Source organism: Colossoma macropomum, unplaced genomic scaffold, assembly GCF_904425465.1.
Source record: "Colossoma macropomum unplaced genomic scaffold, Colossoma_macropomum, whole genome shotgun sequence".
NCBI lineage: Eukaryota > Metazoa > Chordata > Actinopteri > Characiformes > Serrasalmidae > Colossoma > Colossoma macropomum.
Window position 1 is genome coordinate 31,864,082 of NW_023494790.1, and position 72,089 is coordinate 31,936,170.

Genomic DNA, 72,089 nt, shown 5'->3' on the forward strand with positions numbered 1-72,089 from the left:
CACTATTGCAGAGGCGTGTCAGCCATGACAGCCCCACAATATCCAGAGCCTTAAGCATCTCCGGATGAATCTCATCCACCCCCGGTGCCTTGCCACTGAAGAGCTTGCCAACTACCTCAGTGACCTCCACCAGGGAAATGGAGCTTGACACGCCAGAGGCCTCTGGCCCTGACTCCCATGAGGGAGGCATGTCACCCGGATTAAGGAGTTCCTCAAAGTGCTCTTTCCACCGACCGTCAATATCCTCATTTGAAGTCAGAGTTTCTCCACCCCTGCTGAATACAGCCTGGGCACAGCCACCCCGACCACTCCTGAGTCGCCGGACAGTTGTCCAGAACCTCCTCGAGGCCGACCGAAAGTCTTTTTCCATGGCCTCACCAAACTCCTCCCACGCCCTGGATTTTGCTTCTGCCACCGTTGCAGCTGCCACCTTTTTTGCATGTTGGTACCTATCTGTTGAATCGGGAGTCCTTCGGGCCATCCAGTCCCTAAAGGCCTCTTTCTTCAGCTTGACGGCCTCCCTCACCACCGGTGTCCACCAGGGGGTTCTTGGGTTACCGCCCTGACAGGCACCCACAAGCTTTTGGCCACAGCCATGCCTGGCAGCTTCCACAATGGAGGTTTTGAACAGGGTCCATTCAGACTCCATGTCTCCTACCTCCTGCCGGGACATGAGAAAAGCTCTCCCGGAGGTGGGAGTTAAAATCATTCCGAACAGGGGCCTCCGACTGTCGTTCCCAGCACACCCTCACTATTCGCTTGGGCCTACCGGGTCTAACCCTCAGTCTTCCCTGCCATCTGATCCAACTCACCACCAGATGGTGATCAGTCGACAGCTCAGCACCCCTCTTCACCCGAGTGTCCAGAACATACGGTCCCGAGTAGATGAAACGACAACAAAGTCGATCATTGACCTTTCAGCCAAGGAGCTCTGGTACCATGTACACTTATGAACATCCTTGTGTTCGAACTTGGTGTTCGTTATGGACAATCCATGCCTGGCACAGAAGTCCAATAACAATTCACCATTCGGGTTTAGATCGGGCAGGCCGTTCTTCCCAATCACGCCTCTCCAGGTCTCCCAGTCATTGCCAACATGAGCATTGAAGTCTCCCAGTAAGACTATGGAGTCTGTAGTCGGGACCCTTTCCAGAACCCCGCCCACTTGCTCCAAGAAGGCCGAATACTCCGACCTGTTGTTTGGTGCATAAGCACACACAACAGTCAGAGTTTTCCTCTTTGCGATTTTAATACGCATTGAGGCGACCCTCTCGTCCACCGGGACAAACTCCAACTGTACTGCCACCAGCCGGGGACTCGTGAGTATCCCCACACCCGCCCGGCGCCTCTCACCTTGTGCAACCCCGGAGTAGGAGAGGGACCAACCCCTATCCAGGAGTTTGGTTCCAGAGCCGATACTGTGGGTGGAGGTGAGCCCAACTATATCTAGTTGGTACCTCTCAACCTCCCGCACAAGCTCCGGCTCCTTCCCCCCTAGTGAGGTTACATTCCACGTACCAAGAGCCAGTTTCTGCCGCAGGGGCCTAGGCCACCAAGGGCCCCCCTGCAATCTCCCACTGCCTGTATGGCACTGCACCACTCCCCCATGCTGGACCTTGCGGGTGGTGGGCCCACATGGTCCCCCCACGTTGCCTCTTCGGGCTGAGCCCAGCCGGGTTACGTGGGCTGCCCGGCCACCAGGCGCTCGCCGAGGGACGCTACCCCCAGGCCTGGCTCCAGGGGTAGGTCCCGGTGACCCTCTCCCGGGCAGGGTACACGATGTTCTGTGTCCGTTTTCATGGAGGATTTTGGATCGAGTTAGTCTGGGTCTTCACTCCAGACCTGTTCGCCCTGGGAGACCCTACCAGGAGCATGTTGCTCCCGATGACTTAGCTCTGAAGATCCCTAGACCACACAAGCCCTTCCGCCACGACAAGGCCCCGATCCAGGAAGGGCTAATCTAGCTTTTAATTTTTAATTTGATTTTTTTAACTGTCCTAATTTCATTTCCTATTTGATTTTTAATTTAATGATTTTCTCTTTTAAATCTATTGTTTTAACCATACTTTAATCATGTTTTTAATTTCTATTCTCCTTTACATTACTTTTTTAAACAACTGTTTATTTTCTCATTTGTAAGCCACTTTGAATGACAGCAATGTATGAAAGATGCTATATAAATAAACTTGCCTTGCCTATTTACACATCACAATCTGAGACTTACCTGCCTGCTATTCAAAATAGCATGTTAACTTTGTAAGGATGACCAAACTTTTAAAATAGAATTTTACTATTAAATTTGAATTATATCAAAATGAAGGTTTAGTGTTTAAAACGTAAAGTGAAATAACATGAATTTTTTTTTAACCCTTAGGCCAACAACCCATCCGTGCCCATGTACATAAACCCTCCACAGCCTACTTTGGCCAGCAGAGGTCCTAGCTACATTGTTTATGTGTAAGCAGTTTTATTGTTATTTAAAAACACAGTAAACAGATGGTCACCATTCACATAGTCAATATAAGAAGAGTACAGGGGAGAAAGCACCATATAGCAAATGTAAAATCCAGCTGACATACATGCAAGAAAGGGTTCAAATGGGATTTTGGTGGTAGTGGAGCCCTGTTTTTTTCATGGGTGCATACACATGCAGAAGGAAGGACTTTGCCCCTTTTGCCCCCTGATTTCTGTAGTGCCTTTTTATTTTTCATTTTGAAATTGTATTTATTTATTTTAATTTTTTGCTATGGCTCAAGGTCCCTATCAAGAGAAGATTAAACATCTAATAATTTAACACAAGAAATGCAATAAAAGTGTGTACATAAAAAGTTTAATAACTGTTACTATTCACCATTGCTTCAAGTTTTCAGGCCTAGCCAGCATGATTGTGTTTTTCCATGGATATATTCTGAGTAGAAAACTCCAGATATGGTGATGTGTCTAGTGGGCAAATGTTGGACATTAAGATTTACTATAATCTTACTTTGACCAAATAAAGCTAATGCTATAGAGTGACATAAGAAACAATGATAATCATAAAATCACTAACCTCTGCTGATTTTGAAAAAAAAAAACTCATTTAGGAGTCAAATTCAGCTGCCTTTTATCGGATGGCTAGGCCAGTTGATAGGACTCTCTGAAAATGGCCACCACTATGGTGTAAACCTTCTTGATACGCATAGAAGAAAACAGTGTGTTGATAATTGCTTGACTTTGCCTTTTTCTCTCAGGAGTCCTAATTATCTGTGACAGTAAGGAATGCCTCAGTCATTACTCATATTCATTGACACTGTTCTAGAGCTGTTTAGATTTGATAAGAGAGTCAGTGTAGGCTATCCAGTCTAAACTGTTGAGGCACTCAATGGCTACACTGCATTCCTCTATAATCTGAACCTTTAGTAGTGAATTTCATGGTGAGCATAGCAGAAAAAAGAACAAAGAAAATTTATACCTGTCAATGTAACAACACTGACCCATGTATATGAAAAAGTCTAAAGTCTAAGACTGATAAACTCAATGTGATGATCAGTTATTAATCTCAGTGTTACTGAGCTCTGCTAAAGCCTGAGTAGACTGATAAATCAATGTGATGATCAGTTATTAATCTCAGTGTTATTGAAGCTCTTTTGAGGGATGATCAAACTAATAACCTCCTTAGTAGTCGATATCTTTGAGAGTGATAAGTTTAGCATCAGTGTTGTACTGAATCCCCCACTTGAGGGATTGTGTGAACAGCAGTGGACTGAAACGGCAGTGAGAGAGAAAAAAAAGTTTTTGGAACTTCATTTAAATAATATTTAAGTATTTCATGAAATGTTTTAACAGAACAATTACATGAACAAAATTCCCAACCAGTAACATTGATGAACAGTGAGAATAGAGTAAAAAAAGACTTTCCCATTTGCCTTAATACAATGTACTGTAAATATATTTAAAAGCATTCTGAACACGTATGAAAAATATTCATACTTCTTCAAAGTGTTTTGCCCAACCCTGTTTATGCACATAGTCACGCTCATGTTCAGAAAATCAGTGAACAAATGTACTTGACACTGACTTCATCCACTTTCACATTCAAACACTTTGACATGCCAATGGTCTAATCTGTGGTATAATCTAGTCTTGTCAATCACATTGCTTTTTGGTACTTGCTGGTAGCATGAGGGCCTTTTAGAGTTCAACTTCACCTTGTTATCGTCAGCTAGAGAGGCAGGACAGTTTTACCAGATGTGGCCTGTGAATCAACGCAGCTTGCAGTGTTCTCATATTAAATATAGGAGAGTGAATTGCCCCCACTTATTGGTTTGAATATCCACTGTTGCTGTCATTGTCACTGGTTCAAACTCAGTAATGAAAACTGGAGAGTGTGTTCACTCTACGGAAATCATATGATTTTTATCTGCATTCAATAATGTTTTTGAGTTATTGAAAGTAATAAATACATTCTGATGAAGCGTTTTGTCCACTTATACAGCTATACCAAAGTGCACTGCTTTTTAAATGAAAAAAGTTTCGATTAACCCGTTTTACAGTTTTTGTGCCAAAGAATATGAATATTACAAGGAAAGAATTCATGTTGAACCCAAGTTTATTCTTTAAATTTGCGGAAATCATTGACATTCAAACTTGTAACAGTTTGAACCAACTGGATGATGGACTTTCAGAAATCAACATAACAACACTTCCTCCCGGGTTCACGGGAACGCATCTTTCACACGGTGAAAATAATAGTATTGAATTACTGAAAGTGATAAAACAGAAAGAAGGTATATTCTTCTCCACTTAGTTCATAAATCTTAGGGTCCTGGTGAAGGGAACAGCCAAATATAACCAAAAAATACAGCCAAATATTGAACTGTCTCATAATTTTCATCCAGAATTCTGGATTTCAGTGCTTCAGAAAAAAACTCCAACAGAGCTGTACTGAAATCCAGATTTGAGTAGCTGAAAAAAAATGATGTTTAACTGCCAAATCCACATTTTCACCCAGATTAAGGCTAAGCCTAAAAAGAATTTTCAACTGTGATTTGTCAGTGACTGGGTCTGTATGTTTCGAGGTGAAGACTGGAGTATGTTTCTTAGTTTGAGTGTGGTTTTTGTCCATTTAAAGAAAACAAAAGTAAAGACAAGGAAGAGACTTATTTATGGAAAAAACCTGCCTTGAAACCTGGACAGATCAGATAGGGCCTGTATCAACAATTACAAGGAAGAAGTGGAGTCACAGTGCACATACCATGACATACATTCAGGGCTGGCAAAATCTTTTTACCAAGCTTCCTGAAGAAATGCTCAGACCACACCTAACCTCACTAGGTGTGCACAGGCACGCATTCAGAACTTTCACACTATGCTGAAGCTTTGTGAAACTTAAATCAGCAAGGCCAAGTTCTGTCATCACCTCTGCCCACACCGGCAATGGTGACACACTGTACTCCTCCACAGCTCTGACTGCAGGACTGCTCGCTAAATGCTGTTCATAGAGGCCACCATCATTATTTACATTTCCTTGAAAATGCTACATCATCAAAATTGCTGTTATTCATTTTATTTAATGGTATAAGGAGGAGCCCAGGCGCTCATAATGATCAGAAAGCTTGTACATGGATGTAGAAAGTCAAATCAATAAAAAAAAGAAAGATAACTTGGATAATACTGGCACTCATCAAAATGATCACAATATTATATATCAATTATTGTCCCAAGGCTAACTCGCACCTATAAACCGAAAGAGCCGGCTCTTATTTGTGAGCTGAGCCAATTGATCACTGAAAAGAGCTGGTATTACCATCATTATCAGAACATACAAACACCTGGCAGCTTTGCCTGGCACAGCGACCTCAGCTGGCAAACATCTGAAATGGGTGGCAACTTTACGCACCTCCCCCAAATTTTACTCATGCCACAACCAGAACAACAATAATGCACATTCAAGAAACAAGATACAAGCAATGCAGCTTCTATTGCAGCACAGAAAACTAAATCACTGCTACCTCCAAAGATGCACAGCACTGCTGCAGTTTAGTTCAGTGCAGCTGTAGAAATGCAGTGCAGTATTTCTTACTCTAAAATCAGTAAAACTGAGCATGGCTGTAAGTAGCTATGAGGACACAGAGGTCCGGACCTCAGCAGTTTCAGAAGGGTGTTTCACTTTCCCTCATTCATGAGATTAAATGTAGAAACAGCACAATTATGATAACACAGTCTACTCAGGGCCGCAGCCACAGTACCACAGGCCACCCAGTCAAATGGGAAGAGAATATTAATTTAAGCAAAAGAACACAAGAGGGAGTGTGTTATCGCGAAATAACATCATAGCTGTGATAAACTTGGCGTTTAATATGTTTTAATGTTCACAGTTCCTCCAAATTATAGTTCCTTAACAAGCAGCTTGTTGCTACGTCAGAGTAACGAGCTCCGCCCACTCGCTGCACAGCCGGCAGTTCGTTCTCCAGCTCCACACAGACCGACTGACAGTTTGGGAATTTAGTGTAGTCTCATCTTCAGAGTCTGACCAAATCGGCTGTCGGTCAAATGTGATCTTAAAAGTGTCCATTTTCTGTTTGTGGCAAAGTAAGAAGTAAAAACGTTCAAATGGCTTGAGCGTCTCCTACAGCTGTCAAAGTCGTTGCTTAGCAAACTCTGTGTTATTTTCTAAACCCTCCAATCACAGCTTAGTAATTGATGCTGTCCACAATTACCTCAGTACGTTAGCAGCGCCGTGACCAGCGTTAGGACGCCGAGGTGCTCAGAAGTTTCTGAAGGGTTTTATGAGATTCAGTGTGGAAAAAGCGATGAAACCACACAGTGAACAGTGAGAGGTTCTCAACTGACCTCAGAACAGCTGTGGTTCTGCCCTAGACTGAACTGCCCGCTCTGTTTATCTCTGTATGAGACGCTACGCTGCCCTGAGTTTGGGAGGCAAATCCAGCCAAAAAGAAATTCAAATTAAAACAATAAAATGAAAAGGCAAACCTTTTTGCCATTTCTTTTTCCAAACATCTGCGGAAGTATCCTGCCAAAATTGAAGATGAAATGAAATACCTACATTTGCAATTTCATTTTCCACATGAGCACGAGCCATTTGTTACAAGAATAAAAATAAATGTAAAACAGCTATTAGTCCTTTCATTTTAGTCGTTATTCTGGTTTTTCATGGCCAAATCTAAAATGAAACAGCTAATAGAGAAAAGAAAATCTTGGCTGACCAACATGCAAATATATGTTAATTAGCACTGGGCGGCGTACATTTTAGGACATCCTCAGATCTGGTGAAACTGAACTGCAGACCAAACGGCTTCAGAAAAAACTGTGAAAATGTTATACTGGCATTTATATCGAGATACATACCGGGCTTGCGTTTGGTCTGATACCATTTCTCTGAGGCCGTTTGGTCTGATGTTCAGTTTCACCAGATCTGAGTCATGACGGTGGTTTTTCTTGAGACTTGAGGTCGTTTACCTTTAGCAATGATGCCGTTCTGACTCTGAGGTCTGAGAATGTCCTAAAATGTACCCCGTAGCCCCGCCCTGTGCAAATTAACATATATTTGCATGTTGGTCAGTTTGAAAACGAAAAAGAAAAGTCGGAAATATAAAGTAAATCTCCAGCAGGTGGCGCTGATGTTCGTTTGCATTTGCCTTTTCATTCTGACACTTAAAGCGCCCACACCGAAAACTGAATCACAAACTGTCATTTTGCTGTTGATTTTTCCGTTTTGCATTTTCATTTTCATTTTGTCAGCTATGCAGCCGATTTCTATGAAAAAGAAATAAAAACGTAAACACAGTATTTTGATCTTAGTTTTGACTCGTATTCTGTATTTCATGAAGGAAAGCCAAAGCCAAAGTGAAGCCAAGATTTTCTTTTCTCTATTAGCTTATCCATTTTAGATTTGACCATGAAAAACCAGAATAACGACTAAAATGAAATGACTAATAGCTGTTTTACATTTATTTTTATTCTTGTCACAAATGGCTCGCGCTCATGTGGAAAATGAAATTGCAAATGTAGGCATTTCATTTAATTTTCAGTTTTGGCAGGATATTTGCGCAGATGTTTGGAAAAATAAATGGCAAAAAGAGGTTTGCATTATATTTTATTGTTTTCATTTTAATTTCTTTTTTGGCTGGATTTGCCTCCCATACCCTGAGTACCAGAGTAACTTTGACTTGAGATGTTCAGGTGTGCAGCACACATGCTAAAGGCTAACTTATAACATTGGTGTGGTAAAAATGTAAAAGTTTATGAGTGAAATGTACTTATTATGCTTGTAAAATGCAAAAAACATTGAATATTTTTTATTTGGAGCGCTAACAACGTCGCTAGCTAAATTAGCATGCTGTAGTCCAGTTACAGCAAATGAAATCAATTTGAAACTATCACTTGATTTACTGTATGTGGTCTCAGTATGTATTATCAGCTGGAAATAAACATACAAATAAATAGTTAAATGATTCATTAAATTTAAACCAGATAACTGGAGTCAAATATGTATGTATATATATATATATATATATATATATATATATATATATATATATATATATTTGAATGGAGGGATGGTGAAGGAAGAAATGAAAGGAAAATGTGCATAACAGATATGGATGGTTAAAAAGGAGCAGTGATTTGGTTAAAAAAAAACTCTGACAGTCACATTTCCGCAAAATGGACCTCACTAAAATTCTGATCTTAGTTCCGGCGCTGAAACTGGGCGATTATTGCGCTATTAGAACTGTTTCTACTGCGTCTTGTATTCCTGTTGGTGATTGGCTCGTTAGGACTCGGTAGCTGCTATGTGATTGGCTCGATTGCCAAGTGATTGACAGCCCCCCCCCCGCCCATTTGTCCCGCCCACCCACCGCTGAAGTCTGAGAAGTGAAACTGATACAGAGCCGTGTTCCTCTCAGATGTGAAGATGAGCTTAATTATTTGTCTTTTTCTGTCAGGAGTTCTGTTCATCTGTGACGGTAAGCAGAGATTTAAACACTGTTCGTTTATATTTACTGCTGAGCTGCTTCAGTGAACAGAGTCTAATGTAGTTCAGTCAGACTGAAAGACGAAGCGCACGGTGCGTCTCCGCCTTCTGCTCTCCACTAAACATGACCTGAAATGGTCTCTCTGAGACACAGTAATACAGTAATTGTGTATAAAATGGTGTTTGAGTCGAATATTCGAAGAGAAAATAGGCCGTTATAAAAAGTAAGCAGTCATTACTGTGTCGCATCCAGTACGTTTTTTTTTACTTAGTAACGAATAGACATGTATATTAAAGATAGAGGAGTAGGGTGTGTTTTATAATCCCAGTGCTTTTTTATCCCCTTGAAGAAAATGAAAGTAAAGAAAGTGAAGTAGTTAATGCAGATTTTTCATTAGAAGCCAAAGGATGTGTTTTATGCCTGTTTTCATCTATTTGAAGAAAACAAATGTAAAGAAAGAGAAGTGGTTAATGCAAATTTTGCATTAATGAATTCCCAGGGTGGCGGCACGGTGGCGCAGTGGGTAGCGCTGTCGCCTCACAGCAAAAATGGCCTGGGTTTGATTCCCAGCCGGGTGACCTGAAAAGTAAAAGTGAAAGTAAAGAGAGTGAAGTGATTGAAAAACACCTTGTAGGCCTACTTTGCCTAAACAGACAACGCACAAATTGTCGACTACTTTTCATACACTGTACTTGTCATGTCATACAGTGGAAGTCATGATCATTTATATACACTTTCAGAAAAAAACTGTAGCTTTCGGGGTGCAAATGCTGTCATTGGGGGACACGACTTCATTACCTTTACTTAGGGAACATGATTGTATCAAATTCTGTTGCAGCTGTATTGTTTAAGTTACATTGACTCCATGCATTCCAAACTGACTCCTGGCATTTTATATTATTCTTATGTTTAGAAATGTTGAGTCCCTCTGCACTGAGAATGTGAATGTGCTGTACATTTTAACAGTTTGACCTTAAAGACCACGTAATACGTCACATTGTTTGCACTTTGAGGTACTAAAATTTACCTGGTCAATACCCTTTTTTTAGCAGTGTTTTATTAATATTAGTAATTAATATTAGTAGTTAGTATTTGTAATATTGTGAAATGAAAAAGTAAAAAATATTACTCATCTCACTGTGTTTGCTCTTCTTTCAGGGCTTCATGTTCTCGGCCCCTCTGGTCCTCTGATTGTAAAGCTGGGGGGCTCAGTGATGCTGCCCTGTTACGTTGAAGCCCCCATATCACCGGAACAGCTGGAAGTGGAGTGGAAGAGAACAGACTCTGACACTTTAGTACATTTATTCCAAGATGGAGAGTGTAAACCAGAGGCTCAGGACCAGGCTTACAGTGGAAGAGCCAGTTTCTTTACTGAGGAGGTCAAGCGTGGAAACTTCTCTCTCCTGCTCACAGATCTGGTGACTAACGATGCAGGAGTTTACAACTGTACCGTTTACAGACAACAGGAAACTGATCAAACTTCGGTTGAAATTGGTAGGTGAGACTTACACACATACAGTGTTCTGTAAAAGAATTTGACTATAAAGTCATTAACAGGATGTTTTTCATAGAGATCAATATAAAAAATCACCACACAAAAAAACCCACAGACTCAGTTAACCAGGGTATGGTTTTAGCTAAGGATGGGCATTTCGAATTTGATATTCAAATCCTTAGTCTAATAGCATTTTTTAGCAGGAAAGTGAAGGAGCTAGCGGGAGAGTAGCAGGAAGAGTAACTTAATAATGCATAATGTTAGCATAATGTTAGCTAGCTGCTATATGTAGCTAGTAAAATTGTCCTGACTAGAATTTGCTTTCTCTTATAAAGAGTACGTAGCTGTCTTTACACTACTGATGTACAACCCCAATAAAAAAAAAGTTGGGACGCTGTGTAAAATGTGAATAAAAACAGAATGCAATGATTTGCAAATCTCATAAACCCATATTTCAATCACAATAGAACATACAATTAACTAATTTAGAACTTGATGGCAGCAATGCATCTCAAAAAAGTTGGCACAGGGGCAACAAAAGGCTGGAAAAGTAAGTGGTACTAATAAAAAACACCTGGAGGGGTAATTTGAAACTAACCCACATGACTTAGAATAAAAAGAGCATATTAGAGAGGCAGAGTCTCAGAAGCAAAGATGGACAGAGTTTCACCAATCTGCCAAGAACTGCATCTAAAAATTGTGGAACAATTTCAGAAAAATATTCCTTTACGTAAGATTTCAAAGACTTTGAATATCCCACCATCTACAGTATGTAATATCATCAAAAGATTGAGAGAATCTGGAGAAATCCATGTACGCAAGGGACAAGGCCAACAGTCAGTATTAGATGCTTGTGCTCTTTGGGACCTCAGGCAGCACTGCATTACAAATGGCATGATTCTGTACTGGAAATCACTGCATGAGCTCAGGAACACTTCCAGAAATCATTGTCTGTGAACACAGTTCACCGTGCAATCCACAAATGCAAGTTAAAGCTGTATCATGCAAAGAAGAAGCCATATGTCATCACGAAATCCAGGGTCTGTCACGGTACTGGGGGGGAGGGTATTATTGGGTAACATGCACATTTGTGATAGCATCATTAATGCTGAACACATTTTGGAGCAACACATGCTGCCTTTCGTACACCGTCTTTTTCAGGGACGTCCATGCTTATTTCAACATGACAGCAAGAAACATTCGGCTCATGTTACAACAGCAGGCCTGCTTGTCGCCTACTGAAAACATTATGAAGTGCAAAATATGACAGTGAAGGATCTGTGCAGCAGCTACAGACCTGTATAACTGAAGAGTGTTACAGAAATTATACTTTCAAGACTGGATAAACTGGTTTCTTCAGTCCCAAAATGTTCATTAAGTGTTTTTAAAAGGAAAGGTGGTCTAACACATTGGTAAATATGCGCCTGTCCCAACTTTCTTGAAACGTATTCATATTTGGAAATGAGCATATATTTACAGAAAAACAATTAAGCATCAAATGTTTATTGAACTGCTTTCAATTACAGATCAAACAGACTTTACTAATCACTGCTTTCTGTTTTTATTAGCACTTCACATACTGTCCCCACTATTTTGGAATTGAGTTTGTCCATAAAATATCTTTGTGTTAAATTATGTTGACATTTTTATACCATTAAATCAGAGTATGAAAAAAGAGTAGAGTACAAAATGAGCTGGAGCTTGTTGCTTATCTGACACTATGAGCTATAGCTGCACTTTCCTGGTGTACTGTGCTTCTCGTCTGGTACACAGTAGTCCTTAGAAAGCTGCAGTAGTCTTTGTGTTTCTTTCACTGGGATAAACAGATTATCACTTCTGACCAAAATGTAAGACGCAGGATCTACAATGGCTTTTTGTCAAAATTAGCTGAATCAATTGCCAAACAAATTTGATTTGAGATGTATTATGAAATTGTTTAATTTGATTTGAGACTTCTGTACTGTAATATTTCAATTATTCGATTCTTCTTTCAGAGTATTTGATTGTGACTGGAGGTCATGCTGTATCTGCATATGTACATGAAGACTTCACTCTGAGTTGCTCTGTAGACTCCCATATCTCACCTGAAGAGCTTGAAGTGGTCTCATGGAAGAAAGTGGATCAAGACATTACAGTGCTGGTCTTCCAAGAGGGTGAGGTCCAGACAGATTTTACCCACGAGAGATTCAGAGACAGAGTCGAGTTCTTCGGCCCTGAAGAAATCCACAAAGGAAACTTCTCACTCAGAATAAAGACTCTACGCATGGAGGACAAAGGCCTGTATAGATGTGAAGTGCTCTCTGGGGAGGTTTCAGCTCACACAACTGTGGAAATACTGCCTTTGGGTAAGTTAACATGTACATGCTGACATGACTGTCATTGCTCTGGTAAGCCATATAATTGCTGATCATTTTCTGTTTGAAAACTGTGCACTATATTTTCACACTATATAGTATGTACTTCTCCTTTTTAGAGTGTGGATTTTTAAAAGTTTTTTTATCATGTTAAATTTGATGTTTTGCACTAAATAGAAATGACAGATTACCATGCCTTATGTCATTGAAGCGGTTATCAGTTAAGTTGGATCAGGTGTGCTAGAGGAGGGACAACCTGAAACGGTTCAGTAAAACCAAGAAAAACCATGGATTGACTAATACACTACTAGGTGTTGTGGGTGTCTGTTGACTTCAGCAATTGGTCTCTGCACTTCCCAGACGTTTACAGACTGTTGTTAAAAGAAGAGGGGAGGCTACACAATGGTAGACACGGCCCTGTCCAAACCTTTTTGAGATGCGTTTCTGCCATCAAGTTCTAAATGAGTTACTGTTTTTCATGAAATGGGAAAATGTCTCACTTTCAACACCTGATATGTTTTCTATGTTCTATTGTGAATAAAATATCGGTTAATGAGATTTGGAAATCATTGTATTCTGTTTGTATTTACATTAATTCACATTTTACACAGTGTCCCAACTTTTTTTGAATTGGGGTTGTATATAATGTTCACCAAACAGATGACCATTGAGAAGTGTTTTAAGAAGAGGCTGTGCTAGAAGAAAGATAGACTGACAGCACAATAGCCTAATGGGTGCAATAAATAAATAAATGCATGAATGAATGAATGAATAAACGAAAATGTAAAAATAATAATAATTCACGGCATAAAAGGATGGGACAGTATATGACATGCAAATGAAAGCAGAAAGCTTTGAAGTGTACTTTGACCTGCACTAAAATGAAAGCAGTACAAAGACAAGATATTACCAGAGTGAAGTTCGAAAACCAGGGTCTGTCACGGTACTGGGGGGGTATTATTGGGTAACATGCACATTTGTGATAGCATCATTAATGCTGAACACATTTTGGAGCAACACATGCTGCCTTTCGTACACCGTCTTTTTCAGGGACGTCCATGCTTATTTCAACATAACAGCAAGAAACATTCTGCTCATGTTACAACAGCAGGCCTGCTTGTCGCCTACTGAAAACATTATGAAGTGCAAAATATGACAGTGAAGGATCTGTGCAGCAGCTACAGACCTGTATAACTGAAGAGTGTTACAGAAATTATACTTTCAAGACTGGATAAACTGGTTTCTTCAGTCCCAAAATGTTCATTAAGTGTTGTTAAAAGGAAAGGTGGTCTAACACATTGGTAAATATGCGCCTGTCCCAACTTTCTTGAAACGTATTCATATTTGGAAATGAGCACATATTTACAGAAAAACAATTAAGCATCAAATGTTTATTGAACTGTTTTCAATTACAGATCAAACAGACTTTACTAATCACTGCTTTCTGTTTTTATTAGCACTTCACATTCTGTCCCCACTATTTTGGAATTGAGTTTGTCCATAAAATATCTTTGTGTTAAATTATGTTGACATTTTTATACCATTAAATCAGAGTATGAAAAAAGAGTAGAGTACAAAATGAGCTGGAGCTTGTTGCTTATCTGACACTATGAGCTATAGCTGCACTTTCCTGGTGTACTGTGCTTCTCGTCTCGTACACAGTAGTCCTTAGAAACCTGCAGTAGTCTTTGTGTTTCTTTCACTGGGATAAACAGATTATCACCTCTGACCAAAATGTAAGACGCAGGATCTACAATGGCTTTTTGTCAAAATTAGCTGAATCAATTGCCAAACAAATTTGATTTGAGATGTATTATGAAATTGTTTAATTTGATTTGAGACTTCTGTACTGTAATATTTCAATTATTCGATTCTTCTTTCAGAGTATTTGATTGTGACTGGAGGTCATGCAGTATCTGCATATGTACATGAAGACTTCACTCTGAGTTGCTCTGTAGACTCCCATATCCCACCTGAAGAGCTTGAAGTGGTCTCATGGAAGAAAGTGGATCAAGACATTACAGTGCTGGTCTTCCAAGAGGGTGAGGTCCAGACAGATTTTACCCACGAGAGATTCAGAGACAGAGTCGAGTCCTTTGGCCCTGAAGAAATCCACAAAGGAAACTTCTCACTCAGAATAAAGACTCTCCGAATGGAGGACAAAGGCCTGTATAGATGTGAAGTGCTCTCTGGGGAGGTTTCAGCTCACACAACTGTGGAAATACTGCCTTTGGGTAAGTTAACATGTACATGGTGACATGACTGTCATTGCTCCGGTAAGCCGTATAATTGCTGATCATTTTCTGTTTGAAAACTGTGCACTATATTTTCACACTATATATTATGTACTTCTCTCACTAAAGTGTGGATTTTTAAAGTTTTGTTATCATGTCAAATCTGACGTTTTGCACTAAATAGAAATGACAGATTACCATGCCTTATGTCATTGAAGCAGTTAACAGTTAAGTTGGATCAGGTGTGCTAGAGGAGGGACAACCTGAAACGGTTCAGTAAACCCAAGAAAAACCATGGATTGACTAGTACACTAGTAGGTGTTGTGGGTGTCTGTTGACTAGTAGTCAGTGGTGCCTGAGTAGAGTAATTGTAAGAAACTCCATTTTTTTTCTTGTTTTGCCTCTTAACCTCTGTCCATCCACTCCAGTGGACTGTTCTCACATGCGCCAAGCCTTTATGTAGCAAAACCTGCTCTTTTGTATTTCCATGTGAAACCAGATATTTCTTTGTTGCATTTGTAGCTTCCTAAAGCTTTAAACCAATTGACCTAATTGCTTCAAGAACATAATTTACTACTAATTTACTTTTTCAGAAAATAAATTGAGTGACAGAAGTACAGATGAGAAGTCTAAGTTGTAAAAACTGAGATGAGATCAGTAGTTACTGTATATTTGACCCAGATTCACTCTGCTCCCTGGTGCAGAGTGTAACAGTCTTGTCTACATCTGAGTCTGAAATACAATAGAAATTGCATATCCACGTCAAAAGCATCTGCTATTAGCCCCAGGATTCCTTGATGTCCAAAACACTCTTGTTGTTGTCTTTAATATGATAAATGACAACCTGTCAGATACTTTTTTGAATGAATTAACAACTAGTAAAAATTAAGTCATGCAACCCAAAAATGGTGGGACAAAATTTTGATAGAGCAAAAAAACAACAAACATTGGCCATAATTTCATGCACGTTTGACTACTTTCCCTCATCGAGCACACTTCATATAACTCACTAACTGATTAGCAAGCTGATTCAGGTGTGTTAGAATACAGTGTCAAAAGAGGTTCTGTACAGGTACATTTTGTCCGACAATGCACAGGGAGACTCACTCGAAAGAAGCCCTGAATATTCTGTAATAACTGTCTGTAGGATGAAACAATCTCAATGAAACAACGTGCAATGTGCTCCTCAGTATATGGAGCTTCGAACAAGCCGGGATGCCCCTGCGTCAGAGCGATGAGGTAGGCGCCGGACAGCCGTCGTGACGTTTAACCTCCGTTTGCAACTTCCAGGTGCAAACCCTCATACCGCTTTATGTGTCTGGCAGAAAACGGAGATCACTGCAGTGCTGCCTTCAGCATTGCATGTAATTCAATCGATCACACATTGGTCAAGGCATGTGGAGTGTTTTTTTGGTTCAGATTGCTTCATCCTAACGGGAATTACAACAGAATATTCAGGGCCTCTTTCAAGTGAATCTCCCTGTATAAACAACATAAATGTAGCCTCAAAGACACAACATGTTCTTTAAAGTCCAGCAGTGTACTTTAAATGAGTTTTAAAGATACATTACATTCACTTTCCAAGAGAACAGGTAAATACTGGCAGCTTTTCAACTTTTTAGAAAAATAAAAATAAAATAAAAAGTCTGGAGTCAAGACAGAGTGTATGAAGTCCCAACTTAAAAACTGCAATAACTGCAACAGAACAGGGTACAGTTACGTTCCCAAGTTTGAGGTACTACCCCAGTGACAGTTTGGTACTTTTTTCCTGGGAGTGTAGGGAAAACACAAATATACACCCATGATGCACTTCACCATACATGTTTTCATGATACACTCATTTAATCACACATTTATGTCACATATGTTAAGCCTTTTTTGCTGAGTCTTTTCTCAGTAAAATTCTCTGAAGAATAAATTCCAAAGCTTATATTGAACTAAAATGATGCTGCTGTTTTTAATCACATATACAATCTTGAAACATTTCAGCAAAATTTGCCATTTTAAATAGTAAACATGACATTCACACGAAACCTCACAGCTGGGGGGTCTGCTGCCAGCCGAGAATTATTAGAGAGAATCCCTTCTCTCATTGTGACGTTGTGACAGAAAATCAGTCCAAAAGTCAAAACACAGATCCGTCAGAACAGCAAAAGTACCAAGGGAAGAGGCAAAAAGTCAAAAACAGAACAAACGAAGCAAAGGTCAAAACACGGAGTATAATCAAACAGGCAAATAACGCTCAGTAGGTTTCTAGGAAACAACACCTCGCAAAGATTCAGACTAAAGCCCGGGCTTAAATACTGCTAACTATCTGTCACATGATCATATGCACGGGTGAACATAGTTAGTACTCAGGGGATTGAGAGCGTTGATAGGTTCGCCGGTGAAAGTCCAAAGTCACATGAGACTCCATTGAATTCTGGGCAATGGAGTTCTCTCCGGAGCTGGATTCCGAGTGCGGATGTTCAGTCATGTGATCTCCCAGAGGATTCTGGGAGATGAAGTCCGTGTCTTCCAGAGAGTTAACCGAATGCGTGACACTCATTTACATTTACAGCATTTAGCAGATGCTCTTATCCTGCTCTCATTAGCTGGATATTAATGACAAGGTAATCAACACATTAAATGATAGATTTGATTCATAGATATGGAGAGAGAAACCAGAGACCTAATTGATTCCTGATCTGGATTTAAATTAAAAGGAAAGGGGGATACAGATATCCCAGCATCAAGACTGAATTATAGAAAAGAAGTGGATTGCCTTACTGCCTCTTCAGAGCTTGTGAGGAGAGCTGCTGGCTGGTCCAACTTCCATCGATGAAACTTTATAAAATGTGGATCACTACACTATTCAAAGTGCAGATGAGGTAAGCAGAAGTGAGGTCAAAGGATGATAGCAGTGGTAAGAGGCGGAGTGACTGCAGCTTGTCCGATGGAAGGTTAAAGTCACCGAAGAGTATGAGTCAGGTTCCATCGATGGGGGGGAGACTCAGAAAAGTGTCTAACTCATCTATGGAGTTGCAGGGTGAGAAATGACGATGATATGAAGTTAGTGGGGAAAGATACAGTAACAGCCTGGTACTGAAAAGAGGAAATTAAAAGATGAGAAAATGAGAGGAGTGGAACTCCACTTTCTAGACAAAAGCAAACCTGTGTCAGCACTCCTACCAGTCTGTCTTATAGAAAGGGAGAAGTTAAAGGCAGAGGATAGAGCTGCCGGAGTTGCTGAGTTCTTGGGGGTGATGCAAGTCTCTGTCAAAGCCAGGAAGTGCAGAGAATGGGAGAATGATGATGCTGAGATGAAGTCTGCCTTTGGACTGCAGATTGGCAGTTCCAGTCCCACCTGCCACCCGGGTCTGAGATTGTGACGACCGTGATACGATTACACGTTTACTCATTCATAAACAAGGATTACTGGTGTTTTACTGCTTGTGCGATGTGACCTAACTGCTGTTGTAGGAGCACACGAGCAGGAAGAAGACTGGCTTTCAGGATTTCAGATTACTATAAACCTTTGCTGTGTGAAAGGCAAATTTAGGAGTTAAAGAGGAAGACATTAACAGATTAACAGATAACAGTGTTGTAGTTATACTTTACAGTTATACTTTTGTTGCATCTTTACCAATGTATTATCATTTGCCAGTAATTGTTCCCTCAAAACCCTTAGCTTTGTTTCTGAGAATTTTGGTTGTCTTCATTACTTTTTCACCTCTTTCAACATTTGGCAGCTTTTGTAGATTATAATTTTTAGCAACTGAGAAACTCAGCCTGCTTTGGGGTTTATGTCTGAAATGTATGTAAAACGTTTATTTGTATAGACTGTCATTACTGCTGTGAGAGCTTAGTGACCATCTACAAATTACACTGCAAGTATTGATCATAGGGGTCCAATCATGACATGCCATGTGAGAGGCAGTAGAACACAAATAATGGGCAAAGTTGTTAGAACAGGTGTGGAGTCTCAAAAGATGATGTCTCCCAAATTTCAGACACACTGCCCTTGGTGTGGTAAGCAACAGATTTTTAACAAATAAGTCAAAACACCTCAGAAATTGTGCAATATTTTGACATGACTTGTATTTGCACAGTTTGAATTTTAGTTTGTATAATTCAGATTTTATGTCACTCCTTCAAGTTTAGAAAAATTACGTTTTTTGTGTCTCTTTGAAAAGAAACCATGAACCAACACCAGGCTAGACTAAAAGTAAGATTTCACAGTAAAACTGAATCATATAAAATGATTATCTTACTCAAAAGCCTCTTACAAGCTTCAGATGTCCGTGTCTAAGGAGTTGCTATAAGTGGTATTAAGCCCAGTGGAGCCCCTTAGTTGAAATTATTGTAATTGGTTCTGCCACTGACTTTGACTCTCTGCCTGTTTGTGCACATAGCAGTGGTCTGTTCATTTGGGGAAAGTGGACTTTCTTGTTTTCTTGAAATATCATTAACCAAGTGCTTTGAAAAGTTTAGGGTCAAATTTACTTTTCACCCTTGTTGTTCTGGTGACTGCATACCGTTGATATCTTGAGCTGTTCTGCATTTCACATATAGTAACACAACTCTTGTCTTTTCCTCTTAGGTTTTTCCCACATACACAATATAATACTGGTCCTCTGTATCTTTACTTGTTTGGGTGGATTTCTTAGCTCCATCCTATACACTTTTTATAAAGAGCCCGGTATGTAAAGTCTTCATTTAAACACTTTTATGACAAATTCATGACAGTGGAATTTGTAATTGAATCGTAAAACTCTCAAATGCAGCTGTTCTTTATCTTTTTAGGCAGTTGCACAGAAATCATACAGCATGTTCTTGTCTTTGGTCCAAACATTCTTATGTTTGTGGCCTTCATCATTTGGGGTGTGCTTAATGGTAAGTATTTTATGGTTGTTTTTATACAACTTACATTAGATTTAAAGAAATTCAGTAGCTTCCAAGATGTAGGATTACAGTGGCCACCTTACTGATCACTGTGTTTACTGGCCATGATTAAAAATGGTCTCAGTTCATTCCTGATGGAGGTGAAGAAAAAGATGCATGGTGGATTATGGGAAGGAGGACAGAATGTATTGCTGATGTGAAAAGTTGCCACCTTCTTTATCATTCAAATTAGCCCAAGCATCTGCAGTAACAATCTGGTGAGAGCAGTGCTGTCCATTCAGTCATCAGGTCAAGTTATTATTCTTGTGTTAGACTTTATTCCTAGAGTTTTGGAGTATTAGGAGAACCAAAAACAGATGTTTATGGTGGTGCCTTATATGTAGTGATTACAATATTCTATTCATGGTACATAAATGTATCTTAGTATATTTTGTAAATAAAAAAAATATTTCAAACAGTTAATTAATTGTTTATTATTATTAATTATTATTGTTTTTGTTAATTGTAACAGTTAATGGTTTATTGTTCAGAAATTCATCCTGATTTCCATTTTCCATATGTGCTTTAATTATAATGCAAACTCATAAAATAATACATCCACGTTTGTAGGAGAAATCAGACTAAACCTGACAATGTGATAATATTGCTACCTGTTATTAAAAACTGTGAAATCCCTTACTTTGTTGAGATTTTGCTCTGGAATTGTATCTATCTATATGTATTATTATTTTCAGCTTCTTTGGTTGATTATACAATTGTGACAAAATCAAAACAACATGGACATATTAACAAAGTGGAGCTGTCCAAACAGTTTAAACTCACTAGATGTTTGTATCTTCTGTTTTACTTGACGTTAAAAAGAAGTGTCATTAAACTCATTTCCTGTTTCTTCAGGATTTATCAGTGAGGCTGCCACTTGTTCAACTATTAATCTTCTAAGGACTCTTTGGCTACTTGTATTTTGTCCATACTTTAAACGTTTTCATGGTATGTAAATAATGGCTCTCTTACTATTATTACTATCATTATTTATGTTTGCTTTATGTGATACATATTTGTGTTGTTTTACATCAGTTTATTACAATGTATTGATTTCAGTGCAGTTTACAATCAGAAGTCGGACCATTTTTTCACGCAATTCAGATGAGAGATCACAAATATTTTCTGGTCTTATCCTGAGATGGTCCTAAAGTTTGTGACAATCTGGCACTCTCAGAAAAAAGGTACTAAACTGTCCCTGGGGTGTCACACCTCTTGTCACTGGGGTGGTACCCTGAGGGGCCTTCAGTACCTTCAGCTAGGGAACATAATTGTATCATATTTTACTGCAGGAATATGGTTGCAGGTATAGATTTTGAATTATATAGCGGCACAGTTCTGTACAGGGGAGGAGTTTGACTAAATACATTGTGTACAGGTGCGGTTAGACCTGCTGCAGAGATGTCAGATCAGATCAACTCCTCTCACACCATTTAAAAGCTGATTGTGTATCAGCAGTACAGCACAGTGATATTTTTCTAAAGGCAGGACGTTGCTGCCTTTATACTAAATAGATGGAATCCATTTCTTTTTTGAATAAGGGAAATAAAATGATAATCTTATAGATTTAATTTTAGTGGTTTATAGTAGTAAATATAAAGCTGATGTAAATGCTACATTTCTGTTTTCTTGTGTGTGTGTTGTTCTTTGTGAGGGTTCAGATGTGAGCTCTCTTGGACAGAATTTAATTTTTATATTGGCCATTATTTTTATACATTTCCCATAAAAACATATATATTAAGGTTCCATGCTTTATATTTTACAGGCAGACTCCAAAGATTCCTTGCAGTGCCACTTATCACAGTGGAATGGGTTGTGTTGTCTGTAATTGCTGCTGCAGGTAAGTACCCATGATTTTTACATATTAAATAATGGTCAAACAGTTTTAAACTCACTACATTTATCCATCCATCCATCATCTAAACCGCTTATCCTTCTGGGTCACGGTGGGGTGCTGGAGCCTATCCCAGCTGTCATTGGGCGGAAGGCAGGATACACCCTGAACAGGTCGCCAGTCCATCGCAGTCACTACATTTATGACATTTATGAATATATACATACATAAACAATTGGCGAAACAAATGAATGTCACTATTCCACGGTCATTAAATATAATTTTTGATACATGTATACATGATTATAGAGAAAAATCAAGAATAATGTTTTCAGCTCATTTGGTAGTCTGCCGATCCTCTCCAGTGACATATATCATAACTATATGATACTTTAATAAGCTTAATTATACACACTAATAACTTACAGGGATTGCAATTCCATAAAAGTTGTGACACTTGGTAAAATGGAAATAAAAACAGAAAGCAGTGATCTGAAAATCATTTTGACCTGTATTCAGTTGAAAACAGCACAAAAACATGATATTTAATGTTTCATCTAATTAACTTGTTTACCACTGTGTTACATCACCTTTCCTTTTAACAGTGTTTAGTAATCGTTTGGGAACTGAGGACACCATTTGTTGTAGTCTTGCTTGATATAACACATCAGCTTCTCAACAGTTGGGGGTCTCTGTGGCTGTATATTGCATTCCATAATGCATCTCATGATTTAATGGGAAACAGGTTTGAACTGCAGGCAGGCCAGTCTAGCACCTGCACTCTCTTACTGTGAAGCCACACTGTTGTAACTCATTCAGAATGTGGTTTGGCATTTCTTTCTGAAACAAACAGAGACATCCCTGAAAAAGATGGCAGGATATGTTGCTCCAAAATGCATATTTACCCTGCAGAATGAATGTTTACAGGTATGCAAGTTATCCATGAATGATGCTAACAAGAAGTATTAAATTAAAAATAATACACTGTAATGATCTATTTACCTTTTTACAGTCAGACCCATAAATATTAGGATGTTGACAAAGTTATTGTTATTGTTGTTTCACAGCATATTGGAGTTAAAATTAAATAATGAATTAGAGCTTAAAATACTTTAATTTGAGGGTATTTACATCCAAATCAGAAGAATGATGTAGGCATTAAAACCATTTTCATACATAACCCCTCCCCCTTTTTTCATAAGCAAAAGTTAATGGTTATTTTTACTATTTTAATACTTGGTTGCAAATCATTTGCAGTCAGCAGCTGCCTGAAGTTGGGAACCCATAGACATCACCAGAAGCTGGAGTTCTTCCCTGGTGATGCTCTGCCAGGCCTTCAGTTCCTGCTTGTTATTAGGACGATTTAGCTTCAGTTTTACAAATCAAATTGCTTATCTGCAGTACATTCCAAAAAAAGCTAAGACTGGAGCATGTTTACCACTGTTCACCTTTCCTTTTAAGAACACTTAAAGGCCCATATCAGGGAAAAACTGAATTGTCCTCACTTTTTTGAAATAAAATAGTGAAGTGTAGCCCTATTTCCAAAAAAGTGGGGACGCTGTGGAAAATGTAAATAAAAACAGAATGCAATGTTGTGCAAATCATTTAAAACTTATATTTAATGGGAATTAGTACAAAGACAACATATAAAAAAAAAATAATATATATCTTTTGAAAAAAAAAAATCTGTGTTTGTGAACACAGTTTGTTGCTGCATCCACAAATGCAAGTTAAAACTCCACCATGCAAAGAAGAAACCATATATAAACAGTATCCAGAAACGCTGCCACCTTCTCTGGAACTGAGCTCATTTAAGATGGACTAAGGCAAAGTGGAAAAGTGTCCTGTGGTCCACCAAATCAAACTTTGAGGTTCTTTTTGGAAATCATGGACGCAGAGTCCTCTGGGCTAAAGAGGAGAGGGACCATCCAGCTTATCAGTACACAGTTCAAAAGCCAGCATCAGTGGTGGTGTGGGTGTGCATTAGTGCACATCTGTGAAAGGTGCCATTAATGCTGAACAATATATTCAGGTTTTGGAGCAACACATGCTGCCATCCAGATGACGTCTTTTTCAGGGAAGGCCTTGCTTATGTCAGCAAGACAATGTTAAACCACATTCTACATTTATTACAACAGCATTGCTGCGTATTAAAAGAGTCCAGGTGCTAAACTGGCCTGCCTGCAGTCCAGACCTGTCACCACTGATGACCTTTGGCACATTATGAAATTAAAAGTACAACAAAGGAGACCCTGAACTGTTGAGAGCTGAAATCACATATCAAGAAAAAATATCACTTTCAAAACTACAGCAGTGTCTCCTCAGTTCCCAAACATTTACTGAGTGCTGTTAAAAGAAGAGGTGATGAAACACAGTGGTAAACATGCCCCCGTCCCAACTTTTTTGAAATGTGTCACTGGCGTCAAATTCAAAATGGAAATAGATAAAAAAAAATTCTCAGTTTCAACATTTGATATGTTGATTTTGTACTTTTTTCAGTTAAATATATTTGCACATCATTGCATTCTGTTTTTATTTACATTTTGCACAGCGTCCCAACTTTTTGGAACCAGGGTTGTAGAATGTAAATACTGTTTAAGTTTAAGATATGGTTAAAATTTGTTCTCTCTTCAGTACATACAAACTTTATAAAGACATTATGCTGCAAAAACAGTCAGTTTGGAATTGATTGTTTTCTGGTGCCATGAAAGTCTAGACATTTACATATATTTGTCTTTTCAGCCAACAGCAGTTTAGCCCCACCCATTTACACTGAAGTTATAAGGACTGATTTTTCAATAAAGCACAATACAAGAAAGCCTGTTTAATAGAAAATGGTCATGTAAAAATAAATTATAACTGTATTAGGTACATAAACCCACCCATAAGTGTCATAAGTGGACCTCCAGGAAAAGGAAAAGGCTCCAGTTTTGAAGTGCTGTCTAGAGGTCAAAGGTCACAGGCATTCAGTTGTGGTTTTCAGCCTTGCCCTTCATGCACAAAGATTTCTCCAGCTTCCCTGAATCTTTTAATAATATTCTGCATCATGGAGGGTGATATACCGAAAACCACTGACATGTTCTTTGACAAAGTGATGAGCCTCGACCCACCCTTGCTCATAAAAGACTAGTTTTCCGGGATAGTTCTTTTATATCCATGCATGACGCTGTCGTTTGATATTTTACAACCTTCGTTGTAGTGTGAGTGTGAGAATCAGTGACCGGGGTTGGGTAGTAAGAGAATACTTGTATCAATGTTATGTAGTGAGGATATAAAAGAGTAAATCCATTATATTTACAGAAAAAGACAGCAATCAGATTACAAGTACACTATGAAATAAAATGATTACCCATAGAATTATCTTAAAACTACTCATACAGTTCATGCTTGATAAAAATGTCTGCTTGAGGAGTTTTTTGCCACAACACAAAGGATAGAGTGTGTCTCCATTCAGCAGAGCCACAACACACTGTCTCCATTCAGCAGAGCCACAACATTCTGTCTCCATTCAGCAGAGTCAGAACACACTGTCTCCATTCAGCAGAGCCACAGCACACTGTCTCCATTCAGCAGAGTCACAGCACACTGTCTCTATACAGCAGAGCCACAACACACTGTCTCCATTCAGCAGAGCCACAACACACTGTCTCCATTCAGCAGAGTCACAGCTCACTGTCACCATTCAGCAGAGTCACAGCTCACTGTCTCCATTCAGCAGAGTCACAGCTCACTGTCTCCATTCAGCAGAGTCACAGCTCACTGTCTCCATTCAGCAGAGTCACAGCTCACTGTCTCCATTCAGCAGAGTCACAGCTTACTGTCACCATTCAGCAGAGTCACAGCTCACTGTCTCCATTCAGCAGAGTCACAGCTCACTGTCTCCATTCAGCAGAGTCACAGCTCACTGTCACCATTCAGCAGAGCCACAGCTCACTGTCTCCATTCAGCAGAGTCACAACACACTGTCACCATTCAGCAGAGCCACAGCTCACTGTCTCCATTCAGCAGAGCCACAGCTCACTGTCTCCATTCAGCAGAGTCACAACACACTGTCTCCATTCAGCAGAGCCACAGCTCACTGTCTCCATTCAGCAGAGTCACTGCACACTGTCTCCATTCAGCAGAGCCACAGCACACTGTCTCCATTCAGCAGAGCCACAACACACTGTCTCTATTCAGCAGAGCCACAACACTCTGTCTCCATTCAGCAGAGCCACAGCTCACTGTCTCCATTCAGTCACCTTTCAGCAGAAATACATATTTTAACCCTCTGAACCCTATCAGCTTTGTAACTGAATGTGTGAATCCGATAACAGTCAGTGAGAGAGCTTAAATATCAAGGGTAAATGCCCGAATGTCTTTTTAAGTTTGGTGCCTCAATAAAGAAATTCATGTGTCTTACTGCAGAAACACAAATTTTAGCTTTGTTGGTATCCTGTGATAACAGCCACATTTGATGCTTTTTTGATGCAATAGGTGTTTTTTTGAAAACCTATTGTCAGGTATGTCTGTGATGATAACCAGATTACCACAAACAGTATTTATCTGATGTCTACAGTAGGGCTGAGCTCATTACCATCATCACCACAAATCACTGCATCACACATTTTTTTTTGTGTTTCATTTTCTTTCATTGATCATTGATTATTATTGATTTTTTCTCGTCTGGAGCACTACTCATCTACGGATAACGTTTAACAGATTATATATACACACACACAATACACAGACATAAAATAACAGAAACATGATGTAAACAAATTTTAATTGCAAGTACTTATAGCAGACACACTTCTTTTATGTGGTATTGCCAGTTGACATTATTCAACTCAACACTGGCCACAAATGTAGTTCCTCAGCCAGATGTTAACTTGCCAATTTGGGCACATTTTGAGCCAGACGAAAAGGGACAGCCGGTGAATTTGTGAGGCTAAATGACACATTTGTAGAAAAAAGTATATGTATCATTAGGAAATACATCTAATTTAAGATTACATTTTAGAATGAACTACACTGCCGTGTTGGCCGGTGTTGCATCTGATTTAGACCCCCCTCTTAAATTTAGGTTTCCCTTCACAAATCAGGGTTGATACAATAAATAACAAACAGCCATTTTTTGCTTTCTGTAGTTGTTCTTCCTTGGCGTTGATTTCTGTTCAGTGAATGCACACGCCCAGGGGCTTGATTTGTGAAGGAGGACATAAATCTTAGGGGGGAACTGGATTGGATGCAACATCAGATTTGGCGGCAGCAGCCCACCTGCCTCAGGAGGCACAACCTCAGGCCGCAGTGACAGTTGGGAGTCTCTGAGGAGTGAAGTACCAGTGTGACAGCACCTCAGAACAGGATCGGTTTTGGCCTTCTGTCCACTTTTGCTCTGTCAGACATTAGTTTTTTGTCCTCCAAATTAGAGCCAGCATATCAGCAGTTAGTCAGAATCAGACTGTACTGTGTGTTTTTTTTGTGTCACTGGGGGGATGGGGGGTTAATGGTGTCAGGAGGAGGGTGAGGAGGCATTGGCAATAAAAAATCCATAGCGTCACAGCCCTACTGTCAGAATCATTGCCCCATTTTGTTCCTTTTTTGGATCCTTTTTCCTGTTGATCAGTTTACTGTTAGTAAGGCTGTTCATATTCTTATACTGTTTATTTTGTACTTTAAGTGTATTTGATTATTTCAGTTATCTATTTTCCCATTTCCAGATTGTGTACTTTATAGGTAAACAGGGTTATTGATTCTCATGTAGTTAGTTTTTGTTTATTGTGAATAACATCCATCCAGTTGATTTAATCCATGCAGTTCTTTACATCCCCTCTTACATCTGCTCTTTATGATCCACTCGTTTTTTAATGCAATGAAGTCCAATTCATAGCAAACTTTAACAGATTGTAGGAGGCCCTGAGACAGATTTTACTTTGAAGACCCCCTGCCTCCAGATTAATCAATTTAGTAAACTGATGTTAACTTAATCAGGGATTCAAATAAGTCATGTGTAGCTTTGATTTAAAATAAAAAACTACTAAGCATACAGCATAAACCAATATGGGTTACAAGTCCCTTTAGCATTAAACAGTGGTAGTCTGGTCATCAGAGAATACTTATAAAGAAGACCTTCTATAATGCTTGATGTGAAAAGGTGTCGTGACAATGTACTAAAACAACAACACAGGAACACATCTTAGGAGTTTGGGTTTCCTGGGTCGTAGTTTTACACTAAGCCATGTTGTACTTTTTTCTGTTAAGTGTTTCTGTTTCAGAACGTCCCCTGTGTTTTTGTTAAGATATTTGAATCATAAAAATGGTTAAACTGGTAATAGAAAAGGTGATTCTTAGTTTAGGTTTTAAGTATGAACATAGATTTTTTTGTTTTCTCACTACTTTAACTTATAAGTTCATCACTTAAGTCGCAATTGATTTTCCTCTTGAGAATAAAGTGCAAGTAGTTCATGCAAAACATTGCAGAGAAATGAAATTCTGCAGAGTAACATGACTAATACATAAGTGTTCCTGCATCATGTGCAGCTCTCGCTGTGTGAGCTTGCTTAAGTTCTGAGCTCCTGCCTTCTGCTTTGGAGGCAGCCTCATAACAGAGGCAGTATCAGTTGTTCTCCAGTAGGAGAGGAGTGTTGCAGCCTTGCTGAATCTCTTATTTTGTAAAGAAGTCTCAACTTCACTGACTGAAGTTGCTTGGTTTTCTGACTGGTAATAACCAGTGTGTCCTATTAGGAGATTAATACTAATCTCCTCTTTCCATCAGTGCAGAGCAGTGATGTGGAGTCCCCCTGCAATGCAGAGGCACCAGACCTGATTCTCATGCTTTTGTGTTTGTGTTCTCTTTTTTTCTTTTTCCTCCAGTGATTGGACGGCATGGCTGGGGAACACAGAATATCTTATGGATGGGTTTTGCTGGATTTTCACCGGTGTTGAATATTATCGTCATTGTAGGTAGGATTTACTTTTTATTGCCTACCTGTTTGTTTTTAAAGTGTCTGATTATGGAACTTGTTTATGTTACTAGTCATATTTTTCTCCTTTCCATGATGTGCAAATGTCTGTTGGATATATGGGTTTATATTATGCATGTAAAATGCATTAATTTGTCATGATGAATTTATCTGATGGAGCTGATTCAACTGCACTGATTTTAGAATGTTAGTATATTGTTAGGTGTTTTCATCAGTTTGTCTATCTGACAGTCTCCTTATTTGGCAGTTATGAATTACAAGCTGAGCTAAAAATGCTTGCTGTTATATATTATTTATTATTACATATTATCAAATTATGAACAAAATGTAACACATACCACACTTACATGATGCTGTATTGTTCACTGTATAGGCTTTTTTATTCTGCACATTTCAGACTTTCAGAAATATTTAAACTAAAAAATCCAAGTTTGTCTAAAACTTCATATTAATTTCATTCTAGTCATTGTTGAATAGCTGAATGTTAAATTAATTTAAAATAATAATCAGCATAAATAATTTTAGCAGAAACTACAGAACTGCACTAATATTTATCATTCTCTGAATTTCAGCCGTCATCTTGATTGTTTTGTCTGGCAGTGATTGGACTGCGCTTTGCCTTTGTAAGTTGTAAATTTTGCTGTAGTTTTTTGTATATTTACTTTTATCATGTCATACACAGTTTTTGAACCATTCATAATCACTGTATTATCTTTGTCCATTCACTCTTCTTTCAGTAAAGATTTTCTCTTTTTTTAATGAAGTTGGTTTCTGCTGACTCTCCCCTGCCCGCTCCAATAAAGGAACAAAGTGTAATTTTAAATATCCTGAAACAACAACAAAATGAACTTCAAATGAGAAAAATTCTAATTCAATTTCTGTTACTACTCAGTGTTTTTATGCAGATTGGAAGAGTTTGCTTGTGACAGTTATGCACGTTTTAAACTGCAGCACCAGCTAGAAGTCTAAAGTGCAGTGGAAAAGTAAAATTCCATGAAAAAGTGTGCTTTTTTCAACATATTGCACATACGGATAATGGACTGCCATCTCAACAATACTAATAGATAAAAATTATTTCATTTTTTTTTTAAATATCATTGACAAAACTTTTTTTTTACAAGGACAGTACCTTATATTAACACCAGAACCCTGTAGTCTGATTTGTTCTGCAGTGTGAGGCTACATCATACCAAAAGAGCTCTGCTCTCAGAAAAGAATACAGAGGCACAACTGAAGTTTGCCAGACAAAACCCAGTACAAAGTCAGGACTATTGGATGCTCTAAAAAAATGGTGCAGTGATAAAAGGTATATAAAAACAGAATATGTGCCCAAAGGTATAAGATCAGAAGGTAGAGGTAGAATTAAACATGCAAAATATAGTACAAAATAAATATGTTATATAACAGATATAAATGTTAATATTGGAAGTGTACAGTATGTTGACGTAAATCAGGTCAAGTGTGCGGTATAGTAGTGTTGTAAATACAGTGTAAACACATTGTCACAGTTATACTCATGAAGTGTACAGTGCAGGTAAATTAGTATTCACAGCTTACTGTTCAAGTAATCAGTTCACAGCATAAATGTTCACAGTACAGATATGCTGAGTGAACTGGGAAGAGCTGGGTTAGCTCAGTTACAGTCCGTATTGTTTGTGTTCATGTTCTGGTTGGTGTAGCTGGTGTGACCAGTTTAACAGCTTGCAGATAAAAACTGTTCTTGAATCTGGTGGTTCTGGCTCAGATGTTACGGTATGTCTTTCTGAATAGCAGAGGTTTAAACAGGGAGTGGCTGAGGTTTAAACAGGGAGTGGCTGAGGTTTAAACAGGGAGTGGCTGAGGTATGTAGGATTAGAGAAGATGTTGCTGACTTTCCTCAGACATCTCTTGTTGTAAGCATTCTGTATGGGTGGGATGGCAGCTGCAGTGATGTGCTGGGCAGTTTTCACCACCCTCTCCAGGGCCTTATGTTCAGCAGCAGTGGCACTGCCACACCAGACGGTGATGCAGCTTGTCAGGATGCTCTCCACAGTGAACCTGTAGAAGTTGCAGAGGAGCTATTGTGACAGGTTGACTCTCCTCAGCCTTCTGAGGAAGTAGAGGCGTTGTTGGGCCTGTTTGACAATGTGTGTTCAGTGACCAGAGATCCTCGACTATGTGGACACTGAGGAACATAAAGCTTCTCACCTTTTCCACCGTCGCCCTCTTGAAGCTCAGTGGTGCATGCACTCTGATAATGAGAGTTTACGTACAACTATATGTGCAAAGAAACATCTCATTTAAAATTATTGCTGGATTTACAACAAATGCGTAAGTGCATAAATATGTTCTTATGCTTGTTCTGATGTTGGTGAATTCAGGTTGTTCTAAATTAGCCTTCATGTGCCCCCATCTGGAAAGGAGTATATTCCACACCATACACGTCTTCATATATGGCTGTTGCCCAGGGTCAAAAAGAGACTAGAGACAGAAGAAAAGGCACAGAAAAGGCGTTTTGTTTTTTTTTCTGCTGTAAGCTAATGTTAACATCCAAAATAAAATACTTTATTTTTACATCTGTGACTAGCCTCGTTGCATAGACAGATAAAATGTCACTCAACGTTTCCAGCTCAAACATATCTCCTCAAAGTACACTCTAAAAAATAAAGGTGCCACAAAGCGTTCTGTGCTCAATTTAGCAGAAGAACTACTTTTGGTTCCCTAAAGAACTATGTTTGAAAAAGAGATGTGTAAAGAACCTCATTGTAAACAGAGCCACACAGCGTAAAGGTTTTATACCAATGTATACATACAGTATTTGCATGGACTCCTGGAACATGTCAGTAGTAAATGTGGGCCCATTATCAGTGACCACAACGTCTGGTAAGCCATGTGTGGCAAACATGCTTTGAGCACCTCTGTAGTGCTGGGGACAGTGATTTTTGACATGACAGATCCTTCCAGCCACTTATTGTGTAAGTCCACTAGCATCAGGAACATGTTTCCCCATAATTGGAACAGGTAATCCAAGTACAACCTGGACCAAGGATGACCTGGGCACTACAAAGGGTGGAGTGGAGCCACTCCTGCCATATTCTGGTTACTCTGACATTGTGAACAAGCCTTTCTTTCTAAGGCGTGGTCTTTTCCAGGCCACCAAACAAACAACGTGGCAAGCAGTGTCTTTAAAACCACAATCACTGGCGAAATCTGGAACTTACAATAGTAACATTCAGTTTGTTTGGAGAACTCACCTGAGTTCCCCTTTGATATGTGATGCATGGTTCATCCTAACAGTCTGTGCTGCAGGCTGTCATCATTTATGTGGCATTAGGATGAACCATGCATCACATATCAAAGGGGAACTCAGGTGAGTTCTCCAAACAAACTGAATGTTACTATTGTAAGTTCCACATTTCGCCAGTGATTGTGGTTTTAAAGACACTGCTTGCCACGTTGTTTGTTTGGTGGCCTGGAAAAGACCACGCCTTAGAAAGAAAGGCTTGTTCACAATGTCAGAGTAACCAGAATATGGCAGGAGCGGCTCCACTCCACCCTTTGTAGTGCCCAGGTCATCCTTGGTCCAGATTAAACCATCACACAGCGTGTCCTCTACCACTGTTCCAAATTCACAGTGCTCAGAGAGCTGCCATAGCTCCACCATGAACATGGCCACTGTAACTCCTGGCTTGTGTACATGACTGAAATTAGAAGTGCTGCACAATGACAGAAGACTTAAGGTTGTGATGATCCTGGATCTTCAGTAAGTCCTTGAATGCAGTCTGCCCTGGATTTCACAGAGACGCCAATTTCAGGATCAGTTTGTAGGTTTTAGACACACAAACACCGAGGAGGACGGAGCGCTGCTCAGCTTCATTGGCTGTGCCATTTGCAAGGAAATGTGCTCCAACATTAAGATGTACTCAGTCCAGTTGCTGTTTTCCTCCACAAATTCACAGAGGGAACCAAACACAGCCATACTTTACATGCCGGCTTTCACCTCGTCAGTCACGAATGAGAGGAGACTGGATGCAGACAGTTTAATAAATCCACACAAAAATAAGGTCAGACAGTCCAAAGTCACAGTGAGAGCAGACAGGCTAATACAGGATAAGCAGGTTCAAGGTTCAGGGTAAAAACAGGCATCAGTCAAAAGAGCCAGAGTGCTGGAAAGGAGGAGGTGGGGGAGGAGACAGGGGCATGATAATGTGCCCTTTTTACACAGTGGACAATTCATTTCTGACTTTTTGTTTGCTAAATAATTGCATTGAATAATTTATTTATTGATTGATGTAACAACAACAATTTGAGTATCTAAAAGTGATCAGTAAGTATGTAAATAAGTAAATCAGTGACAGGTGATCATATTAACAGTTACTTTCTCTTTGTATATTAGCTTTTTTATATCAAACATCAATTTTTATTTGCCTTTTTTGTTAATCTGCACAGATTTAATATTTTTTAACAAAATTATCTTATGTTTGTCTTTCGATTAAAAATTATATTTCCTTGCAATAGCAGTGTCAAATCTTTTATTAAAATAGTTTTAAAACTTTTAAACCCCAGTGCAGATGGTGCAGCGCATGGGTCAGTTTTAGTCCTGCAGCAACAGAAGATTTCCAACAATATTAACATCCCCACTGCAGAATACAGTGTGTGCATTTACCAGACGGTTATTAAACTCAGAGTTAGTGTTGTCTGTGTTTTAACTTTGCTAATAGAGTTTGAATGTTTAAATTTATAAATGCCACTGATGTGAAATAACTTTTATCATTTTGTCATTCACAGTTTTTGCAGTAATCTTTCGATGTGTCGCAGATGGCTTCATGCTAGTGATACTTTTTCTCACTCGTGAAGTGATCGACACTAATGGTATGTGATGAGTTTCATAATAATAACAATAGTAATAATATTAATGCATTTAATTTATATAGCACCATTTTCAAACACAGGGTTGCATTACAGAACTGTGCAAAATATCAACATTGCATGATCACACAGAGGGGCACAAAACAAAAATACAGAGTTCTGCCTTCACTGTGGGGCTGTTGTTCTGTCATTAGCACAGTAGAGGTTTAGCCTCAGATTAACAAACTTTTAAAAGTAAATGATAGAGCTGGTCATTCCAGTTCTAAAATCTCATTGGCTGATGTTCCTGATTCAAAGATGTTTATTATGTAATTTTATTACGCTTAAGCTATTAAGCTATTACGCTATTAAGCTATTAAAAACCATTATACTGAACTTAATTACATTAAATCAGGTGCTGCTGATCAAATTGAACAAATTGCTGTTGTTGGAAGAAAATCTCATTGGGAGAGTTACCATCTCCAAAATAGTAACTTTACAGGAGAAGGTAAAAACCTACTTTACTTTTAATGTAAGTCAAAGGAACCAGAATTTTTGCCAAGTCAGTTTGGGCTGTTTCTTTTTGGTGAAATTTACACACAATGTAAAGAGTAACAGTATTTGATTGTGCAGTCTTTCACAGAGTGTTCATCAATCATGTTACTGAACTGTTGCCAATCAACTACCAGGTGTTAGCATTACACAACTTTACAACCAGCCTTTTTTTGCCCCAGTCCCAACTTTTTGGGACGGGGGCAAAAAAGCTTATACCTGATAAAATGGACAATGAGCGTACAAACAAGGTCCCACAAAATCTGACCCAACACCTTTTAAATGATTATTTCAGGCTTTACAGGGCGATTCACAGCAGTGCATGCACTCCATAATTTAGCCAGTTTTTTCTGCTGATTCAGTAATGTACTTCTTTAGGTTTTAACTAAAACAATCTTACATAGTGCAGCTTTAACCTAAAATGTTGTAAAAAGTGTAATGTGGTGTTTACATGTTGACGTTAAAGTGTTTCTGTGCCTCCTAGTTGTACACTACCAATGGGGGCATGCAGCCATGAAAACGTTGCCATGGTGACACAGTCAAAGGCAAAAAGAAGGATTATCACAGAAGAGCTTTAGCAGTGTTGACTGTTTATTTAAGGTGGAAGAACACAGGACGGCGCTCTAAACTCTTTTGATGTATAACTGTGGGTGCTTGAGGAGACATTCAGCTTCCTTGTCTTCTGAAATAATCAACACCTAGTTTATTCCACTGCTGCCCTCAACAGCAAAAGTTAGGAAAATTGAACTCTTCAGAATGTTTCACTGAATGCTTTAATAATGGAATAAAATGGAATATCCATTTTGCCATCGACCACCTACCATCAACATAAGAAAGAGAAAAAAAGAATAAAACTTTATAACACCTTTCATTAATACAGCACTAACGAATTTTTAGAAATTATGCACACATCTAGACATTTATCACAAAAAAGTGTCGGACTAAAATCTTTAAGATAAACAGACAAATGCTTATTGTCTATTTTCACTTTAGCTGATAGAATAATCACACTATTTCCCCACAAATACAAAAATCATTTTTATTGCTAATCCTTGTGATCTTTCATTCAAAATATTAACAAAAATCTAATCTTTACTTGAAATACAGTGATTGAAAGAAAACAATGAATCTAATCATGACATAATATTTCTCAAATCTATGTTTTAAACTTTCAACACTGACCATGTTAAATATTTAACACCTAAAGTTGTGTAAAATACCAACACTTAATAAAGTCAAACTTCAACTCAGATTGGTGTGGACCTGTAGACACACTGAGAAAGTTAAATTTAACACTCACAGTGTAGATTTTACACTAGCAAATCTGCTGTGTACTTACAGTCTGCTGTAACACAAGACTGAGTTTAATCAACACGCCGGGTGTAAAAACAGCTCCAGAATCAACTCTCAACACTAAAATTTTAACAGTGAAAATTTGACACTTTTTAACGCTGTAAAGATTTTCATGGACTTTCATATACTTTTTCCTTTGTACAGGTAATGTCGGACTAATCCTGTTGACTATCCTCTCAGTGTGCTGTGTGATCTTGGTATTCACTGTAATTTGGCGTTATGGTACAGTATTCATTGTTTGTATTCTTTTTCAAGATCTTGTTGATTAGAGTAAAAGAAATCTGTCCTCTTAGTTCCTCTTGGTCTGGATCTCTTTGTAGAATTACATGTTCTCTTTAACATGCTGCTCAGTAATGAGTGCCCAAGAAATATTAACACAATGTGTTCATATGATGTTCTTAATGGGGAGAATTACTTAAACTAGATTTACGTTTCCTAAAGGAATTTCAGTTCTTGCACAGCAGGAGTATTTTAGTCCTGCAAGCTCTGTAAATATTATTTTTCAGTTTATTAACTGTAGCTATTGAATTTGACTTCCGCACTGTATCTCTTCACACTATGAAAGGCCAGATTCTAACATTCCATTCAGTGAATCCAGATTCAAGTTAAATACATTGCTAGTATGAATTTACATGAGTTATTTGGTAGAAACTTTTATGATCTAACTTGAATTGTTTTCCTTCCACACAGTCAGGGGTGAAATGGCTGAATTACTGGGTAAGTGAAAAAACTGAAATATCTCATTAAGTTGTCAGAAATAAACAAAGATAAACACGAAACTGTTTATTTGCAAAAGAAAACATCAGCCACTGCAGAGCTACACTGAAAATACAACATTCACAACAGAAAATGTCAAGACTTGATCTCACTCTCAGTTAACTGATTTGCAGTATCTGAATTCAGATTATAGACACAGTGCAGCTCAATGATGATGACAAACGCACTTTCACTCACATCTGAATATCCTCCTCTCTGCCATGTTGGTCAGACAGCTGTAAACAAAACCGTCCACTCTGATTGGTCCTTGCTTGTGGAATTTTAGTTAATAAGCTGTTGCTGAGTCTGCATGATTATGGTCCTCACCAAAAGCTCCATCAGTGGCAAATAGAAGGTGCTTCTGAGCTCCCTTTGACTGATAAAATGCAAATGAGACACTGTTGGTGTTCAGTTGTGGACTGCAGGCAAGATCCTTGCCCTGGCAAGAAGGCAAAAAGTTAACAAAGATGTTTTGTGGCCCTCAGGATATATGTTTAGGATATTTTGGAATTGCCAGGAGATAATATCATGAGGTACCTCCAGCACCTCCTTTTATATTTGCAATAGTTTTGGACACAATGGAATAATTACTTATGTTTCAGTATAACAAAAACTTATGTTTCTGAAATATTAGGTTTTGAAGCAGGCTGGCTGCACTTTCCCTGTTACAAAGCAGTGCTGTAACTGTCAATCAGCTGTATTTTTAGCATCCTAAGACTAGTTGGTCAGTGCAGTCTGGCATAGCTAGCTGCTGTCTTTTGGATATGTAGTGATAATGTGAATCCAGAAAATGAAAATGTTTAGCCTACTTATTGACTTCATCTTCTACTCTCTCCTCCATGTTTATACACTGTCATTAACTTAACATCCATCTGCACAGAAAGAACACTAAGCGATCTCAACGAGATTCCTAGTAACCATTTCCAGCTTTTGGACGGTCTATTTTTGAAGGTAAACTGACTTTACCTTAGCTATCAATCAAATTTTACAGAGTTATTCCATCAACGTCTAGTGCCATAAGTGTTATTAAATTATATCATATAGACAGTCAAATGAGTGTTTACCACATCTCAACAACTTCTCCACAACATAAAAAAGGAGGTACAAAAGGGATATGTGGATATCTCATTACACTTAGCAATAGATAAAGTGTTGCTAAGTGTAACTGAGAACCTATTGATATACAGCTTTCTTGCTATAGAAAGGTTTTGGCGATGTAGTTGACCCTCATCTGACTGTCTGTATAATATAATTTGATAACACTTACGGCTCTAGAAGCTGATGGTCATGAAACAGCTCTGTAACATTTGATTGACAGGTAACATATAGTCAATTTACTGTCAAAAATGGACCATCCAAAAAGGAAGTGTTACTGTAAGTTTAAAAAATCTTTTTCTTCGTGACATAGATTATATGTGTACAGTCCATCCAAAGTTGGTAACACTTATTTATACTGGAAATGTAAGGGGTAAGGCAGGTAAATTCCTTTAAGCAAGTTGTAAATATGCACATTTTCCTTTTTTGTGGAGCATTCAAATATCAGACAATTACAGTAAAATAATTACATCTTACCGTAAAACAATTTTAAACACCACACATTTCACAAACTAGAGATGTGAAAAATATGTATGTATTAAGCTTATCAACCAAATGTGTGGGGGGCTTGCAGGCCTTTCCACAGTCACTGGGTCACTGGCTGACAGCAAACTGCCCAACTTACTGGCTCTGTAGCTATTTTGGCTGATTTGAGTTCCTCGCCTGGTTGTTCATAGTCCTGTCACAACTTCCATATGCCTCATTTCTATACATCTGTTTGGGTTCATCATTATCATATTTAATTCCAGTCCTGGTGGAAATACAGATGTTCTTAGAAAAGCTGTAAGATGTCATGGGGCAGTGTATGTATGTAGCTTGTTAGCTGCATTTTCAAACACACTCCAATCAGGACATTCCAGACAGTTCTGTACGTTGTTCTTTCCCTCATTTGTCTACTTTTTTCACACTACTGACCACAGGTTTAGCAGATTTTAGCTTCTGTCTGTAGGTGGGGAGATGAACTAGGCAGTGATCACAGAGGCCCAAAGCAGCACCAGGAAGAGAACCATATGTGTTCTTCAATACAGTCTAGCAACAATCTAGTATCTTACTGTCTCTTGTGGGGACTGTATGGTCTGCTGTTTGTGTTTGGGCAGTTTGTGAATGTTTTGTTTTGGTGAAGTTGCCTAAAATAGTGGTCTAAATAAAGGTAATGGTGTAACACTGCCTTGTGTAGTGCAGTTCTTCTTCTGGTCCAACTCAACTCATGGGAAGCTGATGAATTTACTGAAGTTGGATCAGGTGAGTTACAGAACAGAAAACTCAGGATTCCAGATCTGCGCTCTCTGTTGTGTCTTGCTGTAGATCACACTGCTGCTGCTGTGATTCCAAAAAAAACCCCAACGTTTTCCAGTGAATCTCTTTTTTCTTGTTTTGTATTACAGCACTGATCAGAAAACTATATCCATCTGGAGCAGCAGTCCTGTTTATTGTGAACTCTGTCACACTGGTAGTAGAACTTATCAGACAAGCAGGCAAGTAACCACTAGCTCACTAGGACTGCACCATAAATCATATTTTTATTGTTATCATAAATGAGTTTCTTTAGTGAAGTGAGGGCAGGAATGACTGTTCTCAGTGTTGTGTGTAAAATGTGTAGACTGTATGGTAAAGCAGATGAGGCATTAATGAAAATAAAAATATACATATTTACTGATGTTTGTAGCCTGACTGCAAACACAAATAGAGAAAGCTGTTCAGGCAATCCTGACTGTATTTAACAGTCATTTATTGACTCAGATCCTGTCAGAGAAACACTGTTTTAATAATAGTTTATCACTTCACATATCATCATGATCTCCAGCAGCTTTATCAAACATCACATTTTATTACTTACTGTAAATATTAGAAATATTAATCATAGTAATTCATATTGAAGGGAAATTGTGTAATATTCAGAATACCAGAACCTGATTGCTATTTTCAGTTTTAGTTTCATTAGCATCACTTACTTTTACAGAACATTGTAATTTTTTCACACAGTCTGTTTTAAAAGTGACTCTTTCCTGCAGTTACAGTGATCTTGATTAGTCACAATGTGATTCGATTTTCTCTTGTGTTCTTCTCTCATTAGGAGAAGGTGAACGCACAGTGGAAGATCTGCGACTGATTCTCTTACCATTTGAAGCTGCCTTTCTCATCATATGTTCTTTTGTATCCTGTAAGTATAAAATACATACATGACTATATTTGCGTTTACATAGCAAATCTAAAATGCCTTTCATGTTCATTAAGCAAGCAGACTCCATCCTCTTGTATTCCAGGCAACAAACACTTTATATTTTTTATACTTAGTACTAAATGGATTCTGTACCTGAATATTTTCCATGTATGCATTTAAATGACAAATGCCTTTGGAATGTGTTCGGCTCAAGCTGTCCTGATTCCGAGGTAGTCCAGCATACTGTAAGGTGATTTTGAGGTGGTCAAGCGTGCTGTAATGTGTGACAGAGAGTGTCCTGCATCACTCTTTGAGCTGAACTTTACCCCTGCTGGAGAGCACTCCTGGACTTTGTTCTAGACCAGGGTTTCCCAACCAGGATTTCATGATGACATTGCAGGCCATTTATTAGAATGTCACTATGAAATTAAATACATTTTTGAATATTAGATTTTTTCAAGTACATCAAAACAAAATGTTACACTTTATTTCAGCTTCACGAAAGTAACAGAAGTTAATATTTCCATTCAGTTATGATTTATTCAATAACTACTGAATGGATCCTGTCACAGTCAGTAAATAACTAGATAAATCATTCTATCTGGCTAAAAGGTCTCAATTATCCTAAATGTATGATGTGCTTTCTTGAAAAGATATTTGGAAACTGAAAATGCAAATCTGGCCGCAAAAAATTATTTGCTTAATTTTTAAAGTTAATAAAACCTAAAAGGGATCTTAAAGCAGATGGTTTAGGCTGCAGGGGTTCAGCTGCTTTGTGTGGTTAAAGGTCCCATAAGCTCTATGAAGGGGAGCTATATGGTGAATGAGCTGTGTGTGTTTACATGTTTATTGGCACTAACAGAATGCTTTACTGCTTATGGGGGATGTAGACAGTTCTGTAGCTCCCTCTGCTCAGTTCTTTTTCAGACCCACATGATGCAAGTGTCCATTAGCCAGCCAGTCTGCTAACCAACTCTGTGTCAAGATGGTTCAGAAAAAAACATTTTTAACTTGTAACGAAAACCAATGTAACAATATCAAATTAGACCATTTCTATTGGTCTAATTTATCTGTTCATCGTGAGATTTTAACATAATTTAAAGGGTAACAGGAATTTTCACATCATAATAAATATTATACAACAGTTAGTTCCAGCTGCGCAAGCTGATTGGTTGAGAAGCGTTCAAACTTTGCTGATATTTCGCTAAGCAACGACTTTGACAGCTGTAGGAGACGCTCAAGCCATTTGAACGTTTTTACTTCTTACTTTGCCACAAACAGAAAATGGACACTTTTAAGATCACATTTGACCGACAGCCGATTTGGTCAGACTCTGAAGATGAGACTACACTAAATTCCCAAACTGTCAGTCGGTCTGTGTGGAGCTGGAGAACGAACTGCCGGCTGTGCAGCGAGTGATTGGAGTTCGTTACTCTGACGTAGCAACGAGCTGCTCCTTAAGAAACTATAATTTGGTGGAAGGAACTGCATAAAACATATTAAATGCCACGTTTATCACAGCCGTGCTGTTATTTCGCGATAACACACTCCCTCTCGCGTTCTATTGCTTAAGTGAAAAACAACAAAAAATTTCATGTGACAAGATAAGTAGTTTTAGTACAGAATACTTTGTACTATTTTTCAAATATGTTTGTAAGGAAAAACTGCTTATAGATCATTTTAATTCAATGAGGACACTGCTGGTACACTCCACTGTCACTTCATTTCATCCGCCTGCTGCTGGTCTGGCACTGATGACACCTCCTCGAGTCTCCACTCTCTCTACTACTCCTGCAGTCTTTCAATCCTCTGACAGGTGTTGGTCTGTTTTAACATGAGATGCACATTCTGCATGTGTTACAACAGCATGGCTGCATAATCAAGGAGTGTGAGCACTAGACCTGCCAGCCACTATATACATGCACCGCATTGTAACGCACCAGATGCGACAGTGAAAGCCGGTACAGCTGAACTGCTGTGCTTTGGAACATTTTACAGGCATCAAATTTGGAATTGTATATTTACAAAAAAGTTAATTAGGTAAAACTTCAAATATTGTGTTTGGTCTGACCAAAAGAGGTGGTCTCAGTCCAGATTAAACTGAACCATGGTTCAGTTCATTTCATTTCTGGATGGTTCGGACTTTCAGACCAATTACAGGAAGTTGAGGCAGGCTATCGTCAACCATTGAACAATAGAGGAAGAAAAACAACTGGGAGAGAAGTAAAAGTGAGGAGGAGACGAAACATTATTTGTAATTTGGACTGAAGAAAAAGTGAGAAGTCAACTTGAAAAACGCATAAAAAATGCGAAACTTAGATCTTAATTCCTGAGAGATTAAGAGAGAGACAGGATATTCCTCTCAAACGGAATAGGCTACCCACAAAACTGAGAACAGGTGGAGGTCAGACGCTTCTCTACAAACCAATCAGTGTTAAGTATAGGGAGACGCAGCTCACGCAGGTGATGGCGACAGGATGTAGGTGTGCCATGCAAAGTTCTTTATTGCACTCACTAAATTCCAATGTGAAACCAAAACTAACCAGATTAAATGTAACAAAAGCATGAACCTTGGTTCTGACCTTGGTCTGGGCTTTCAGGTGTGAAAACGCCCTTAAACTGTCCCTCAAAATCCCCACAATTTTTTCAATGCCAACATTTAAATGCAGCATAAGAGATGTTGCTATAACTGGGTCCCAGACTGGCATGTCTGATTGTATCCTTATTGACTTCAAAATCATGAAAATCACTGTATCCTATACAGCCTTATATCAGTTGATCCTCAGATTTTTTGCCTACTTGTACAAGCTTCTTTTCTCTCCTTCTCTCCTCTACTGCTAAGCTTTCCTGTCCAAATGAGACTCACTTTAACCAAACCACACTAGGCTTGTACTGTCTTCACACTCCTAGTTTACTCCTGAGCAGGAGTTTTTATAAATTTTATTATTTATAAAAAAAATAGCCTTACAGTCCATTGCATTGCTTATTCTGTTGCTATATATACATACATGCATTCATAATATCTTACACAAACATTTCATAACGTAGCCATAATGATTCAGTCAACGTTAATGAAGTATGGCCCATTTACTGTAAAACATTTTACAGTAAATGTCAATGTCACCACAAAGTGCTCATGTTTGTTTAATTTGGCAACCAGCATCACTTAGCAAGCTACATCACATCATCACCGTTATGTCACTTTGACATGGCTTAAAAATATACTGAGCTACATTTTTTGTCATTGTTGTGCCATTCCACCCGTGGAAAGGTCATGGCAACCTAATGTCGGCAAAAATCTGTGACTTAACAGACATCAAATTTGACTAAAGCCTTCATGAAAACTTATTTAACTATATTCTCATGTAGGTGTTATTTAACTCTATGCTCATGTAGGTGTTATTTAACTCTATGCTCATGTAGGTGTTATTTAACTCTATGCTTATGTAGGTGTTATTTAACTATATGAAAACTTTACTGAAAATGCTGTTTTAATATTCACTTTTTGCCATATTTCACCTCACAGGGCGCTCATGTTGTTGACCCAATTGGAGTGCAGTGTTGTAGCTGGAAGAATAGGGGCAGCACTCGTAAACCAGCGTGGAGGTCCTGAAACACTGGAGACTTTATCTCACTGATTGATCTCACCGAGTCTGCTTGGCTTTGCTTTCACTCTTAGGTTGCTGACTCTCATGTCAGGTTTGTTGGTGTCCTATTTGGGCACTGTGGGTTTTACCTGTAGGGTCACATGTTTGTTGCTGTTGGAGTTTGGAGTTACTAAAATTTAGTTGTTCAACTGTCAAACATCAAAAACTACCAAACATTTTGGGTAAACATTATGCATTTTTACATATTTGCTGATTTTGACAATATTTATGACACAAAAAGTCTTGGGCTTAGTATTTTATATTTTTTATGACAGTTGTGTGGTTTTTTTGTGCCAAAACAGTCATATTTTGTTTTTTACTGAACAATCTTCCAACTTCTGTTTATTCCTTTGAATGAATGATGTTGTTTTTGTTGCTGTTCCTTTAAGACAGATATATGCAAATGATATTTGTTCTCATCTCTCTTGTCTTCTCTTTTTAAATGTTATTTATTTGTTTTTCCCTGAAAGGGGCCCTTTACTATTTAAAGATAAAGTCCCCACATATTAATGTATTACTGGTTAACCAATAATGTAAAACTTAACAATTGTAACTCACTTCTTTATCATGAACAATTCCAATTTCAGTGGAATGGTCACTGAATGTCAGGGCAGCTGTCCAGCATTCAGGATGATTTCTTTGTACTTTCCTTTTATGTTGGGGTTTGAAATGAAATTGAAGTGAAAAAACTGAGCTGTTTCATTCAGTGTATGACTGCATCATGTGAAGTCTATGGAGTAAAGGTGAGAGTTTTTACACATCACTGAGATATTTTTGAACAAACCTTTGTGATACACTGCATAAGACCAACACAGTGTTCATGCTGCTGTAGTGCTCCCAGGATGATTTGGTCTGTTGGTAAAGATGAGATAAAAGGCTTTGGAGAAAATGTCTTTGTTTATTTTCATCTTAATAAACCATCACTGAGAGGAGGATCCACATAAACTATATAAACATTTAAACAACATCGAATGTGTTTACATGCACTCAATAATCCGATCATAATTGGATTTTTACAGTTGAAATAGTCATATAAACACCATACTCCGATCTAGAAATCTGATTAAGAAATCTGATAAAGAGAGCTGGATTTTATATTTTCAGGTAAAGCGGCTCAGTGTTTAAAAAATAAAGCTGTGGTATGAAGTTTGAGTTTTACGTTATGTTTACGCCACGTCTTCTTCTATGAGTCTATTGGCTGGTTGTAAAGCAGAAATCCGAAGTTTCCCATTATCTGATTACTCAAGTACATGTAAACGTGTTGATCGGATTGCTGACAAAATGTGAAATTTTGTGGGCGGAGTCAGCAGTATAAAACAAAAGCACAGCGTTAATGTGTCTTTAAATGGAACATGGAATAGTTTTAGCATTTGTTTATATCAATGTACTTGTAAAATAAGTCCTACTCTTATTATTGGTAGTAAACATTATGTTGACAATAGTCTTGGTTACTTAACCAAGTCTATGGTAAGTCTACCTTAATCAGGCATTTTTTTCAGGTTGTTACACTATTACACTTAAATTTTTACGCTCTCCTATCAGATGTGAGTGTGATCATACAGATATGCTAACGATGAAACTGATGAATAAGAAAACTGTCTGCAAAATTTTCATGCGCTCATTTTACAATCACATTTGACCACTACGCAACTTTGATGATTAGGGGCCAGTAGCTTAGTTGCACATTAATTTTTCTTTCTGGATTTTAATCACTCAGATGATGCCACCTTAGCTCACAAGCCCACGGGTGGTAAAAATCCAGAAAAGTAGCTTTCCTTCCCTTCAGCCGTCAGAGAGCTTAATTTATACCTGCCTTCCAGTTAATGCTGCTCTTTCAGTTTGCACTGTTTTAATGCACACACGCTTCGTAAAATCCTACACATACAGCTGTACTGAATACCCTAGTATTGTTGGGAGGCAGGAATCTTGAGTCTAAATGAGCACAACCTCACATCCTCTTTCTACCTCTGTGGCCTCCAGATGAGGACAGACACACTTATCAGATTATGAACAAGTAGGAAGTGTTATGTGGTAACAGGAATTTTGACCTGGGGTGCACAAACTTTTGAATGCCATAGTATGTGTTTTTTTCTTACAATTTAATGGTCATTTGCAAACATTCTGACAAGTCCTGCTTCCCGTAGTGATGCTGCAGTGTCTGTCAAACTTCAGGTTTGTGTAGAGAGTCTTGGATGAAGTCATGCGGTAATGGAGGTGTAGATTTAGATTTGGAGGTGTTTCACAGTGTTTGTCAGGGAGTGAATGAAGGATTAGAGGACTTTAGCTGACATAGCAAAACACTCAACATGTTCAGATTATCAGAGTGATTTTCAGGTTCAGTTGAGTTTGTAAACTGTTAGCTTAAGTAAACTAATATCTTAATGTTATTCATTATTAAGAGCTTGATGTTATAACTGTGTTCTCCACTAGATGGAGCCAAAGTCAGTGGAGACCCATTACTAATTCTGCAACACGTTCTAGACCATAGACCAGAGCCGGTTTATGAGGAGCCTGGCCACTCCCTATTCCCCCGTTATAACAAAAACAGGACTGTTAAGCAGCAGAGGGCGCCCGCGAGTGAGTCCTCAATGAATGGGAGTGAATGAAGCTCAACGGTTAAAAACGAACAGTTAAAATAGTTTCTAAACTCTCGCCCAGAACGTTTCTTTAGTTTTAGAAAGTAGAAGGATGTATTTCACTAAAAAACAAAGAAATCTCACCTGTATGTTTCCTTTTTTCTACAACAAACGGGTTTTGGGCAGCAGGAGGCGGGATTTACTGCTAGAGCGCGATGATTGATTGGCGAGCGGAGCAGCTCATTGGCTGTTCGCGCTCACTGACGTCATGGACGTACTTGAGGTGCCGTTTAAAACCCCTATATCTCGAGTTTAAAAGGTCTTAAAAATATAACAGCGGTGTTTAAATGTTTTATGCTGCTCTGTGTTCAGGAAATTATTGTATTCTTTTACATTAAAAATGTTTAAGCATTTATAAACTATGATTTTGCTCAAATGCTCCGTATCAACCCATTCATTTTGGACTCACTAGGGAGCGCCCTCTAGCGTTTGAGAAACCCGGGGGATATTGCAGAGTGGGAATTCTCATCTCTAGTTCTATTGAGATCTATTCTCAGTTCTCTGCATAGACTGTGTATAAGAGTGGACTGGACGACAGGGGGTGAAAAGTGAAACCAAACTGTCTCTGACGCCCTCTGCCGGCTGACTGCGGTAAAACTTTTAACCCTGCACACTTCCATGAAAGTGAACACAACTGGAAACAGACTTTGATTGAAGTTTACACATTCAATATATATATATATATTTTTTTTTCTTTTTCTTTTTTTTTTGCTAATGGTGCTGTGTTACTTCTATTGTTACATCTACTTCTGTTCTGCCTCTATTGTCACAATATTTTTTTCACAATAGATTCGTTCAGGGCCGTAAAACCTGGACCCACATCACAGTGAATAAAATACTAGCTTTAAAAATAGCTACACCAACCATAAGTTTCCTATTTTGTGTTGTTTTTTTTACCAAACCACCAAATCATGTCTCCTTTTTTACCCATCCATATCTGTTATGCACCTTTTATTTTCATCCTCATCACTGTTCCATAAACTGATTTGACTCCAGTTACTCTGTTTAAGCTTATTTAATCAATGACTCAAGTATTTCTTTATGATTGTATTCGGTCTGAAAATACATGATACTATACCATCAATGGGCTGGTTAACAGTGAACTTCCTTATGCCAGTATGTTACAGAGTATATATAGAGAGTAGACAGGGGCATCAGTAATGGATAGAGGGGCTAGGCCTGTACTAGGGGGGTCTGGGGGCATGGTCCCCAAAGAGAAATTTTATTTAATAGCCCCAAAATGTTCAAAATGCACTTTTAAAGCAGCAACAGCCATAAACTATCAAGTTAAGCTGTTATATTAAAAAAAATGGTTATTTGGTCAAACTGGCACACAATAGATCTGCCTCTTCATGGTTTGTGTTGTGGCACAGGGCTAATATAACAAACACTGTATCCGTCCTTACAGCAGACACAGATCAAGCAAAGGTACTGAAGTCGGTGAATACTCTCTCTTCTCTCTTAGGCAAGCTGCACAGTCCTAAATGTGTTATTCAAATACACAGGTTATAGATCAGTTCAGTCTCAGTGCAGTCAGAAATAGTGTGATTTTGCTCCGTATGCGTGTTTAATAAGCTGGGTGACAGAATTTCATGGTCATGGTGATAAATATTATATTTTCTCTGTTAAACTAAATTAAATTCAGTCTCACTAACCTCCATCAGACCTGCTCCTTCAGTCCTGTCAGTCTCCTTCAGCTTCTTTCTCTCCCTCTTTCTCTGTTTAGTAACACATTCATTTTATTAAACTCGGATTTACGAGAACTCAAGGAAATAATTATCAGTTAATTTAATTTTTTGTTTTTAACTGGTAAAAATCTCATCTGACTGGGCTTTGATGGAGCTGCTTTCTCTTAATTTCCATCCACAGGTTGAGGAATTGAGGGATATAAAACTGTGTTATACATTATTACCTTTTCACACAAAGCTGAAACTTCTTGTTAGAGTATTTCCGTTCCACCTTAAATGCTGAAGCAGTTTCATTCTGGCGCCGCAGTGGGAAAACTCGAACGAGAATCTGGTGAATAGGAAGAAAATTCAGTAAACAACAACATATGGCGAATGCTGGTGTCACTATTTCCAAATACTGAAGATTTAATATAAAAAAGAACATAAAGAGTCTCAGTAACGTTATTCCTGTCACTCTTGTTCGTTCACACCCTCACACTCACAGGTGAGGTTTAGCTAGTTGGCTTGTCAGCTAGTTAGCTAATGCTAGTGTTAGCCTGGCCCCTTTTCTTTAACTGACTTAACCCCAAAGTTAGCTAGAGTTAAGCAGCCAAGTAAAACACAGATATCCAGTTATACTGACCGTAATCTGCCACAAATCCATATTGTGGGTAAATATATTCACACTGTTTCACTCTGTATATTATAGATTAAGGTCTAATGTTTATATTAGTGAGCTTTAAGCCAAAATCCTGTCTTCAGTTTGGCTGCCGATTACTCTGCAGTGCATAAACGGAGCCCCTTCCCCATATCAGATATGACTGGTTTACAATGTATGAGGTCTGATACGATTGGCTGAACGTTACATTGGGTAAATCTCTAGTAATACAGCAGAGGCAATGCTGCATTAAAGCAGCAGCAGCGCCTCCCCCAGGTCATGCCCTGTTAGTACAGTATATTGTGAATGATCTGTAGATGATTTGGACTAGTGATGCACATTTACTCTGGAAGTAAAAGCAAATTGGCCAGTTGGTCAGTTAATGTATATATCGTGCTCTGTTGCCTCTGACACTTTGTTTCATAGAAAACAAAAAGTAAAAACACCCTTCTGAAACTACCAAGGTCTGGACCTCGGTGTCCTCATAGCTAGTTACAGCCATGGATGTCGGGCGATGACAGCTCTTGGCTGACTCTCAATCCTTCCTGTCTACACACACATTCCCCCAAAGAAAACTAGCCCTGCTTTCACAATAAGAGTCCCTGCCAGAATAACCCTGTGAGTAAAAGCTGCTGAACACCCCAAAGCTAGACGTTTTCAGTTTAAAGATTTATAACAAACACAGCAGACACATTCATGACATTCTTGGTGGAAGATGATGGTGATGAATGCTGCACTAAGGTCAGATTATTCATTAATGTTATTGGTTCAACTCCATTTCCCAGTAGTGTGGCTGTTTTGCCATAAAGAAACTTTTCAGTAGTGAAGATATCAGTCAAGTGGGAGTGTTGAAAATGTGTGGATGGATATTTTGCAACAATCTGTTGATTCCATCACTCTCACATCCATAGAGCGGTCATGGGTTTTGTAGTTCAATCTTATTTTCTCAGCTAGGAGGTTTTGCGACACGTTATATTCACAGCTCTTGTGCTTAGATGGTTGTAAAAAATCTTTTACTAAAAAGTTCCATCTATGACCGATTTTTAATATTTCCTGTGGCGAAATTAATGATAACTCAAAATGTTTTGATCACAACCAGCAGATGACGCGGGTCTGCACTTTCCCTCCCTACAGATGGTGCTGATCTCTGGTAGGGAACTTCCTCTGGAGTGAAGACTAGACCACAAAAATTGCGAAAATGCATCCACTGCCTTGAACTTTTTCTTTTCTGTTTATCCAATAAATCATACAAGTATGAATAATCACAATGGAAAATTAATGTACAACCTAAACATTTGTTATTTATTTCTTTAGATTGAATATAGCTTTCTATCAGCATCAGTTTATTAAGACATTTGTAAAACTTTCAAATGTAATTGCAGGACAATCTAGATGTGAAAAGAATGTGAGAGAGCAGTGAGAGCAGTTTCTGTACTTTAATGCTCCAACAGCAGTTTCAGCAGCCATTAATACATATCATATTCTTGGTGTAGGAGACACAGTGGAGTGTAGAGGGTTACTGTAGTCTTTCCCCAGCTGCTCAAGCCCAACATGCAACAAGAACTCACAATACAAAGAACACATCCATTAAATAGAGTTACTGCAGTAAAGGACAAAAAATCTGATGATAATACTAACAACCTGTTATACATACAGAGATTATTAAAGCACAGCTATATTCTGCCTTAACATACCTGCTTAGTACAAACACAGTTATCCCACCAATACTGCAGTATTTCATAGCATTTTTTACTGAATCTATAATTATTTTGATGTTTAAATAATTGAACCCCAAATGAATTATAGGTGGAATAAAAAATGATAATCAAAAATTGAGTAATTTTATCAAACATTTGTTTAAATCCAGAATACATTTAATCATGCAATTATTTATCAGATCTCCCCACTTATATAATAATGAGGTGGGCATGTCTTAAAGGCCTAGCTGGTATCTGATATATGATATATAATTTATGTACACTGCATTTCACTTTTTCACTTTTATGACTGCATATCAATGAGGCATAATGCATTTGAAGTACTGCACTGTGGAAAGCAGTATAGCTGTGCATTGATTACATTTCAAGGTGAACTGTATTTGGTTCCGACATGAATTCTGCGTTTTGTCTTTTAATTGCAAACCCTCATGTACTGTTTTTCCATAAAGAGGTCAAGCAACACTCAAACAGTGTAATAGAGGTTTTGCTTTTCATTTTGACACCCATTCTGTCACTGTGAAAAAGTAAAGTCACTGTGTGCACTGCATTTTTCCACTGTAGTGACTGCATTTCAGTATGGCATGAATTCCTTTACATACCTATTTAAGCTACTTAGCTGCTTAGATATACATTACCTGTATGATGCTAACTTACCATTGCAAATTCCAAAAGGGGACTAGTGGAAGTTAGGCCTAATCCCATTTCACCCCTTGCCCCTACCACTTAGCCACTTGAAACAACTTGATGTTGTTTCAATGTATAATGGTCTATTTCTTCATAACAAGCTAGTAGTATGCTGATGTTTCGGTAGCTAGCTAGCTAAATTACCTGTTCCACCTTAGATGGTGAAGCAGTTACATTCTGGTGCCTCAGGCGTCAGAACTGCTGCACCATTTAAGGTGGAACTGGAAAATTCGAACAAGAAGCTGGCAAATAGCTGACTTCAGCTTGATATCAAAATTAGGGGTGGGCGATAATAAATAATTGTCACGCCCCCCCCCCCTTTCCTTTGATTTTAAACATTGCTATGCAGTGATTTGTGTAATTTTTACAGACATTAACGTGCAAATGTTTCATTCCGCTCACATAATATGCACTGCATTATAAATCCTTCAGAATCACTATGTTCTCCATCACACTCACATGGGTTTGCCATAAATGAAGGAAGTAAAAGTGGATTTTCCGGTACCACTTTATTTGGAGTGGTTCTTTGTAGACGATTAATAAACTCTTAATAGTGTATCAGTAACACATCTACAACAAACCAGTGAAGTAGCAGTATTGAAGCATCTGAATACACTGAGGTAAATATACTGAAGATGTACTGTTGATACATTTCTTATGTTGAGTAGATGTGTTGTTGATACGTTACATGAAGTAGATTTAATATCTTACTTCCATTACGCAAAACCTAACTTTACCCAACCTTACCCCAAACCTAACCCTAATCTTAACCTTACTCAAAACCTAACCCTCACCCTGGCCCAAATCCTAACCATAACCTTGACCTCAATCCAAAACCTAATCATAATCCTCACCCTGGCCCTAATCCTAACCCTCACCCTGGCCCAAAGTCTAACACTACCCTTAACCTCAATCCAGGTAATCTCCAGGTACAGGATGGTGTCAGTGTGTCTATAACAGCTTGTTGAGGACGTTGAGATGGTCAGTATTAAACCTGATATGAAGTTGGACACCAAATAAAGTGAAAAGCGACTGAATTCAGCAGATTAGAAACAAATTTTATTCATGCAGTTCATTAAAAGTCTCTTGATAATCTACTGAATGTATTCACTGCTGCTACATCATTGATGTGTTGCTGATGTTGCTGAGAGTCTGTTTAGTGTTTATTTTATCTAACAGGACCTCTCAAAATACAGTGTCACTGGTTTTCCTGCCTTTTCCAGCAGCATCCCTCTTCTCTGGGGCTGAATCTCAAATGGCTCCCTGCTCCCTACATAGTGCACTATGTAGGAATTTAAATACTGAATCCTGCACCCCAACAGTGAATAATATAGCTAAGAAATAGTCATTTGGGGCTCAGACACATCCACACTCGATATATTGATGCACTGTTTGGCTGTAGAAGCTAGAATTTCTAAACTTTCATAGCTGGCTGATATAGCTGATATAAATCAATATAAACACACAAAATGCAATCATAAATTCGTGCTACTACTTATAATGAACATATGTTTGATGAAAATGAATAGTGTTTCTGTATGTGTTTGATCAGCTGGAGGTTTGTTTTTATTTTTGCTGCTACACAGTTTCAAGAGAACAATATTACAAGTAATTCAGGGAAGCTAATAGCTACTCACTAGTGTAAACAGCTCCATTATCTACTTCAGGCAGCTATAATGACTTGGCTGATTGACTGCATTTGTAGACCTGGGGGGTCAAACGTATAGACAACTCAAAGTACAATTACAGTAACAGATGAATTTGTTACTGTAACATTCTACAGTAACTACAATCATGCGATAATGAGAATAATAAGACCTTATTATTAACCTTATTATTATAAGATAATAATAAGGTAATGAGAAATAGAAGAGTGTGACGGTAATGATCTGTGCTTAGCTTTTTTTTTGTTTAACTATTACAGTAACCCTGATGAACTTGAGGACATACGTTGCTCATCACATAGTTGCATACTTTCCATTCTCATTTTTTAACCAATAAGACTTTACATTAAAGAAAATACTGGCTGTTCTGTTAATGATACCTATAAAAGGGGTTTGAGTCAAATGTGAAGCATTTACACTAATCTAACACACTGAATTACAACACCAATTCCAAAAAAGTCAGGATGCTGTGGAAAATGTAAATAAATGTAAATAAAAACAGAATGCAATGATTTGCAAATCGCATTGACAAATATTTTATTCACTATAGGACACAGAACACATATCAGATGCTGAAACTGAGACATTTTACCATTTCATAAAAACATTAACTCCTTTAGAACTTGATGGCAGCAACACATCTCAAAAAAGTTGGGACAGGGGCAACAAAAGGCTTGAAAAGTAAGTGGTACTAATAAAAAAAAACAGCTGGAGGAGCAATTTGCAACTAACGCACATGACTGGGTATAAAAAGAGCATATTAGAGAGGCAGAATCTCTCAGAAGCAAAGATGGACAGAGGTTCATCAATCTGTGAAAAACTGCATCTAAAAATTCTGGAACAATTTCAGAAAAATGTTCCCTAATGTAAGATTGCAAAGACTTTGGATATCCCACCATCTACAGTACAAAATACCATCAAAAGATTCAGAGAATCTGGAGAAATCCCTGTATGCAAGGGACAAAGCTGATGGTCAATATTGGATGCTTGTGATCTTCAGGCTCTCAGGTGGCACTGCAGTAAAAACAGGCATGATTTTGTACTGGGAATCACTGCATGGGCTCAGAAACACTTCCAGAAATCATGGTCTGTGAACACAGTTTGCCGTGCAATCCACAAATGCAAGTTAAAGCTGTATCATGCAAAGAAGAAGCCATATGTCAACACAATCCAGAAACACCGCCGTCTTCTCTGGGCCAAAGCTCATTTAAAATGGACTGAGGCAAAGTGGAAAACTGTTCTGTGGTCAGAGGAATCAAAATTTGAAATTCTTTTTGGAAACCCTGGATGCCGTGTCTTGCAGACTCAAGAGGAGAGGGACCGTCCAGCTTGTTATCAGCGCACAGTTCAAAAGCCTGCATCTCTGATGGTATGGGGTTGCATTAGTGCCTATGGCGTGGGCAGCTTACACATCTCCCAACTTTTTGGAATTGGGGTTGTGTATTGAATTGCACTTATGCAATGTCTTAATTCTGTATCTTTCTAGCACACGCTCTTGTTTCAGAGCTTGTGTCAGAGCTCAGAGCTGAAATTTCCTCACTTTTATTAAATGGGTTTTGCTTTTTTTCAAAGTTTTGGGCCACGAGGTGCTGTTTATTTTTTTAATCAATAATGATGCGACAGGAAAAAAGTGGGTATGTATGGCTGAACATATTTATGCATCATCCACAGTATAAACATATAACCAATATCAAAAATGGTACTAAACATGCTCAGAATATTAAGGAATATATATATATATATATATATATATATATATATATATATATATATATATATATATATATACACACACATTCCTTAATATTCTGAGCATGTTTAGTTAAGGAATATATATGAATGTTATTTTATGTTAATTGGTTGAGATTTGTATTATTTAATTGTAAAATCATTCATATCCAATAGCTTACCTGTAATGTAATCTGCTAAAGGTAAACCAATACATGATAAACAAACCGCTTTCTAACAACACTGCAAAAAACATGTATCCTTAGGTCAAATTAATCGTTTAATATAATTGAGGTAATAATTTTGCATGACATGACAGCAGTTTTAAATCATACTTAATTATATTCCATTGGTTAGTAACATATTTATATATAGTCTATTTGTTCTATGTTCAGCATTAGGTAATGATGATGTTCCCCACCAAGTAAAGTCATGGTGTAAATATATGTTAACATGTCGTGGGTAATTCATTAATATATCATTAATTAAATGTGGACAGGATGCAACCAGAAAACCTAGCATCTGTGCATCTATCCAACCTTATCCAACTTATTTCATTCTTTTGTTATGCCTTTTTCAGTTATTGCTTCTAATACTGAACTAAAATTTTCCCCCAGGCTAAAATCTCATTAATCAGCGGTAAATAAGGTTGGAATGCTTTACGAATTAGCACAATGCTACTCATATCTAGCAGAAATGCGGTGCTGCAGAGCGCATGCGAGCCCTCTGCGAAATGCAAAATGTTAGTTAACCTACATCATTTTTTTCTCATATGATGCTCAGTTATGCTGCAAGACATGTTTAAAGTTGTGTGTTTCAATAAATGGTCCTCACTGATAATTCTGTATAGTGTTTTTCATTGTGTCATTTCACTAATCAATAATTTACTTCTTATATGTTGTAAATTAATGATATATGGATGTATTAACTAATGATTTGTAAATACATATCTACATCATGACTTTACTTGGTGGAGCACATCATAATGAATTAATGATGAATTTAGACAAGTTACATGATATATAAATGTAATAACTAATGATACACAGACATGTTAAGCAATGAATTGTATCATATATCATTATCAGCTGTATCGTTACATACTCTCTTTTTTCCTGGCACACCATTACTGATTAAGTAAATCAGCATTACATTGCGAGTGCGTGAAACTGAGTGCAGCCCTTGTCATGTAATTGTAATGAAATTTCTGATAATTCATTCTAAAATGTTCACACAGCAATGGCATTGAGATTCCTCCAGATTGGTGTACTGGTTATTAGCCTATAATGTGGTTAACATTCATCATCTCCATCAGAAATTATGCATTATAGAAAGTGCCCTAATTGATATATTAAGTAATGGTATTAATTAACAGACTGAGTTAGAATTATGTTAATAATTTATGGCGGCCTTTATTAATGGTTATTCATATTTGATTCAGTTCTTTATTGACATATACACTTCATTAGTTCCTGATGTATTAAGTATTAGTCCATGAATTAATTTACTGTGATAAAAGCATTAGTTAATTAGTATTAATACATGCTTATTTGTGGACCAGTATTGTAAAATGTTACCAAAGTTTTAAATATTGCTGTGTATTATAGATGCAATGTTTTGTACAACTTTCAAATGTTACAGTAAAGATATTTAGGTGAAAATATTTTATAAAAGTTAAGCTACAAATATTCGCATGCATAAAATAGAGGCAATAGGCTCCACATTTATTTTCAGAAATGCTATTGTTTTTTTCTTACATTTTCTCTTTCATGTATTAAACTTGGGGTCTGCTGCCACGAGTGCATGAGCATGACCCTGTTGTTACTGTTTGTCTTTACTGGGAAATCTTGTGACCACCACTCAACCTCCAGAGAACCAAACCTATTTTCATGAATTTGTTACATGATAAGAAACAGACATGGGTACTCAATCAGGGAAGGGTATGGATAGTTCTGGGTTCTGATTAGTAGCAGTTATCTTGCCGTACTGCACTGCTCAGTGTAAAAGCCTTTAGAAGGCTGCAGAGTTTGACTCTGATCAACCCTTTCATCACATCCCAAAGATGCTTTGTATGGTTCGGATCCGATGACTGTGCAGGTCACTGAAGCAATGAAGGGGCGAACTTGGTAGCAATGGTCTTGAGATACACCGAGCCATACCAGTGCCCGTTGCTGGGCACCAGGGCCATTAACGTGTGACACACAATCACACTGCAATCACCAACTGGTCACAAAAAATCTAATTATGTTAAAATTCATTAATCCCTATATTATGAAGACTAGAGATCTCTGGACACACTAAGCTTTCAGTCAAATCATTAGAAGTGTGATTTCAGAACACAGTACTTTGAAAGTTCTGTAAAATGATCAACATCCACTCCAAGAGTGAAAGGATTCAGTGTTTATACATAATAAGAGTTTTTTTTTTATTTTTCCTCAATTTTCTCCCCAATTTAGTCATCTCCTATTCCACCCACTAGTTAGGACTCCCCCAGTCACACAATACCCCCAGCGCAAGGGGGGGCAGCTGTAAGTACATTGCATAGTTTTCATAGCAGAGCAACTGCAGGAATCACATTCGAGGCTAACGATGATTTGAAGAAAGTTGAGGAGGCTAAAGGGAAGGCCATAATTTTGTGATGCCTAACTGCTAGTTTGTGAGTTCAGACCATAACTTCAATATGGTGATGGTAGTATGAGGGAAGACTGATTAAGGGAGAGGGAGAACTTGGGCTGGAGATCTGGGCGGCTTCGGCCTGTAGCTAGAAGGCCAGACTCCCCCTCATATCTGTAGTAGGCCTGATGCAGGACTGAGGAACAGGGAAGAGATGGGTGGCGGTGGGAATTGCGAACACTTCATCATGGTAACGGAAGGTGAGGATGTGAATTTATAGGGCATTGGATTGGAAGAAGGAGGGACTTCAGGTATTTTCCTCCCCCAAACTTAATTTATAACATAACTACATTGTAAGAGAAGCATTATTGAAGTTGGATGATTTTCCATGCTGGTGGGACTGTAGCAGTATTGATCACCACAGTGTGTGCTATCTGCTGAAACTCAGGCAAGCCTGAGTATGAACAGAAACACTCATGTCTTCAGAGTACTTAATGCCATGTATAGAGACTGACGACCCTACAAGAAAGGTGCTTTGATCGCCTTTCAACTGATGTAGACATGTTTGTATGTTATCAGGAAAAGCTGCAGCCATAACAGACCTCACTTTTTAAATCTGCACACGTGGCTTGAAGAATAATGAGGACAAAAATGGAAGGCATCATTTTTGATGCCTAACCAGTCTAAAAGACTTCTTCTTGAAATTGTGATTTTCTTGAATAATTTGTGCTTCCCCTCAAATCTCATTGTCCAAACATCAACTAGTGGCAAATTTCCAAGTTCCAGTTCAAAGTCGTACTCTAAGAAATATTGTTTGGAGAGAAGTCTTGCTTGGAGAAATGCTATCTGATGAAATGTCTGTGGTCTGAAAGTGTCTCCAAAACTGATTCATCAGAAAAAAATGGAAAAACATCTTTGTGAGTCATCAAAATTACACATTAGGTCTCCTTCAGGGACATTATGAAATGACAATAATGTTAGAATTTGCAAATGTGTGCTTTGTCTGTTTTGTCTGAAAATGTTTTTAGTGATCTTAGATAACTTTTAGTGACTCAAAGGGAAACATTTCCTTGCAATCCAGTCTTGCAGGCACAATGACACTTCATACAGGCAATGTGTTCTGAAAGGTCATGTAATGTCTGCTGGGAAACCGTTCATGAACAAGAAAATGCTTCAGTTTATCACTGAGGGTGGAGCTGCTTTTCGCACTATGAAGTCTGGGAAGAATTTCTTCTCTTATCTCCGGCAAATGACCATTATGGGAATCTCTTGTTCTTCCCAGGGTAAAGCCTGGCCTTACTTCTTTATCCTGTATTTCGACCCGTTTAGTCATACAGAACCTGCAAAAGCGGTCAGCAGTAGAGCTCTCTGAGAAACCTGCCTAAGTGATTCTGCGAGTTGGAGTCCTGGGCTACCTCAGCCGTTAGAGGGTGAATGGTAGAAAAAACGGAGACAGAGGGAGGCGTGACAGAGACCTTGGTAAAAGTTAACTGAGAGCTCAAATTCTGTTTGAATGCAATATTTTTCAGAGTATGTGGATGAGCTGATAAGGCCTATAATTGAAGAGGTTTTTGATGACCCACCACCCTTTGAGAAGCCCTCAAAGGATGAAGTGGTTGCCCACCATATCTCTGGCGGTTGGACGCCAACATGCTGACCAACTGGAACTGGTGTACAACACAAGATGGGATGGCAGCTCTGACACTACATCCTAAATAGCCCCAGCAAACCTTTTCAAAGTAGAAAAATGAGTAATGCACAAAAAGCAAACGCACAAAACAGAAATGTTCTGTTCTACTGTAGATTAATCTCATACAAAGGCTACTGAATAAACAAGTTAAAACAAGCAAGATTTTTACCAATCAATTAAAAGCAAGAGCTTATTATAAGTAATATAATAATAACAGTATGTTTTTTTGTTAATTACATAATCTATAATAATGTATATAACATAGGATTTGTTGTAATTTGATATTCATAGATTTAATTAAAATACTAGATAGTGACAGTTCAGTGACCTTAATAATAATAATAATAATAATAATAATAATAATAATAATAATGATAATAATAATAATAATAATAATAATAAAGTCAATACTTGTTTTAAAGTAAAAATTTAGCACATATAAACATTCCTAAAATTCTACATCAATCAAAATCTGTCCACTTCCTGATGCTACAGTTTTTGTGTCAAACTGTACAACAAACCACTTTACCTGACAATCTGAAATAACACCACAGTCAGCATTTCCACCAGATCCCTCTGCAGACTGAATGTGCTCGGTCACTTTGTTCCACTGTAAGCGTCACAGAACTCCAATAACAGCTTCTCTGGAAAAGGGTTTTACTTTGTTCTAACAAACATTAAGAAACCATAATCAAAATTAGGCTACTTACAGGTCAAACTAATGTAAAGCACTCCTGACAGTGGACACTTACATGAACCGGGAAATACCACTTCAGTTTAATAAACACAGCACCTTTTTAAACTGTTTTCCAGTTTCACTGACTTACACAGAAGGCTGATGTGTGTGCAGATGAGAGGATGAACTACTGCTGTCACAAGACAACATACTAGCCCAGAGCAAACGCCCTAGGCAGAGCACTAGCTCTGAGCTAACATGCTACCCGTGAACTAACATACCATACCCTTACGGCATACTTGAAAAGCACAAGTTATTCCTTGTAAATGTAATGAATAGTTGCTAATGTTAGCTCGCGGTTATCACATTAGCTCGGTAAGCTAACTGTGCTAACTGCGAGCTAACGTTAGCTAACTACTCTGAACATTTAAAAGGATTAAGTTAACATTAGCCACGATGAATTAGCAAGGTGATGTAACTACGCCTTATGCTTACAGCTAGTTAGGTAGCCTAGCTAGTACCATAGTACCATTTCAAGTACCATAATAGTATTGTTAGCCATAGTTTTAGCTTTTATTTTGCATACCTGAACCTTATAATTTTACATATTTAATCTCCCTGAACTAAAATTACACATCACAAATAATATTAATGTCTATAAATGTGCTTGTCTAAGTATATTGATACTCCATCTGTCTTCTTTTCGAACCTAACTGCTGGCTTGGCCACTTAAAAATGATGAACTTGGGTGGGAAAAAACGTTACATGAGTGTTTTAACCCTTAAATTGCCCGTGTCGGCTGTAATTTCAGTAATGGGCCACTTATGACATGCCAGACTTGGGCCAAAATTACTGAGGTATAAATCAACCGAATACTGATGTGCCGCAACATTAACATGTGGCCCTCTTGCTTCATCCACACTGTTACAGCCACAGCATTCATGTCAGAATTGGCCCTCAAACGTAAATACAAGTTAAAACCTTACACAGCTGTCCAGTATCTGGCTCAATTCTGGCTCACATGACTAATATCTGCCCAGAAGTCATACCAACACACAACATATGTCAGTCAGAATCGGCCCAGAACTGTCTGCTATCTGGGCTGCCTTGTTTTCACTGACGCCGGTTCCTCTCCTCGTACACTCTCTAGCTCGCTCTACCACCGCCGCTCTCTCCCTCGTCGAGCCAAACTTTGGATGGTGTGTTTAAACAACAACGAACAAATCCTGTTTGTTCTGCCTCTAACGCAACAACGTCTGTCTCATGTGACTGTCTGGTTCTTACAGTTCAGTGGGGAGTGGAGTGGATTTAGGACTGGTAGTGAAATTTGGGCGCAACTATAAAAAAGAACGGCTCTCAATTGCGACTCGGCTCCCTTCGTTCATAACCAAAGAGCCGTTCAGAAGAACCGACTCGTTCGAACGACACATCGCTGGTGCAAATGTGGGAATGAACTCGAATCGCTGCTTTTGACGCAGTATATCGTCACTACAATAGAAAATGGGGTGTATTAAGTGAAGCACTGTGTGTGCTGGATGCCTTCGCACTGAGCTGTACAAGGGTGGGTGTGTGTGTGTGGGGGGGGGGCGGTGTTTGGCGGGGTACACCTTCTCCGATCTCCGGCTCGCTGCTGCTGCTGAGGAGACAGTCAGAGGGAGGAGAGAGAGCATCACAGGGAAGCGTAGGCGTGTCTGTGAGCCTGGCTGGAGCACTCGTCCTGCATCCTGTCCTTCAACTGGACACAGATGTTGCAACTCATTTGTCACCGTGTCACACAGGCTAATCATTCATGTCCCTATACAGTGAGGACCGTAATCCTCACTGTATGGGGACATGAATGATTAGCCTGTGTGATCTGCACACATAAATCCATACCCATGGCACCTATGTCTTCATCCACTGTCACATTCAGACCCTTTGATGCCCTGGTCCTGACTGGACTCCAGCACGGGCTCAGTTTAAAGTCGTACTGAGCTCAGCTGAACAGCGCGAGAGTGGGCGCACCGCGGGCCTAATTTAAATGGGTCATGTTTACTAATCAGCCCCTCGTACCCCGCGCGGTGGCGAGTGGGCGGAGTCAGTCATTTATAGCCCTAATCCCACGCGTTTTTGCTCAGATGCTCAGATGCTCAGGGCACCATGGCGCGCTCCGCTCTGTACTGCAGTAAGTGGACATTATGTAACTTTTCATCTTAACGACTTCACTTAATTCATACTGACTGTGCAGGAATGGCGGTTCTTCTGTCTTCATTCTCAAACTATATTTCTTTTTCTGCTTTTTTCCCTTGAAGTGTTGTTGGGGTTGTGCATGAGCTCTTCCGCTCAAGGTAAGTGTTTTTTATAATTAATATGGATTATTTTATCTATCTCTCTCTCTCTCTCTCTCTATATATATATATAGATAGATAGATAGATAGATAGACAAAATAATCCATATTAACTATAAAATATTTAAAAATATTTACATTTTTTTATATGTAAAATAATTTACACTTAAAGTAAAGTATGTTTTTTCCTTCTCCTGTAAAGTTACCTGGAGATATCTCCAAAATGGTAACTTTACAGGAGAAGGAAAATGGTGATATATATATATATATATACACATATATATGTACACATATATATACATATATGTATATATCTCCAAAATATGGTTTTTCAATGTTTGACATATTTTGAAAAGGCCTGTTACTCTTTACATTGTGTTTAAATGTCAGGGTGAATGGACCAAAGGAAACGGCCCCAAATGACTTTAAATTTACATTAAAAGTAAAGTTTTTTTCTCTTCCAACAATAGCGATATATATATATATATATATATATATATATATATATATATTATATATATATATGTGTGTGTGTGTGTGTGTATGTATGTATATATCGCTGCTGTCAGAAGAAAATCTTGTATCTCCAAAATGGAAAAAACCTACTTTACTTTTAATGTAAGTCAATGGAAATATATTTTTTCCAAGTCATTCTTCATGAAATTTCCATACAATATAAAGGGTAACAGGCATTTTCGATTTATGTCAAAAACTGAAAAATGTCAAAAATGGAGATACAAGGTTTTCTACCAACAACAGCAATATATATATATATATATATATATATATATATATATATATATATATATATATATATATATTATACAGGCTTACATATATTGCGCTGTTGCACGAGAACCTTAAAACCTTGTATCTCCAGTTCTGTCATTTTTACTTTTTTATATAATTTGAAGACTCCACTTACACTTTGAACTGGGTCTAAATATCATCACAAATGAACCTTCAGACATGGTCTAAAAGTTCCTGTGAAAAAACAAAAACTTGTTACATTAAGTTCCATTACAAGTCAATGTTTTTCCCTTCTCCTGTTACAATTTTGGAGATATGAGGTTTTCCGACAGTGACAATAAGCTTATATTTTTTCCAGGTGTTTGAGTTACAGATGTATGTTTCAACTCCACTGTTTTAACATATAAGTGATTCAGTGGGTGATTCGTCATTGTATCATAGGTCATTCACTGTGATTGCTGCATCAGATTGTGCAATACTGCCCAAGTCTCTGATCTGATGAAAGAAGTAGGTTGCTGACTCACGTCTCAGCACTTTGAGGATAAATTAGAGACTGCTTTGCTGGATAGCTCCATCTACTGGGGAGAAAAATCTCTCAGCTTTCTTTTGCTGAGTGGTAAATGCTCTCAGATTTCGTACTGCTACTTCAAATGTTATAGTAAGCAGTAAGTAGCAGCTGTGTGAGCCAGCTGTCTTTAACTATACAGCAAGACAACTGGAACCACATTAACAAATGAACCTACTTGACTTTTTATCTCAAAATGGAATTTTTCCTCTTGTCTCTTTGCAGCTGTTTGCGACAGTACTGAAAAATCCAGGTAAGTATTCTTTCTTCTTTAAGAGAAGATCTAGACACAAGGTCCAAGCTACAACAATGAAAGTCACAATATGTCAGTTGTATGTATATAATACAAGCCAGATAAATGGGAATAAATGAGTTCTCTGTTTTTCTACAGCCAACTGTGTGGAAACCTGTTTTATGATGATAAGAAATACACCTGTTGCGACGGGAATATAACTCTAGGTGCTTTCCTGTCCTGCTGTGGAAGAACTGCCTACAACAAGCTGGAGAGTTCATGCTGCAACAGTAAGTAGCTGGTGATTTTTCAAGATAAAGGGATATTCCGATATGATCTCTACACATATTGCATCATACATTGTAACGGGGTTGAATAGTCAAAACATCATGGTCCGTAGCGCCACTGTCGACGTTTTCCACCACCACCAGTTCCAGTTAACGATTATCTACTCCCAGCTGAGCACTCACTCTTTCACATCCAGTCAGCTTTTGAGGGAGGAACTGAAAACTGTTCCTCTGAAAGCGGCTGTAGCAGCAACTTTAAAGCACAAACTGCATGTTAACATTAGTCAGCAGCTTGAAATGCTGACACAGAGGTTCTTTCCCTCGATTCCTTTCTTAACTGCATAAACTAATTTTTCCTCGGCTCATCAGCTGACAAACCACTGAAACTGAGATAAGGTTGTTGTTGCTTCAAACTCGTCATTGTTGTTATTGCCATCGCTTTAGCAGAAGCAGTGTTACCCTGCAACGGGAACTTCCAGCCATAATGCGGAAATGTGAAAAGGGCCTATTGGAGAGTAGAGATATTTAGAAGTCACTTGACTGTCTCCACTAAATACAAGGCTGAGAGAACACAGAGACAATGAGCAGTCTGACTCAATATGATGATATTGGTGCTTTTCTGAGAAAAAGCAGAACTGGCTCTTGTTAAGAAAACAAATCAAGTTGGTCCTATATTTTTTTTATATTTTTATAATGTACATTATGCATAGTGTTAATGTTGAAAGAACATATTTATTCCAAGCTTTAAATCAGCCAAATCAGCTCTGCTATTATAAGACACACACCCAAAAAATTAAGGCCCAATCCCATTTCTTATTTTTTCCCCTACCTCTTGTTGAGTGTCACCTTGCCCCTTGGAACTGGGTCACATGGGGTAAGGGTTGAAATAGTCCCCTACGAAATGGGACCCTCAAATAAAAAAGAACAATACTTCATTCACAGGCTGCTAGCGCTGCTCTGCAGGCGACCCTGCCAGTCTGCAGTGACAGCAGAGTTCAGCAACCTCACTGCTGGGCTTTAGTTACATTTAAGGAATCATATGCCTTCAGAGAGAGGGGGTGACAACTCATACAAAAAAAGTGGGGACTTGACTCAACTCAAGGTCAGAGTTCATGATTTCATCATTAGAAAGAGGCTCGGCAAAAAATCGACGGGAAAGTCACAAGGCAAAAACACTGACAGTAACATAAACGTTTTGTGGGCTGGAACTGTTTGGAAGACTGTAATATTTGGCATAAAGCTAACACAGTATTGGACAATAAGAAAACCAAACCAGCAGTGAAACATGGTGGTGGTAGTGTGATGGTGTGAGGATGCTTTGCTGCTTCAGGGCCTGGGTGACTTGCCACAATTGAGGAAACCATGAGTTCTACTAGAAATTCCTGCTGGAGAATGTCCATTCATCAGTCTGTGATCTGAAGATTAGGTGAAATTAGGGTTATTTCCCTTGGTCAACATAAAATTAAAATCCAATCAAATAAATGTAGAAAAAAGATATACTACATATAAACATAAAATGGATAGTATACAAACAATCTGCAAGTAAAAGGATGTGCAGTGGGAGATCACTCAAGTACTATTGTACTGAGGTACATATATACAGTATATACAGTATGTTTTTTACGGCAAAAAAAATTGTTACAATACAAACGTTTAACCAAACAGAATTTTAAATATGACTATATTGTTGATTATTTGCAAAAAAAATATATATATTTATATTGAGCTCACTGATTGTTCTGGCAAAGTGCTAGCTAGATATGTTTATATCTGCAGTGCAAGCATAACTGAAACAAAGGAAATACAATGAATCCATAGTGCTGAGCTTTATGTGTGTGAGAACTGAAAATGAATAACTGTCGCTCTGTGCTGAGAGGTCTGTTAAATCCTGTAGGTCGCAGAAGCTATTGTGGTTGTTTGTGTCGGCCGCAAGTTGCAAATAGCACCCCTAATATGGAGAAAAAACTGTTTTATTCTGGAGGTTTCGTATATTGTATATTGTACACCAATCAGGCATAACATAACGACCACCCCCTTGTTTCTACACTCACTGTCCATTTTATCAGCTCCACTTACTATATAGGTGCACTTTGTAGTTCTACAGTTACAGACTGTAGTCCATCTGTTTCTCTGCATACTTTGTTAGCCCCCTTTTACCCCGTTCTTCAGTGGTCAGGACCCCCATGGACCCTCACAGAGCAGGTACTGTTTGGGTGGTGGATCATTCTCAGCACTGCAATAACACTGACGTGGTGGTGGTGTGTTAGTGTATGTTGTGCTGGTACGAATGGATCAGACAATCACGAGTGAATGGTGGTCCTGTGGGGGTCCTGACCATTGAAGAACAGGGTGAAAGGGGGTAATAAAGCCTGCAGAGAAACAGGTGGATTACAATCTGTAACTGTAACAATCAAATGTCGTACTGTGAACAGTCCTTTTACATGCTGCACAGCGACATGCTCCTGTCTCAGATAAACAAGACAGAGCAGATTAGAATGTAACAATGATGCAACGGTCACCAACTGTGCTTGGAGTTGGTCCATTGCTCGTAGTTTATTGACCAGTGTGGCTGCATCAGGAGCAGATGCTGACTCAGTTTCACCAGCTTGGCCAGATGCCAGTTCGCCTCAATGTGAAAATGCATGCAGGCTCACACTCGCTTTAGGTACGGGTCCGTGTGAAACAGGAGGGAGGACATGAAAAAGTGCATAATTGCTACAAAACCGTTTATCATCAGTGCACCTCAGGTACAGCTTGTGACACACGAGTGCCTAGTAACACTTTGGGTTCTGAGTGTTTAACTTTATTTGACATGCAGCACAGTTTTTGTTTCCTGTCTTGCTTGTGCATATGACATCCTTGTGTTTTTTTGACGATCATTTTGCAGATGAGGTGACGGTTGGTTTGAGCCAAACTGTTTCTTATTGCTGTGGATCCAAGGCTTACAACCCCCTTAATCAGATCTGCTGTGGTGGAAGCATCTCAAACAAAACTTCTGCTCACACAGCATGCTGTCACTCAGGTAGGCAAAGTGCCAAAGCAATGTCTATTCAAGAAATTAATATGTGGTTATCAGGCCGGTCCTCATACTTCAGTGCCTCCCAGCTCCTGGCACATAATGTGGACCGCCTGGGTCAGTCTGAGAACCCTTGCAGTAGGCTAAAAAAAGAGCTGGGTGTTACAGTGATTTTACTATGCGTAAGGGAATGAGTGGGTGATATGGCAATAATATAATATCTCGATATAATACGTATCACAGTGGGTGGTTTTTTAAGTTTAACAGGATGTAACTGATAAAAGCCTCATGCCCCATTTAAAAATGTTAGCATTTTTATTCAACATTTTGCTAAATGTACTTTAGTAGATGCAGAAGAATTATGCTGTCTTTAATGAAACATGCAATTGGTCAGTGTTATTCAAGCACTGACCATACTTACAAGTGATATTGTAGTTCATCACAATAAAACATCATCCTATTGCACAATGTTTTAGACCCTAAGTTAGGGGTGGGCAATATGACTCATTCTGAAAAAAACGCCAAAACGCCATCATGGTTTCATTATACATCCTTGTATCCAGACGAAAAGACTGGGCAACAAAGCTGAAATAACATAGAATTGACTCAACACCGGAAAATCAACAGTGTTGAACTTTGATCCAGCTCTGATTTAGCAGCGCTCACTGTTGCTAAAATGTCAGCACTGATATTGTTTTAATGTGGAAACGGTTTTTACTCTGATTGTGCAGTGTTGATTCAACATTGAAAGCATAGTAAACTCAGCTCAGGACAAATTTGTTACAGCTCATTTAAACAATCCTCCACTCCTCCTGAGAAGTGATGAAATTAAAAGTAATTGTTTCATGCATACCTGCATGTCTTTAGTATGTCATAGAGCAGGGGTCGCATCCCAAACGTTAAGAAGAGCCATTTTGTCCTTTCAACAAAAATCAAACCACCTCGGGAGCCAAGTTTTATGTTCATTTTACCATCTTGGCTGTAAATATGTCTCAACATGTGCTAATGTGCTAGTATAGACTAAAAAATATAACAAACGAAACACAGACTTACTCTGCTCTGATTTTAGCTTTAGTTCACCTATAGCTGTTTTTTTCTCGCATCTCCAGCAGGAAACTTTTCTGCAAAAGTGCAACAGTTTCTTGTTACAGCAACAGGGCAGCAAAAGTGCTGCAAGTTTTATGATAGTTTTGTGATGTTTTGGACTGATCCATTTATTTTAATCAATTTATGGCGGGTGGATACATGCAGGATGTTCTAAGACAAAATCTCCACAGAAAACTTATTTTTTCAGATTTTCCACTATTTTGCCATCATCATCATTACATATAAAAACTCAGAAGACATGTATAGGTTCCCTGGTGGGTTTATATAGTAAATAAAATGGCTATATTTGTGTTGTAGTCATGGTGACCCCTGGTTCCTATCACCACCACTGTAAAGAAATCTGAGTCTCTACAATCAACCATTTCACACCCAACCACTCTAAATGACTGTTTACATCTCAATGGTGGAATTATGTACATCACTTATGTTGTCTAGTCAAGCCCAATTTCTACCAACATTTGTTGTCACAAGTTTCTAGAATTTGGGCTTGACAAGAGCACAATCTATCAAACCAACACTTTCTATAAAGGGAACTTACAAATAAGGGGCACTAAACAAACCAACTCGCAAAATATCTTGTGAAGCTCTGTCCCTATGTGCTAGAATAGCTGCATTCCAAATAGCTGCGTTCTAGATGGGCCACATTTTGAGACCACTATGCCATCAAAGGCCGTTGCAGTCAGAAGGACCCATCAAATATAGCCAGGAAATGCAGCCTAGTTTTTGAGCCCATAATCTTTTGTGCACCCCGTGACCCAAAGAAAGTTGTTTAAAAAGTACAGTATGTTTTTTTAGCTGTGTACCTTTTTAAGAGGATGTAAATTGAATACAGAGTCCGAAATGAACTTGCTTTCAGTGAACTGAACACTTTGTGGCTTGGATGCAGGATAGCATTTAATTAAAGAGAGAAATGGTTTGCCTGCCACATCACATCAATGTTGTGCTTGCCAGCTTTCTATCATTTACATCAACAGTATTTTCTCTGTCAAATTTTGCACCTCAACTCCTTTCCGTTGTTTGCATTATGTAATACAAACAAGGAGGACAGTCATAGAACAGTGCTTCCAAGGACCTGCCTTTCTTGGCTGGAACCTAGCTTTTGGAAAGTAGCTAATAGTTATCATTTTTAGGCAGGGTGGTAATAAGCAATGTTCAGGTGACACACAGGTAGCTATATATATATATATATATATATATAATATATATATATATTATATATATATATATATATATATATCTAGCATCAAGATAAATATTACACAAACCAGACAGGGTAGAAAAATACCAATGAAAAATCAGTGTTGTCTTTAGATAATCTTGGACCTGGAGTTGTTCAGTGGAATTATATTCATTTCTTCTGCTTACCAACAGTTGACTGCTTTACTTTAAGTCTGGCTGTGAGATATTCCATGCTAACTACATAAGCTACAGACTTAAAAATAGTTCTTCAAGGGTTCTTAAGGAAAATGGTTCTATATAGAACCATGAACCCTCAAAGAATCCTTTGCATCATGAAAGGGTTCTTCAGCCTAATGGAGAATATGCTTGCTCTTTATAGCACCTTTTTGAAGAATCTTCTATTCTTACGATGTCAAATGCTGTATAGAACCCTTTTCAAAAAGGTGCTATATAGAACCAGCACATGTTCCATCAATCTGAATGGGGCAAAGGAGAAAAGGCAGGCTCAGGAGTCTAGTATTAATTTTTCACACACCGCGCTGTACTAAATCCAGGTCTAATTATGCTCTCTTTACAATGAAACTGTCATAGATGAGGGAGACTGGATACAATTGCAGTTGCTTAATAGCATAGAAAAGAAAAAACACACAGTCCAAGTCAAAAAAACAGCAAACAGGACATAGCAGAAAAGGCAGGCTCAGGAGGAATTAAATGTAATTACAACAGAACACTAGGAAAATACCAGAGACTTCGCAGAGACTGAAAGTCACAAGCTAGCTTTTAAAGCCAAGAGCTGATGAGCTCCAGGTGAAGGAATGCGGGGCCAGTTATTAGACGTCTAGCAAGGCTGAACATGGGAGAGAGATGGGTGGAGTCTGGAATGTGACATTAGCCCCCTCTCCAGGAGCGGCTCCAGCCACGAGGCAAAGCCAGCTGGCGGGGCAACCGCAAGGGCATGGTGCTGGATGATTGGGATGATGTCAATGGAAACCTGTAAAGAGGTCGGGGTCGAGGATGTTCCCAGCCTCCACCTTGCATTGCTCCTCAGGACCATATCTCTCCTAATCCACAAGGTACTGAAGAACCCCTCACCTTCTAGAGTCCAGAAGCAAGCACACTGTATAGGCCGGAGCACCGCCAACCTCCAATGAAGGAGGAGAAGCCTCAAAGGGGACTGTCTCTGCCAAGGAACAAGGAACCACCGGCCTGAGGAAGGAAACATGAAAAGATGTTGAGACACGGAAATTAGGGAGCAACTAAAGTTTGTATGTTATAGGGTTTATTTGTCACATTAACTGAAACAGCATGCATGGCAGATTGAGCTTGAGGTCATGAGTCGAAAGCCAAAGGCCCGATTTCACCTGATTGAAAACCGGTGTCTCCCTGTGCCAGCTATTCTGTTTCTTTTACCGCCTCTGAGCTCTGTCCTGATGAACGTGGGCAGTCTCCCAGATTAACTCAGCTTTCGAGAACCACTTTTCCAAAGCCTCTCAGTATCTACTTTCCAGGAATAGAGTGGGGGTCCAGAACACATTCGAAAGGAGTCATACCTGTGGAGGAGTGGTGAATAGAGTTCTGGGCATACTCCGCCCATGGCAGGAATTCTGCCTTTTCGTTAGGCTGGTCGTGACAGTAGGTTCGAAGGAACTCCCTAGCTCCTGGTTGGTGTATTCCACTTGTCTGTTAGCCTGAGGATGGTACCCGGACGTGAGGCTAACTGCCACCCCCAGCCAGTCCATGAACACTTTCCACACTCTGGAAGTGAACTGCGGGACCCCTATCAGAGACTATATCCTCCGGTATACTGAAATAGCGGAAAGCTTCGGTTAATACGGTTAATACCTGGATGTGCTGATCCTATGGCTGTATGGCTCAAACCAGTAGTTTATGTTTTGAGGCACATAGAGACAGTTGGAGGGGCAGTTAGCAGGGACAGGTTCCCCCTTGTAAGCCCTACAAATCTTCTCCTCCACCTCCCACAGTATGTGTGCTGCAAAAATAGACTGGCACAGAATCGTTTCAGCTAGTGAATTAGTGTGACCAGGTCTTTGCCCACAGGTTGACAGTCCAAGGCTTGAACAGAAATGGGGGAGTTGAGTGGATGACAGCTCTTGAGTCTACGAGGGCTGTGGAGACAGGAAATGCAGAGCAGTGCAGAGTAATAGGAACCAAAAAAGGCTTGGAAACCAGACAAAAAAGAGAAGGACTTACCCAATCTCCAGAAGAGGTTGGCTCTTGGGGTGTAGTAGATGTAGACTGTTTGGCTTTGGAAGGGCAATTCTCATTGTGGTGGTTAGGATTTCCACAGTAGAAGCAGAGACCTAGTTGTTGACACTACCGACACTCACTAGAGGGCAGCTGAGTAATTCCAAGTTGCATGGGTTCTGGAACTGATTCAGCCCTTTCTGAAGCAGTGAACATACAGGTTTGCATCTCTCACATAACAGATTATCTAGTTGGATGACAGTCCATGTAGGGACAGTTTTCATTATGACACACTAATTCGGTTGGTATTTTCTCTCTTAAGCCCCTTTGAAAAACTTTAATGAGTGCTGGATCAGTACAACCACTAAAGGTGGCAGTAGTGCAGAACTCAAGGGCATAGTCTGAAACAGATGTGTTGCCCTGCTTGAAGGCTAAGAGTCTCTCACCCCCTTCCTAGCCCTCTACTGGGTGGTCAAGCACCACTTTCAACAGAGATGAAAAACTGTCATAAGATGAAATCTCCTTACTCACTTTCTCCCATACCGCTGTAGCCGATGGGTGCCAGAGGAATTGGCTGCTGCTCAGCTTGAGTAATTTGAGGAGGGATAACGGCAGCAGAGGGATTGTGAGTGAGGTGAGGTGTTGCAGCATTCTAACCACTTCGTCCATGATGTGACTGAGGTTCTCCAGCTTCTTATGGTGATCACCCATGAGTCTGCCGTGCTGTGCCACGGCAGTAATAATGTCCTTAGGGTGTCCTTAGGGTTTCTGCCTCCATAGCTCTGAAGCCCCTGTTGCATCCATAAGCAGCAACATCTTCTGTCATGGATGAGGGAGACTGGATACAATTGCAGTGACTTTTAATAGCATACAAAGGGAAAGCATACAGTCCAAGTCAAAAACCAGCAAACAGGATAAAGGAGAAAAGGCAGGCTCACGAATCCCAAAGGCAGAGTTAAAAAAGACAGAAGGCAAATGTAATTACAACAGAACACAGCTCAGAAACTAGCAAAATACCAGAGACTTCACAGGAGTGACTGGAAGACACAAGCCAGCTTTTAAAACTAAGGGCTGAAGAGGTCCAGGTGAAGGAAGGCAGGGCTGGTACTCAGAAGTCTGCCAAGGCTGAATGTGGGAGAGGGGTGGGCGGAGCCTGGCTGTGGCATGTGCCCGAAGGCAGGGCCCAGACTCCGTGCCCAAACGAAACCCCGCAAAGACAATGAGGAGAGGATGAAATCTGCTTAGAAGTGGGGGGACGGTGTATGAGTCCCGAGCCCCGCTTCCTGGACACGGAGTTTGGGCCCCACCTTCCGGCCAGCTCTCACAGCCATCGCCGGGGCCCAAGGGTTGTGACAGAAACATGCAGTTATTCCGTGTTTTTTTAATTACTGATGATAACCATGATATGCTCAGAAAAGTATATTGTGAAGTACAGTAATTTATCACGATAACACAGTAAATATTTTCATGTTGGCCAGCTCTTCTGAATGTTGGAAAGTTGGAATGATTGAATGAC

The 72,089-nt window shown here is 38.8% G+C and overlaps 1 protein-coding gene across 2 annotated transcripts; it reads left to right on the forward strand.

The window, feature by feature from the left end:
- Nucleotides 1-8,853: 8,853 nt before the first annotated feature.
- LOC118809627 lies at nucleotides 8,854-44,105 on the forward strand. 2 transcript variants are annotated; one of them, XM_036573096.1, is made up of 16 exons: nucleotides 8,854-8,966; nucleotides 10,134-10,469; nucleotides 12,465-12,815; nucleotides 14,708-15,058; nucleotides 19,641-19,739; nucleotides 19,844-19,933; nucleotides 20,837-20,929; nucleotides 21,747-21,821; nucleotides 28,671-28,760; nucleotides 29,353-29,403; nucleotides 33,548-33,631; nucleotides 35,657-35,734; nucleotides 36,203-36,229; nucleotides 38,749-38,838; nucleotides 39,438-39,524; nucleotides 43,051-44,105. In XM_036573096.1, exons 1-16 carry the CDS (start codon nucleotides 8,915-8,917, stop codon nucleotides 43,065-43,067), a joined length of 1,971 nt encoding a protein of 656 aa, XP_036428989.1. In that variant the 5' UTR covers nucleotides 8,854-8,914; the 3' UTR covers nucleotides 43,068-44,105. The 2 variants fall into 2 exon arrangements, with proteins under 2 accessions (XP_036428989.1, XP_036428990.1); XM_036573097.1 differs by having other exon boundaries at nucleotides 14,783-15,058.
- The last annotated feature ends 27,984 nt before the right edge of the window (nucleotides 44,106-72,089 follow it).

Bases quoted from the DNA above. Each gene is read 5' to 3' on its own strand.
- LOC118809627 (XM_036573096.1), top strand. From the start codon at position 8,915: ATGAGCTTAATTATTTGTCTTTTTCTGTCAGGAGTTCTGTTCATCTGT. The intron at 8,967-10,133 runs GTAAGCAGAGAT...CTCTTCTTTCAG, and splicing joins AGTTCTGTTCATCTGTGACG to GGCTTCATGTTCTCGGCCCC. The intron at 33,632-35,656 runs GTATGTGATGAG...TCCTTTGTACAG, and splicing joins TGAAGTGATCGACACTAATG to GTAATGTCGGACTAATCCTG.